This window comes from Amblyraja radiata, chromosome 22 (assembly GCF_010909765.2).
Source record: "Amblyraja radiata isolate CabotCenter1 chromosome 22, sAmbRad1.1.pri, whole genome shotgun sequence".
Classification (NCBI taxonomy): Eukaryota; Metazoa; Chordata; class Chondrichthyes; order Rajiformes; family Rajidae; genus Amblyraja; species Amblyraja radiata.
The window spans coordinates 1,443,422-1,515,510 of record NC_045977.1 but is presented as its reverse complement, the minus strand read 5'-3'; the positions used below and the strand labels follow the sequence as shown (position 1 = coordinate 1,515,510).

The 72,089-nt window shown below is 45.6% G+C and overlaps 1 protein-coding gene across 1 annotated transcript; it reads left to right on the top strand.

Annotated features, from left to right (window-relative positions):
* The first annotated feature begins 14,390 nt into the window (after positions 1–14,390).
* Positions 14,391–36,367, top strand: LOC116985501 (xylosyltransferase 1-like). The gene is made up of 3 exons (XM_033040265.1): positions 14,391–14,583; positions 27,016–27,349; positions 36,045–36,367. Exons 1-3 carry the CDS (start codon positions 14,398–14,400, stop codon positions 36,365–36,367), a joined length of 843 nt encoding a protein of 280 aa, XP_032896156.1. The 5' UTR covers positions 14,391–14,397.
* The last annotated feature ends 35,722 nt before the right edge of the window (positions 36,368–72,089 follow it).

Here is a 72,089-nt window from a genome sequence, read left to right as displayed (position 1 = left end):
TCCTCGGAGATGTGGACTCCCAGATATTTAAAACTGTTCACCCTATCCACAGGATCCACATTTATCCTCAATGGAGTGTACGTCCTCGGATGATGTGCCCTCCTAAAGTCCATGATCAGCTCCTTCGTTTTTTTGATGTTCAAGAGGAGGCTGTTATCCTGGCACCACAGTGCTAGATCAGCCACCTCCTCCCGGTAGGCCTTCTCGTCGTTGTCTGAGATCAGGCCCACCACCACAGTGTCATCAGCAAACTTAATTATTGAGTTGGAGCTGAACCTAGCCACACAGTCATGTGTTTACAGGGAGTACAATAGGGGGCTGAGGACGCAACCCTGGGGCGATCCTGTGCTCAGGGTGAGGGACTTCGATGTATTCCCTCCCATCTTGACTACCTGGGGCCTGGCGGTGAGAAAGTCCAGGACCCAGGCACACAGGGAGGTGTTGAGCCCCAATTCCATTAGCTTCCCGGCCAGTCTGGTGGGGACTATCGTGTTGAAGGCTGAACTGTAGGCTATGAACAGCATCCTCACGTAGCCCCCCTTCTGGCTGTCCAGATGGGAGAGAACGGTGTGCAAGACCTGGGAGACCGCATCGTCCGTGGATCTGTTCGGACGGTATGCGAACTGCAACAGGTCAATGTTGCGAGGGAGGAAGGCGCAGATGTGATTCTTCACCAGCCTCTCAAAGCATTTCATGACTACCAAGGTAAGGGCCACTGGACGGTAGTCATTCAGACAGGCTGGGGTGGCATTTTTTGGTACCGGTACAATTATGGATTTTTTGAAGCAGGCAGGGACCACGGACTTGTCCAGGGAGAGGTTAAATAATGTAGTGAGCACTGGAGCTAGCTGCGTAGCACAGGACTTGAGTACCCGCCCCGAGATGCCATCGGGGCCTGCAGCTTTTCTCGTGTTCACCCGTGTCAGAGCCCTCCTCACGTCGTGCTCGGACAGCGAGAATGTGTGCACATTCCTCCCTTCAGCTTCGGTAGCCAGCCCGCTGGCGGTATTGTCGATAGTCGGCAGACCTGGAGTGGTGTTGCCCCTCTCGAAACGAGCGTAAAAGGAGTTCAGGTCATCAGCTAGGGTGGTGCCGGCACTTGCGGATGAGGGAGGGGTGCTCCGGTAGTTGGTTACAATCCGTAGCCCCTGCCACAGGCTTCTGGTGTCCTGCTGCTCCATCTGTAACTCCATCTTGTCCCTGTACCTTCTCTTTGCGTCCTTCACCGCCCTTCGCAGTCGGTAGGACTCTGACTTGTAGACGTCCATGTTTCCTGATGCCAGGCCCGAGTGAAACACATCAGGGCGAGGCCAACAATCACACGAGGGGAAACGACATGACAGGAAATGGGACCTGAAACGAGAGGAGTTGTGAGATACCAAAATAAAACAAGAATGCAGACAATAATAATAAAAATAATAAGAAACAGAAACTAGATCAAACGTGAGTACTGACAGTACCCACCCCCCCCCCCCCCCCCCCCACTCCACGGCTGGTTCCTGACGTCCCAGGATCTTCAGGATGTTGGCACCAATAGTCCCTGATAAGTTCAGGGTCGCATATGTTGCGAGCCGGCACCCAAGACCGCTACTCAGGTCCATAACCCTCCCAATCCACAAGATACTGACGAACACGACCACGCCGGCGCATCCCCAGCAACCGGTTGACCGTAAACACTGGACCCCCATCAAGGAGCCAGGGAGGCGGAGGGGGTTTGGAGGCAGGGACCAGAGGGCTCTCCTTAAATGGCTTCAGTTGGGAGACATGGAAAGTAGGGTGGACCCTCATGGCACGGGGGAGTTGGAGACGAACCGCCACAGGATTGGTGACCTTCAATATGGGGAAAGGACCAACAAAACGAGGAGCCAGCTTCCGGGATTCCACCCTCAGAGGTAAGTCTCGAGTGGAGAGCCACACCTTTTGGCAGGCGAGTATACTGGAGCCGGCGTTCTTTCACGGTCAGCCATCCTCTTGTAACGCGCAGAACTGCACAACAGCATCTGACGAGCCCCATTCCAAACCTTGCGACAGCGACGGATGAGAGCCTGAGCGGAGGGCACACTGGACTCCTTCTCCACAGCAGGGAACAATGGCGGTTGATAACCATAGGCACACTGGAATGGAGAGAGACCAGATGATGAGCAAGGAAGTGTGTTGTGTGCATACTCCACCCAAATAAGGTGTTTGCTCCAAGTTGAAGGGTTCTGTGCCACCAAGCGCCGCTGTCCTGTCTCCAATTCCTGGTTAAGGCGTTCAATCTGTCCATTGGATTCCGGGTGATAACCAGATTTAAGGCTGACCGTGGCGTCCAACAGAGAACAAAACTCCTTCCAAAACCTGGACACGAACTGAGGCCCCCGGTCAGACACAATGTCGCTGGGAAATCCATGAATTCGAAAAACATGAGACAACATGACCTCCGCCGTTTTCTTGGCGGAGGGAAGCTTGTGCAACGGAATGAAGTGAACCATCTTAGAAAATCTGTCCACTACAGTCATGACTGAGGTGTTACCTTCAGAAGAGGGCAGGCCCGTGACAAAGTCCATGGAGATGTCTGACCAGGGGCGTGAGGGGACAGGCAGCGGACTCAGGAGGCCAAAGACGGCCCGACGTGAGGTCTTGTTCTGAGCACAAATACTGTAAGCGGCGACGTACTCCTTAATCCCCCTCTCCATGGAAGGCCACCAAAACCGCTGTTTGGCCACAAACAGGGTTCGGCGGACACCGGGATGACAGGAGAACCGAGGCGTATGAGCCCAGTGTATCACCTGTGAATGAAGAGACTCGGGAACAAACAGACGATTAAAGGGACACCCTAGCGGGGACTGAATACCAGCAGTAGCCTCGGAAACTCTCTTCTCAATCACCCAAGTAACCGCCCCAACAAAGCAGGAAGCAGGCAGAATGGGAGTTGAAACCTTAGGGGCTGGGTCAGGATCAAACTGTCCGGAGAGAGCATCAGGTTTGCCATTCTTGGCACCAGGGCGGTAAGACAGTACAAAATCAAACCGATTAAAGAAGAGAGCCCACCTTGCTTGGTGTGAGTTGAGGCGTTTGGCTGACTTGATGTATTCCAGGTTCTTGTGGTCTGTCCAAACTAGAAATGGCTGCTCGGCGCCCTCCAACCAGTGTCTCCATTCCTCCAAGGCTGTTTTAACCGCTAACAGTTCACGGTTACCCACATGGTAATTTCTCTCAGCAGGAGAAAGCTTTCTTGAGAGGAAAGCGCAGGGATGTAATCGACCATCTGTGGGGGATTTCTGGGAGAGTACGGCCCCGATGCCCACACCCGAGGCGTCCACCTCAACCACGAACTGGAGTGACGGGTCAGGGTGAACCAGGATGGGGGCTGAGGAGAACCTCCTCTTGAGTCTCATAAATGCAGTTTCTGCTTGAGGGGACCAAGAGAATGGCACGTGGGATGAGGTAAGAGCATTAAGTGGTGCAGCAGTGACACTAAACTTCCGGATAAACTTCCTATAAAAATTAGCAAACCCAAGGAACCCCTGAAGTCGCTTACGATTGGAGGGTGTAGGCCAGTTGGCCACAGCACTGCCCTTGCTCGGGTCCATCTGTATACCAACAGGTGATACAATATAACCAAGGAATAGAACAGTGTTAGCATGAAATTCACATTTCTCAGCTTTCACAAACAGATCATTCAGGAGCAAACGTTCCAGCACCTGGTGTACATGCTGCACATGGGAAGTCTCATCTGGAGAAAAGATCAAAATGTCATCAAGGTACACAAACACAAATTTGTTCAGCATGTCACGTAATACATCATTAACCAGGCCTTGAAAAGCTGCTGGAGCATTAGTAAGACCAAACGGCATGACCAGATATTCATAATTGGATAGACGAGATGTTTCCTTAAACCTGCATGTTTAATGCAGAGCATTAGGTACTTGAGAGAAAAAAAACCTGCTATAAGAACTTAATGGGTCAGGCAGTATCCGTGGAGGGGAATAGATGATGCTTCAGGCGACCCTCATTCCTATCTGACTGAAGAAGTGTCCAGCCCTGAAATATGAGTGTGCCTATTTCCCTCCACGTATAGGCCTGACCTGCTGATGTCCTCAAGCGGTTTGTTTTTTGCTCAACATTCCAGCATCTTGAGTTTATTTACTTTAGTTTAGAGACACGGTGCGGAAACAGGCCCTTCAGCCCACCGAGTCCAGGTTGGCCTGCGATCCCCGCACATTAAAGGGCCTGTCCCACTTTCACGAACTAATTCATGACCTCTGCCAACTTTGCCCTTGATTCATACTCGCAGCAAGGTCGTCATTAGGTCGAAGGAGGTCGTGATGCAAGTCGTGGGTACTAGTAGGTCGGGGCTGACCTACCTTAGTGCCATGGTCCTGAAGTATGTCCATGACCCTTATAGCCTTTAATATCCACAAACCCATCTGTCCTAATGCCATCAATGACTGGGCTGGACAATTCCAAGGCTTTACCACTGTAACCATATTTCTCCTCTGCTCTGTCCTACATAAATAGACAAACATAAACAGTAGAGCATAGGAACGGGTGCTTCAGCCCACAATGTTTGTGTGAAACAAATACCAATTTAAACTGGTCTCATCTGCCTGTACATAATCCCTATCCCTCTATTCCCTGCACTTCCGTGTGCCTATCTAAAAGAATCTTAAACACCACTAGCGTATCTGCCTCCACCACCACCTACCATTGCATCCATTACTCTCTGTGTAAAAAGCTAGCCCCCCATATCTCCATTAAACGTTCCCCCTCTCACCTTATAGGGATGCCCCCTAGTGTTGGATATTTCCAGCCTGGGAAACGCTTCTGACCGTCTATCTTATCTGTATCTCTCATAATGTTATATACTTCTATTAAGCCTCCCCTCAACCTCCAACATTCCAGAGAAGACAATCCAAGTCTCTCTAACCTCTCCCTATAGCTAAAACCCTGCCTACTTGTGATGCCACCTTCAATTAGCTGTGAACTTGGACTCCAAGATCCCTCTGCACATCAATGTTGTGAAGTGTCTTGCCATTAACTGTCTGCTTTCCTCTAACATTTAACCTCCCAAAGTGCAATACCTTACACTTGCTCAGGTTAAACACCATTTGCCATTTCTACAGCGAATCTAAACTCCGTTGTTTCTTCAGACAACCTTCATCACTGTCTGCAACTCCCTCAATTTTGCCTGCATCAGCAAACTTACTCACTAAGCCATTACATTTATGTCCAGGTCACATATATATCACAATCAGCAGAATACCCTGCACTGATCCCTGCACAAGCCACAAGTCACAGACCTCTGGCCAGAATATCTTCCTTCCACACAACCCTCTGACTAGACTTTATAGATACATCGAAACATAGACAATAGGTGCAGCAGTAGGCCGTTCGGCCCTTCGAGCCAGTACTGCCATTCTATGTGATCATGGCTGATCATCCACAATCAGTACCCCATTCCTGCCTTCTCCCCATATTCCTTGATCCCGCTAGCCCTAATAGCCTTATCTAACTATCTTTTGAATGCATCCAGTGAATCGGCCTCCACTGCCTTCTGAGGCAGAGAATTCCACAATTTCACAACTCTTTGTGTGAAAAAGTCGTTCCTCATCTCAGTTCTAAATGGCCTACCCCTTATTCTTAAACTGTGGCCACTGGTTCCGGACTACCCCAACATCCTGCTTCTAGCGTGTACAATCCCTTAATAATTTTATATGTTTCTATAAGATCTCCTCTCATCCTTCTAAATTCCAGTGAATACAAGCCCAGTCGTTCCATTCTTTCATCATATGACAGTCCCGCCATCCCTGGAATAAACCTCGTGAACCTACACTGCGAGTCCCTCAATAGCAAGAATGTCTTTCCTCAAATTAGACCAAAACTGCACGCAATATTCCAGGTGTGGTCTTACCAGGGCCCTGTACAACTGCAGAAGGAACTCTGCTCAACTCCTCTTGTTAGGAAGTCCAACATGCCATTAGCTTTCTTCACTGCCTGCTATACCTGCATGCTTACTTTCAGTGACTGATGTGCAAGGACACCCAGGTCTCGTTGTACTTCCTCTTTTCCTAACCCGACACCATTCAGATAATAATTTGCCTTCCCGTTCCCACCAAAGTGGATAACCTCACATTTATCCACATTATACTGAATCTGCCATGCATCTTGCCCATTCACCCAACCTGTCCAAGTCACTCTGCATCCTCATAGCATCCTCCTCACAGTTTACACTGCCACCCAGCTTTGTGCCATCTGCAAATTTGCTAATGTCCTTCATCTAAATCATTAATGTATATTGTAAATAGCTGCGGTCCCAGCACCGAGCCTTGCGGTACCCCACTAGTCACTGCCTGCCATTCTGAAAGGGACCCGTTAATCCCTACTCTTTGTTTGCTGTCTGCCAACCAATTTTCTATCCATGTCAATACCCTACTCCCAATGCCTAGAGCTCTAATTTTGCCCACTAATCTCCTGTGTGGGACCTTATCAAAGGTTTTCTGAAAGTCCAGGTACACTACATCCACTGGCTCTCCCTTGTCCATTATACTTGTTACATTCTCGAAAAATTCCAGGAGAATTGTCAAGCATGATTTCCCCTTCGTAAATCCATGCTTGGACAGATCCTGTCACTGCTATCCAAACCCATTACATCTTAATAATCGACTCCAGCATCTTCCCCACCACTGGTCAGGCTAACTGGTCTAGAATTCCATGCTTTCTCTCTCCCTCCTCTCTTCAAATGTGGAATAACATTAGCTACCATCCAATCCACAGGAACTGATCCAGAACCTATAGAACATTGGAAAATGATCACCAATGCGTCCACGATCTCTAAAGCCAACTCCTTGAGTACCCTGGCATGAAAATAGGCCCTTCCGCCCACTGAGCCCACTCCGACCAGCAATCATTCTCACCATCCTACACACTAGCGACAATTTACAAGTTTACCATTTTTACGGAAGCCAATTATCAAAGGTATCAAAGGTATTTTATTAGTCACATTCACATACACCGAGGTGTAGTGAGGTGAAATGCTTTTTGCCATTTTGCAGCACACAAAAAAAGAATACAGACATAACACCAATGAGAGTCTTAACCTCCAAACCCGTCTTTGGAGTGTGGGAGGGAACAGGAACCCCCTCCCCCCCCCAGAAATCCCATGCAGCCACAGGGAGAACATACAAATTCTGTACAGACTGCGCCCCTAGTCAGGATTGAACCAGGGTCTCTGGTGCTGTATGGCAGAAAAACTATTGCTGGACAACTGAGCTGTCCTGTTCTCTATGAAGAAGCTAGTTCTTAAACCACATGACCAAGTCACGGTGAATCCTGTACATCTTAATCTTCTGGCTTAGCCGACCATGATGAAATACTCATCCTGTAACTGTGACCCCTGTTTTCAGATTCCACAGCCCACGGAAACATTTCCACGTGTATTAAAACCGAGTGATCCCTGTAAGAATTGTGTACAATTTAATGAGATCTCATCTTGTAAACAAGCCTGGTTTGCACAATGTCTCATGTGCAGCAGACTGCCCAACCCTGAAACCAATCCAATGTATCTTCTTTGTACTCTCTCTATGGCAAGTATATATTTTTTAAAGTATAGGAATTAATGCTGCTCAATACGCTTATGAGTGCAGTCTCACCAAGACTCTGCATAATTGTAGTATGCAGTGTGGCAGCACGGTGGCACAGCGGTTCAGTTGGTGCCTCACAGCGCTTTCAGCGCCTGAGGCCCGGGTTCGAACCCAGCCACGGGTACTGTCTGTACGGAGTTTGTACATTCTCCCCATGACCGCGAGGGTTTTCTCCAAAATCTTCGGTTTCCTCCCACATTTCAAAGACGTACAAGATTATAGATGAATTGGTTTGGTATGAGTGTAAATTGTCCCGAGTGTGTGTAGGATAGTGTTAATATGCAGGGATCGCTGGTAGGTGCGGACTCGGTGGGCTGAAGAGCCTGTTTCCGCGCTGTATCTCTAAACTAAACTAAGCCTCTTTCCTCATGCGTGTAACTCCACTGGGAACAACACCTTGTACCATTTGCCTTCCTAATTCAAGCTGCACCTGCATGATGGCTTGAAGTGACATACAAAGCACCTGCGGTAATTTTACACCATCTCTGCTAATTAGAACAAAACAGCAAGACAAAATATTTTTTAAATGATGAAAAAAATGTTAAAATTAATTCTCAAAAAGAACCCAGGTGTCTTTGTACGCATCAGAATTGCAGTCAAATAACCAGGTCTAGTAGCACATATAGAAATGGTGCAGATGCTGGTTTAAACTGAAAATAGACACAAAAAGCTGGAGTAACTCAGCGGGTCAAACATCATCTCTGAGGAAAAGAATAGATGATGTTTCGGGTGGAGACCCTTCTTCAGATTGATAGTCAGTCTTGATTAGTACAGATGTCAGGGGTTATCAGTTGAAGGCAGGAGAATGGGGTTAGGAGGGAGAGATAGACTTGATGGGCTGATTAATGTAACTATTACTATTCTTTATGACCTTATGAAAGGGAAATGAGAGATATAGACGGTGATGTAGAGAGAAATAGAACAAATGAACCAAAGATGCAAAACAGGAACGATGATAAAGGAAACAGGCCATTGTTAGTGGGAAGTGGTGAAATCATTGGACAAAGTCAGCATGGATTTATGAAAGGTAAATCATGTCTGACGAATCTTACAGAATTTTTTGAGGTTGTAACTAGTAGAGTGGATAAGGGAGAACCAGTGGATGTGTTATATCTAGACTTTCAGAAAGCTTTTGACAAGACATATAAGAGATTAGTAGACAAACTTAAAGCACACGGTATTGGGGGTTCAGTATTGATGTGGATAGAGAACTGGCTGGCAAACAGGAAGCAAAGAGTAGGAGTGAACGGGTCCTTTTCAGAATGGCAGGCAGTGACTAGTGGGGTACCGCAAGGCTCAGTGCTGGGACCCCAGCTATTTACAATATACTAGACCAAGTGCAGGCCCGTTGGGTCTGTTTCCCCAACGCGCGTTTGCGGGGGGGGGGGTGGGGCTGGGGCATCACACTCACACTAACCACCACCCAAACACACAGACGGGGTGGGGAGAGGGGAGGGTAAGAAGAGGGAAGGGAGGGGAGAGGGGGAGGAGGAAAGGGGAGAGATTGGGGAAGGAGAGGAGACCGGGGTAGGGGGATGGGGAGGGGGAGGAGAGCGGGGAGGGCAGGAGAGGTAGCGGGGAGTGGTGCAAGAGAGAGGGCAAGGGGGTGGGGGGGGAGATGGGGATGAAGAGGGGTGGGGGTGGGGGAAGAGAGGGGGTGGGAGGGGAGGAGGGAGAGGGGTGAGGAGAGAGAGAGATGGAGAAGGGGGGAGAGAGGGGGGAAGGGGAGGAGGAGAGGGGGGAGGTGGAGGGGGTGAGAGAGGGGTGGGGGAGGGGGGGTAGAGGGGTGGGGGAAGGGGAGAGAGGGAGAGAGGGAGGAGGAGGGAGAGGGGGAAGGGGAGAGAGGGAGGAGGAAGGAGGAGGGAGAGAGGGAGTGAGGGGGGAAGAGTGGGGAGTGAGGGGGAGAGGGGTATGGGGAGATAGTTGCAGAGGGGGAGTGGGTGGAGAGAGAGGGGGGAAGGGATGGGAGAGGAGGGAGGTGAGGGGAGAGGAAGGGTGGGAGGAAAGGGGAAAGGAAAGGGGAAAGGAAAGGGGGAGAGGAAGGGGGAGAGGAAGGGGGAGAGGAAGGGTGGGAGGAAAGGGGTGAGGAAGGGGGAGAGGGAGCGTGAGGGGCGGAGAGGGAGCGGATGGGGAGAGGGAGTGGGGAGAATTTGAGGGGGGGGGCGCGCGTCGTCAGAGGTGAGGGCTGGTTATTGAATGCAAACATCTGCTCACACTGCCGGGGAGAGAGAGAGTGAGAGAGAGAGAGAGAGAGAAAGGGAGAGCGAGAACAGGGCCCGCCTGCTGCTGCTGAAAATCGATGGAGAGAAAGGGGGGGGGGGGAGAAGGGAGGGAGGAGAACTCTCAGCTTCAGACCCCGAGTACAGGGAGGGGGAGGGGAGAGGGCGGAGTGGGGGAGAGGAGAAGGGTTGGGGGGGGGGGAGAGGAAGGGGGGAGAGGTGAAGGGTTGGGGCGGGCGTGCATGAGTCGAGCCGCGGGCTGTGAACGCTCGTTCTCTCCAAAGATCCTTTAGCCGATTAGCCGCTATGGGATCTTCGGTTATTTCTGCGCAATTTGAACAATGGGGAGGGTTGGAGCGGGCGGGCGGTGTGGGGACACGGAGGCACACAGAGAGAGGCACAGAGTCCTGCCTTTTGGAGCGGAGGTTTCTGATTTGCGGCGTCTATTGAGTGGGCGACCGTGCTGGTGCGAGCGGAGGGAACGATCAAATGCAACAGAGGGCGGGTCGATGGACAGAGAGGGGACAGAGGCATCGTTTGGAGAGCCCTGGTATACAGAGTCACCGGTTTGGCACCATTTCCAATTCCCAGTTGCAGAGGTGTTGACCTGACCATGAAGGTCTGTTTTCTGGGAGGGCAGAGAGAGGGGAGAGAGAGGGGCAGAGAAAGGGGCAGAGAGAGGGGAGAGGGGCAGAGAGATAGAGGGGAGAGGCAGAGAGAGGGCAGAGGCAGAGAGAGAGAGAGAGGGGCAGAGAGATAGAGAGAGAGGGGAGAGGCAGAGAGAGGGCAGAGGCAGAGAGAGGGCAGAGACAGAGAGAGGGCAGAGGCAGAGAGAGGGCAGAGGCAGAGAGAGGGCAGAGACAGAGAGAGGGCAGAGGCAGAGAGAGGGCAGAGACAGAGAGAGGGCAGAGACAGAGAGAGGGCAGAGAGACAGAGAGACTGCTGGTGGGCGTGGGTGCGGCTTCTTTTTGGCCCCGGTCACGGCCCCATCCCAAACCTCGGGTTTTGCCCCCACTCCAGCTGGTTAGAGAGTGGGAGGCCTCGCATCGTCGGGACTTGTGAGACGCCGGCTGTGTGACAGAGCCGGGCCGGGCCCCAGCGGCTGTGAAAAGTGGCGGCGTCTTTGAGGCAGAGGTGGGCGTCAGCAGCCATTATGGTCGCTGGCCAGCAGGAGGCGACAAAATGAGTGAGTGGGGGTGGAGGATTTTATTTAAAAATGGGTACTTAAAAGAAAAAATGATTTGACGAGTGCAAAATTGAATGTAAACGTGAATGAGCTAGCGTCATGGAAAAAATGACGGAATTTAATGACAGAGTGCTGGCGTAGCAGGGAATCAAAGGCCGAATCTGACACCCACAAACACACCCAGCCAGAAACACACACACACACACACACACACACACAGAGAGTTTTAATATATAGATAGATATTAATGATTTGGACGAGGGAATTGAATGCAACATCTCCAAGTTTGCGGATGACATGAAACTGGGGGGCAGTGTTAGTTGTGAGGAGGTTACTCTATTGGTCTTTCTCAAAACAATCTACTGTGGTTTAACTCATACCTTCGTAACAGACGCATTAGAACAAGTATTGAACTTCAAATATCTTGGTGTTTGGCTCGACCCAACGCTTTCATTTACACAGCATAGTGAGACGATTACTAAAAAACTCAGCTGTAATCTAGCTATTCTTTACCGCCATATAAATTGTTTCACCTTTCAGATGAGAAAAATAATTGTCTCTCAACTACTACTACCAACACTGGATTATGCTGATATTGTCTATCAGAATACATTTGATACACATCTTCAACCCCTCAATGTAGTTTATAATAGTCTTTGCAGATTTATTTTAAGGTGTCCATATATAACTCACCACTGTTCTATGTACGAAACTCTAAACTGGTTATCCCCCCCACGCTCGAAGATGCTATCACTGGTTCCAGTTCATCTTTAAATGCATCCATCTCAATTACCCTTCTTATTTAAAACAAGACCTATTACCATACACACCCTCATATTCACTAAGACATATTCAGCAACCCTTCTTTTTCATTCCAAGAACTAACAAAGAAATTGGGAGACGTGCATTTAAATTCAAAGCTCCTTCTGACTGGAACACTCTGCCTAGTACCATAAGAACTATTAGCTCATTTCGTCTATTTAAAAATACACTTTTACCCTTCCTTATAAAACCATGTACCTGTTTCTAGTATTAGAGTCTTCGAGCTCCTTTATCTAGCTTGCTCTGTGTGTGATCATTTGGCATAACTATTGTATATGCATGGCCATTACACTTATGTATTATTGTATTGCATAGTGTAACAAGGTTTTATATTGTATTATATCACAATATCATGAAATAATATATCATGTAATAATGTTGATAATATGTATTAACGTACGATGTATGATAGGTGGTTTATGGTATTATGCATCAACATTATGCTGTAACACATAACTATTGTTATTATTGGATATGTAAAGCCAATTAACAATTGTTATAAACTATAACAAGTGGGGATGGAGGGGTTTTGGGATTGATGTGTGGGAAGGTGGGTCAATGAGAGCCTCTATGTAAGTTATGTCTTGTGCTGTATGTTCTATGTTGGACCCCCTCGAAAACGAGATGACTGTCCATCTCAAGGGGTTATCCATGAATAAATTTGTTTCGAATGCAACATCTCCAAGTTTGCGGATGACACGAAACTGGGGGGCAGTGTTAGTTGTGAGGAGGATGCTAGGAGGCTGCAAGGTGACTTCGATAGGTTGGGTTAGTGGGCAAATGCATGGCAGATGCAGTATAATGTGGATAAATGTGAGGTTATCCACTTTGGTGGCAACAGGAAAGTAGACTATTATCTGAATGGTGGCCGATTATGAAAAGGGGAGATGCAACGAGACCTGGGTGTCGTGGTACACCAGTCATTGAAAGTAGGCATGCAGGTGCAGCAGGCAGCGAAGAAAGCGAATGATATGTTAATATTCATTGCAATAGGATTTGAGTATAGGAGCAGGGAGGTTCTACTGCAGTTGTACAGGGCATGCAGTTGTATTGCGTACTGTTTTGGTCTCCTAATCTGAGGAAAGACATTCTTGCCATAGAGGGAGTACAGAGAAGGTTCACCAGACTGATTCCTGGGATGGCAGGACTTTCATATGAAGAAAGACTGGACAGACTCGGCTTGTACTCGCTAAAATTTTATAGTTTCTTATAGAAACTTACAAAATTCTTAAGGGGTTGGACAGGCTAGATGCAGGAAGATTGTTCCCGATGTTGTGGAAGTCCAGAACAAGGGGTCACAGTTTAAGGATAAGGGGGAAGTCTTTTAGGACCGAGATGAGAAAAACATTTTTCACACAGAGAGTGGTGAATCTCTGGAATTCTCTGCCACAGAAGGTAGTTGAGGCCAGTTCATTGGCTATATTTAAGAGGGAGTTAGATGTGGCCCTTGTGGCTAAAGGGATCAGGGGGTATGGAGAGAAGGCAGGTACAGGATACTGAGTTGGATGATCAGCCATGATCATATTGAATGGTGGTGCAGGCTCGAAGAGTCGAATGTCTTACTCCTGCACCTATTTTCTATGTTTCTATGTTAGCTGTGGGCTGGGTGAAAACGTGTTGCAGACAATGAGACTCAACAAGACAACGTTGAAACTAGTACAATGACTTGGGTGGGGGAGGGACAGAGAGAAAGGGATGCAAGGGTTAATTGAGGTTAGAGAAATCACTATTCATACCGCTGGGGTGCAAGCTGACCCAAGCGAAATATGAGATGCTGTTCCTCCAATTTGCACTTGGCTTCACTCTGACAATGGAGGAGGCCCAGGACAGAAAGGTCAGTGTGGGAATGGGAGGCATTTACCAAACATTATTTGAACACATGTTTTTTTTTTTGCAATTACCAATGATGCTTTGTAGGTAAAAAACAGCCTGTTATGTCTCTCAGTTTCAAATTCTTACAGGCAGTAATACTGCTTACTTCTGTTAACAGTCTGTGGAAATTGGTATCATGAAGTGTCCCAGTAACGACTATTGGTACAGTCTACATGGCTGTAATTTATGGGCAATACAGCTTTGATTCCCTGTGTTTTGGGCTTTAAAACAAGCTTTCAGTTTCATGTCAGAGCAAATTCGTTATTTCAATACTGCATACTAGTTCTATGGAAAAAGCCCAATGTATGCACATGGAATAATGCAAAACAGTACCATTAAACTTCTTTCTTTTCTTCATTTGACCTTGATGTTCTCTCACTCACGTTGTAAATCATGCCAGCAGGTGTTAATCTAGCAGGAACCAGTTAAAAGCAAACAACAGGGATTAAAGGCTTTAATTCCTGCACCTCTGGGGCTGCTTATAATGAGCTCAGTTCTAAGTGGCTTTCTCTGTGCTAATGGGGTCTTTTAGCCACAGGCCAAATATTCTACCTGAACAGTCCTGTTATTTGGCTGTTCTTTATTTTATGGTTGCACTTAGAAAATGTCTGCTGGATGTGTTATTTTTGAACTAATGTTGTTCTCTCTTCCCATTCTGCATTCTAGATATTATGGCATGGGTCACCCCGTCTCTGTTCATCTCTACTTCTATGCTGACCGGTTCCAAGGCTACTTATTGAGGCACCATGCAACAAACCTGGCCACCAGTAAACTGGAAACGCTGGAGACTTGGGTGATGCCGAGGAAAATGTTTAAATTTTCTAATCCCACAAGTGATTTTGCACGACTACAGTTTGCTGAGGTAAAAACACTGTTATTTCATTGCTCTGAGGGAACTGTCTCTTCAATATGGAGAGTCAAATTACCGTCAAATGTTTAAATATTCTCATTTGATTTCAAACAGCGTGCATTTCTGTTAATCTGGCCAGGAACAAACGTTGTGAATCCATGCTCGCAGGCATCTGATTTTATGTATTATCTTTAGAAGAAGGAAGCCAGTTGAATGCAGGGTGCCATCAGAGGAAGTGGTGCCACAAAGATAACAGAGTTTAGTCTAGCATATTGTCACGTGTACTGGGGTACAGTGAAAGCACATGGTATTGGGGGTTCGGTATCGATGTGGATAGAGAACTGGCTGGCAGACAGCAAGCAAAGAGAAGGAGTAAACAATCCTTTTCAGAATGGCAGGCAGTGACTAGTGGGGTACCGCAAGGCTCAGTGCTGGGACCCCAGCTATTTACAATATATATTAATGATTTGGACGAGGGAATTGAATGCAACATCTCCAAGTTTGCGGATGACACGAAGCTGGGGGGCAGTGTTAGCTGTGAGGAGGATGCTAGGAGGCTGCAAGGTGACTTGGATAGGTTGGGTGAGTGGGCAAATGCATGGCAGATGCAGTATAATGTGGATAAATGTGAGGTTATCCACTTTGGTGGCAAAAACCGGAAAGTAGACTATTATCTGAATGGTGGCCGATTAGGAAAAGGGGAGATGCAACGAAACCTGGGTGTCATGGTACACCAGTCATTGAAAGCAGGCATGCAGGTGCAGCAGGCAGTGAAGAAAGTGAATGGTATGTTAGCATTCATAGCAAAAGGATTTGAGTATAGGAGCAGGGAAGTTCTACTGCAGTCGTACAGGGTCTTGGTGAGACCACGCCTGGATTATTGTGTACAGTTTTGGTCTCCTAATCTGAGGAAATACATTCTTGCCATAGAGGGAGGTTGAGGTATAAATGGAGTCAATGGAAGGGAGGTTGGTTTGTGTGATGGTCTAGGCTGCGGATAATTCTTGCGGTTTTTGATGGAGCTGTTTCTAAACCCAAAGCTGTGATGCATCCTGATGAAATGCTTTCTGTGATGCATCTGTTGAAGTTGGAGAGGCACTGTGGTTGCATGTAAATTATGTCTACATACAATTAAAATGTGATGCAATTGGTGGCATAGTAGTAGATTTTCTTCCTTTAAGGCATTCAGTAATATCTTACACTATTGAGTTGCAAATTGTTGCAATAATTCTTCCAACACAAGTCCTGGTTAATATCTACCTCCTAACAACAGTTTGTGTGTTTGATGTTTCTGCCAGGCATCCTATGCAAAGTGAAAAAGGACACAAAGTGCTGGAGTAATTCAGTAGGTCAGACAGCATCTCTGGAGAATGCGAATAGGATCTTCAATAGATGTCGGTTGACAATTTGGATATTATAAAATTATTTTGCAGTAGGGACAGGAGATAGCTCTGGCAGATAATATTAAGCATAATCCAAAGAGATAATCCAAAGAGATGTTGTACATATGGATTTTAGCAAGGCATTTGACAAGTTTCCTCATGGTAGGCCGTTCTGGAAGATTAGATCGCATGGGATCCAAGGAGAGATAGCCGACTGAATATAAAATTGCCTTCATGGAAGGAAGGAGAAGATGATGTTGGAAGATTATTTTTCGGTCTGGAGGCCTGTGGCTTATGATGTGCCTCAAGGTTCGCTACTGGGCCCATTGCTGTTTCTTCATAATCATAATTATGCTTTATTAGCCAAGAATGTTTTGCTACATACGAGGAATTTGATTTGCCATACAGTCATACCAATAAAAAGCAACAGGATACACAAAATACATTTTATCATAAGCATCCACCTCAGTAACTCCTCCACATTCCTCACTGTGATGGAAGGTGAAAGAAAAGTTCAATCTCTTCCCTTCTTTGTCCTCCCGCGGTCGGGGGCCTCGAGACTTCTGTTGATGGGATGGTCTTGACTGCTGTAGCCGGTGGTCGGGCCTTCCACATCGGGGCGATCAAGCTCCCGCATCAGGGGGGATCTCAGCTCCCCCGCGCTGGGCAATCGGACCCCCGGTCGGAGATGGTCTAACCTCTTGTGACTTTGTGGCTTCCCGATATCAATCTCTACCCGAGACTGCAAACTCCTCGATGTTGAAGTGCGGTTGGAGTGTCAATCCCAGGCAAGGGATCGCAGGCTTTGATGGTAATTTCATGGCCCCGTGGTGGGGCTCAAAGTCAGTCATGAGCAAGGCCGCCAGCTCCATGATGTTCGGCCGCAGAGCGACCAGAGATACGATCCGGAAAACAATCGCATCTCCAGCAAGGTAAGAGATTGAAAAAATAGTTTCTCCCGACCCCCCTCCCCCACTCCCCACATAAAACAAACCAGAGAACATTAACACATACTTTTTAAAACACACTAAAAATAACAAAAAATACGAAAAGTTTATATCAACAACTTGGATGGGAATATAGAAGGTATGATTAGTACGTTTGCAGATGTCACTAAAGTGGGTGGTATTGTAGATGGTCATCAAAGGTTCCAGCAGGATCTTGATCATTTGGGCAGGGGAAGGAGAGGAATGGTTAATGGGGTTTAATGCAGATGAATGTCAGGTGTTGCATTTAGGGCAGTCTAACCAGTGCAGGACCTTCACATAAATGGCAGGACTTTATTATCGTGCAGAGGGATCTAGGAATCCAGGGACGTAGTTCCTTGAAAGTGGCGTCCAATAAGGACAAGAAGGTTTTTGGCAAATTAACTGTCATCATTCAGTGTATTGAGTATCGAGGTTGAAATGTTATGTTACAGCTGTACAAGGCGCTGGGATGTTGCTTGACTCTGTGGCTTTGTTTTCATCATAGAACAGAAATCTCCTTTTCAGTCCAAGGTATAAATGCAGTCTCCTTGAGCTGTTCTATGCGTACCAGGGCCCCATCCCCGACCTCTACCTCCGCTACATTGACGACTGCTTTGGTGCCACCTCCTGCACCCACACACAACTGACTGACTTCATCCACTTCACCACCAACTTCCATCCGGCACTCCAATACACCTGGACGATTTCCGACACTTTCCTACCATTCCTTGACCTCACCATCTCCATCGCAGGGGACAGACTCCTGACCGACATACATTATAAACCCACTGACTCACATGGCTATCTGGACTACACGTCTTCCCACCCTGCCCCCTGTAAAGACTCCATCCCCTACTCCCAATTCCTCCGCCTACGCCGCATCTGTTCCCAGGATGAGACATTTCATACCAGGGCATCGGAAATGTCCTCGTTCTTCAGGGAACGGGGATTCCCCTCCGCCACCATAGATGAGGCTCACACCAGGGTCTCATCCATACCCCGCAACACTGCTCTCTCTCCCCATCCCCGCACACGCAACAAGGGCAGAGTCCCTCTGGTCCTCACCTTTCACCCCACCAGCCGGCAAATACAACACATAATCCTCCGCCATTTCCGCCACCTCCAACGTGACCCCACCACTCGCCACATCTTCCCATCTCCCCCCATGTCTGCCTTCCGCAAAGACCGCTCCCTCCGCAACTCCCTCGTCAATTCTTCCCTTCCCTCCCGCACCACCCCCTCCCCGGGCACTTTCCGTTGCAACCGCAAGAAATGCAACACCTGTCCCTTCACCTCCCCCCTCGACTCCATTCAAGGTCCCAAGCAGTCGTTCCAGGTGCGACAAAGGTTCACCTGTATCTCCTCCAACCTCATCTACTGCATCCGCTGCTCTAGATGTCAGCTAATTTACATCGGTGAGACCAAGCGTAGGTTGGGCGACCGTTTCGCCGAACACCTCCGCTCAGTCCGCCTTAACCTACCTGACCTCCCGGTGGCTCAGCACTTCAACTCCCCCTCCCATTCCCAAGCCGACCTCTCTGTCCTGGGTCTCCTCCATTGCCAGAGTGAGCAACAGCGGAAATTGGAGGAACAGCACCTCATATTCCGTCTGGGGTCCTTGCGCCCTTATGGCATCAACATTGAATTCCCCCAATTTGGTTAGCCTGTGCTGTCCCCTCCCCTTCCTTCACCCTCTAGCTGTCTCCTCCCACCCTCCCATCCGCCCGCCCTCGGGCCCCTCCTCCTCCCCTTTTTCCTTCTTTCTTTCCCCACCCCCCATCAGTCTGAAGAAGGGTTTCGGCCCGAAACGTCGCCTATTTCCTTCGCTCCATAGATGCTGCTGCACCCGCTGAGTTCCTCCAGCAATTTTGTGTACCTCCTTGAGCTGTTGCTCTCTGACCCCCTGTGCATGTGACTGCCATTGATTTATCCAGTCTGTCTGCCCCCATGCAGCCATATTCCCTCTCCATTATATTTGCGATATCTCTTTATCCCATGGCAGCCTGCATTCAAACAGTTTCCACATGGCAGCCTGCATTCAAACAGTTTCCAATTGCCAAAGACTATCTCGAGATTGGTTAAGCAATATAAGGTGCTAAAGTGTTGAAATCCTGGTTCCATTGACCTTGTACTGAGGTCATAAGGTCATAAGAGATAGGAGCAGAATTAAGTCATTCGGCCCATCAAGGTTACTCCACGATTCAATTATGGCTGATCTATCTCTCCCTCCTAACCCCATTCTCATGCCTTCTCCCCATAACCCCTGACACCCATACTAATCAAGAATCTATCTATCTCCGCCTTAACAACATCCATTGACTTGGCCACCACAGCTTTTTTCGGCAAATAATTCCACAGATTCACCACTCTCTGACTGAAGAAATTCCTCCTCATATCCTTCCTAAAGGAACATCCTTTAATTCTGAGGCTATGGCCTCTGGTCCTAGACTCTCCCACTAGTGGATACGTCCTCTCCACATCCACTCTATCCAAGCATTTCACTATTCGATGCATGTACTCATCTTGACTGCACATCATAACCAACCTTACCACTTCTCTTTCATAGCCATTTCATCATCTGCCATTCCCTGCTCCAAATCCACCTCTAGTTATTGCCTTACTTATTGACTGTCTAATGAATTGCAAGAATGTAACTTGATGAAGAAATAGCTTCTGCAGAATTTATCTTTATGTTCACTGAATTCCTGAAAAACATACAATTTACAAGTTTTATTTTCTTGCACACAGCATTGAAGCTTATTCTGAAAATGAAATTATATTCAGTGATCTGAGAATCTGCACTTACAGAAATGTAGAGCAGCAGAACCGTTCACATCTAGAGAGTGCTTCTTGGGCCATTTATCGGAGAAAGTGCCCAAATATATCAAAGCAGCTCAGTGTTGCAAACCAAGGAGGGCAGCCGTCTGGGGACCTTGCGTCCTTATGGCATTAACATTGAATTCTCCCAATTTGGCTAGCCCTTGCTGTCTCCTCCCCTTCCTTAACCCTCTAGCTGTCTCCTCCCATCCGCCCGCCCTCGGGCTCCTCCTCCTCCTCCCCTTTTCCTTCTTTCTTTTCCCCCCCCCCCCCACCCCCCATCAGTCTGAAGAAGGGTTTCGGCCCGAAACGTCGCCTATTTCCTTCGCTCCATAGATGCTGCTGCACCCGCTGAGTTTCCCCAGCAATTTTGTGTACCTACGGGCAGATACCATTGCTTGATAATAAGGGCAACTTGAAACAAATAATGAGAGTGTGAGCCGGCAGCAATTAATGCATGGGTTTGTGTTTGCCGTACTGAATGTGAAAACTGTAACCTAGGAGTTCAGCTGAAGGGAGAAAGCAAATTAGCATTCATATTGTAGCTCAGCATGCTTGAAAATTGCTGCTAATGTTTGTGCTTTTGCGTGTGCAAGAAGTACTCAATCGGGCTAACACCAGGCACAGAATTGAGCCAAATAAAGCATGTCTGATCGCCTTTGGTTGAAAGTAAGCATAATGTAGCTCCCTCTAGATTACTATTACACTTTAACTATTAACCTCTTCCCTTTGTGGTTTGCAAAGGATTGAGCTCTGCTTAGTTTAGAGATACGGTGTGGAAACAGGCCCTTCGGCCCACCGAGTCTGCACCGAGTGATCCCTGCACATTAACACTATCCTTCACACACTAGGGACAATTTACATTTATACCAAGCCAATTAACCTACAAATGTCTTTGGAGTGTGGGGAGGAAACTGAATATCTTGGTGAAAACCCACACGGTCACAAGGAGACCGTACAAACTCTGTACAGCCAGCATCCGTATTCGGGATCGAACCCGGGTCTCTGGCGTTTTGAGGCAGCAACTCTACCGCTGCACAACCGTGTCGCCCTATGCTTCTCATTTCCTCATTCACCATGCAAAACAAGACCATAATAAGTCAGCTTTCCAGCCAATAACTTGCTATCAAAACATGGAGGGGACGGGGGACACAATATTTTGGTGGCCACGCACGCATGCGCACACACACACCCACACACACACACACACACCCACGCGCACACACACACACACACACACACACACACACACACACACACACACACGGCTTTGGAGGCTCAATCGAGCGCTAAATGCAGCTCAACTCTGCCTGTCTCAACGGGTTAACTACAGCCCTGTCTGGACTGACGGGACACCAGCACTGCTTCTCCGCGCTGGCCATATTTCCCGCGAGTCCAGGAAGGGCTATAGGCTCACCTGGTGGGACAGGCAGAGTTGACCTGGTTTAGCGCTGCTTCTCTGCGCTGGCTGTGGGCCTGGGGGGCACTGCACCGGTCTGACTACCGACCAAAGATCCTATAGCTGAGCATCTTTGCTGCCGACCTCTCTGGCCACCAGCGGGGGGGGGGGGGGGGGGGGTTTGCGGGAAGGGAAAGGACAGCGCCGGAGACCCGGCCGGGATCGATCCTGCCTGCGGATGAAGCCACGTCTGTGCCACGTCTCCCTCCTCCAATCACCGCACTCTATCCTCAGGCCCACCCCCCCCCCCCCCCCCCCCCACTCCTCCCTCCTCCAATCATTGCGCTGAATCATCATGTCCCGCCCCCATTGCCTGCTGACTGATGTCTCTCTCGTCCAATCGGCGCCCTCGATCTTCAGTCCCACCCCTACTGTCTCGCAGAAAGTGGAGATTTCACCGGGTTTTAAAATCCGGATTTCAAAAGCGTGTCCCCTCTGGCCCCCCCGGGTTTTCCGTCCCTGTTTCCAGCAGCACTATCCCAGAACATTTCTTTTAATGTTGCACTCTGGCAGATCGTTATTGTTATCAATGCCAATTTTTAGAAATGTCGGATCAGAATGGTCATTTCTACAATTCAGCTGTGTCACGGCTCTAGTTTATAACATTATGAGAGACAGATATGGTAGCTAGTGAGTAGACAAAAAATGCTGGAGAAACTCAGCGGGTGAGGCAGCATCTATGGAGAAAAGGAGTAGGTGACATTTCGAGTTGAGACCCTTCTTCAGAATAGCTAGTGAGAATCTTTTCCCCAGAGTGGAAATGTCAAATACTAGGGGCCATAGGTTTAAGGTGAAAGGGGTGAGAAGGAAATGTGTGAGGCAACTAGAGGCATTTGGACAGATACATGAACAAGCTGGGTGTAGAGGGATATAGCACCTTGTGCAGGCAGATGGGATTAGTGTAGATTGGCATCATGGTCGGCACAGGTATGATGGGCTGAAGGGCCTGTTCCAGTCTTCTATTGTTCGGTGTACAATGTACATAAAATCCTCCTGTCTTTGGTTTACAGACATGTATAACTTTGCCAAATCCATTCATCTCAGCATTGAAGATGTGCCTTGTCCCAGTACCCACAGCACTTCAGGAAGGAATGCTCCATAATTCCATAACCTGCATGTGCAAAACAGCTTCTTCATTAGCATCCCAAGTATCAGAGGTCTAAGATTAGGGCTCAGTTTCCAAGATCTACATTCTTCTGCCAAAGTATTAATCCAGAAAAATAACTTAATCATTTTAAATACAGTGCCGGGTGCACCCACAACCTTTTGAACTCCGGAGAGGGTAAGCCATGTTCACACAATATCTCAAAGTTGAACTATCTGAGACTGAGCGACATCACTGACAGATCCAGTCCATTTTTGCTGCGGGTCAGGCGCCTGCACTCTAGCTGGTGTCACTACAAAGCTTCAACCACTGCAAACAACCACTACAAACAAGGATTACAATTGCAATCCTCTCGAGACCGAAGCCAAAACTCCATTAACCTAATTGGAATTTTAGATTACGACTTCTTCATTTCACTCAAAAATTATATGAATAGATGCAAGAGATGTGCAGCTGGCTAAACAGTCACACCTCCAGGTATATGGTCTATTTTGTGTAGAGAACACTTTCTTGTGCTCGTCTAAGATGTCTCAGGGTTTAATTCCAAGGAATATTATTCATCGACGACAATATACATGGGAATTGGAATTAGCTTTTTGAAGACGTAACCAAGAAGCATGACGAGGGCTTTGCATTTTGTTTACAAGGATTTCAGCTGTAAGATTCTAGATGGTCGGCTGCTCTGGAGGGTCAGATCGCATGGGACCCAGGGAGAGCCAGCTGACAGAATTGGCTTTATAGAATGAAGCAGAGATGTATTGGTGGAAGGTTGTTTCTCAGAATGGAGACATGTGATTAGTGCGGTGCCTCAGGGATCAATGCTGGGCCCATTGCTGTTTGTGGTTTAAATCAACCATTTGGATGAGAATCTATGGCATGATCAAGGCAGATAACAGATGGGTAGTATCGTCGACAGTGAAGATGGTGCTCAAAAATTCTAGCAGTATCTTATCCAGCTGGGGAGATGGGCTGAGCCAAGGCATTGTCTGTCCATTCCCTCCACAGATGCTGCCTGGCCTACAGAGTTCCATCAGAACTGTGTGATTTGCAAAAGATTCCCGCAACTGCAGTTTATTGTGTCTCATTCTAAAACTAACATTGGGCAACCTGTAGAATGAACTAATGGAAAGTATCCCTGGTGCAAAGATGGAGCTGACAAGGAGGGCATCGCAGTAAGAGCAGGCAAGGGCCAACATCAGCAAGTGCTCTGATAAGAATGGGTTCAGAACAGAAATCAGAAGAACACCCTCAGAGGGGTGCAGCAATGGCCAAAGAGACTCCTGTTTGTAACAAAAGTACAATACAAGATATTATAAAGATGTCCTCATTCTTTAAGGAATTGGGGTTCCCCTCTCCCATTATAGATGAGGCTCTCACTAGGGTCTCCTCGATATCCCGCAGCTCTTCTCTTGCTCCCCCTCCCCCATTCGTAACAGGGGCAGAGTCGCTCTAGTCCTCAACATCCACCCCATCAGCCGTCGCATACAGCACATAATCCTCCAACATTTTCATCACCTCCAACGGGATACCACTCCTGGTCACATCTTCCCATCTCCACCCCTTTCCTCCTTCCGCAGAGACTGGTCCCTCAGAAACTCCCTGGTCAACTTGTCCCTTCCCACTCAAACCATCCCCTCCCCAGATACCTTCCCCGGCGACTGTAGAAGATGCAACACCTGTCACTATACCTCCCCCCTTGACAGCCTCTTCAGGTGAGGCAGAGGTTCACTTGCACCTCCTCCAATTTAATCTACTGTATGTGCTGTTCCTGGTGTGGATTCCTGTACATCGGCGAGACCAAACGCAGGCTTGGCGATCATTTCATTGAACACCTCTGCTCAGTCCACCTAAACCTACCTAATCTCCTGGTTGCTCAACACTTTAACTCCCCCTCTCATTCCCACGCTGACCTTTCTGTCCTGGGCCTCCTCCACTGTCAGAATGAGGCCCAGTGCAAATTGGAGGAACAGCACCTCATACATTATTTAGCTTGAGCAGCTTACAACACAGCGACTTCTTTAACTTCAAGTAACCTTTACTCTCCATCCCAGTTCACCGACCAGTCTCACTGTCTACAACTACATTTTATCTCTGTTTGCTTTGTTGTTACCTTCTCCCATCTAACACTGATCTAAACTACATGTTTCTTGTTCTCCATCCCCTTTGTCCTGTTTCACACCTTACATGTCCTTATCTATGTACCGCCCACTTCCCTGACATCAGGCTGAAGAAGGGTCTCGACCTGAAATGTCACCCATTCCTCTCCAGAGATGCTGCCTGTCCCGCTGAGTTACTCCACAATTTTGTGTCATTCTTCGATTTCAAGCAGCATCTGCAATTCCTTCCTACACATAAAGTTGTCTCTCTGGCTTGTCTCCAAGGAATAGAAAGTCAGTTTATTCAGGACAAGCAAAACCCTTCTTTAGAAAAGCGATTCCTTTATGTCTTCTGTCAGAGATTCTCCATTGAAACAGCAGCTTCAATGACAGCAGGTGAATGAAGGTGACCCAGTGCAGCTTCAGTCTTGACAATCATTATAAAAGGTACTTGGGTGTAAACCAGCCTTGCTTATTGTTACAAAGGACTTGTGATTATAGAGCACACAATCCATTAGAGAACTGAAAATGAAGTTCATTGCAAGTACCAGCCAGACTGGCTTCTCTCATTGAGTCTCCTAATCACAGTCTGTGCTCACAAAGCTACACAGGAAACAGATTTCCTTGCAATCTAGTTGTTCAGAAGATATTTTGTTTTACTGGACTTTCTTTGTGAGCTCAAGAGGTGAGCTGATCTAAGTGCTTGACCTGACCATGCAATCAGCTACAGTCTGTGAGAGAAGACCCCCATTAAGGTTAGGGCTGATCTCCAGACTCCAGCAGCCTGCGATTAAAGATAAACTGCTGGAGAAACTCAGAGGGTCAGGCAGCATTTGTGGAAAGGGTTGGGCCAGGAGCCTTCCTTTCATGGTGTACCATTCCTACAATGCTATCCATCAATGGTGTGGATGTGCAGTTTACCAGGGAGTACAAGTACCTGGGAGTATACTTGGACAGTAAACTGGACTGGTCCAGGAACGCTGAGGCCATGTAGAAGAAGGGACAGCACCACCTGTACTTTTTCTGAAGGCCCAGTTCCTTCATCGTCTACAGTGAGATGCTGCTGATGTTCTACCTATCAGTGGTAACCAGTGCCATTGTCGCTGTCGTGTGTGGTGGGGCAGCAGAGCGAAGGACATGGATGACAATAGGATTAACAAACTCATCAGGAAGGTTGACTCCGTCCTGGGGGCGGAGTTGGATTCTTGGGAGGGGAGGATACTCTTCAAATTGTGGAGCATCTTGGACAATACAGCTCATCCCCTCCATGACAAACTGGTTAACCTGAGGAGCACCTTCAGCAACAGATGCTCCTGTGCAGCAATAAACACCACATTAGATCCTTCTTCCCTGTGGCTATCAAACTGTACAACTCCTCCCCCTTCTGTTGTGAGGTAGACTGTTGATTCTCTCTACCATTGTCCTGTTGATAAAGACATGTTGATGGATCTTTGGCTTTCTCTTCCTGAAATAACTTCTGCCACAGAAGGTAGTTGAGGCCAGTTCAGTGGCTATATTTAAGAGGGAGTTAGATGTGGCCCTTGTGGCTAAAGGGATCAGGGGGTATGGAGAGAAGGCAGGTACGGGATACTGAGTTGGATGATCAGCCATAATCATATTGAATGGCAGTGCAGGCTCGAAGGGCCGAATGGCCTACTCCTGCACCTATTTTCTATGTTTAGTCGTGCTAATATTTAGACCAGTAATGGGTATAGTGTGAGTAGAGAAGGGACTGAGCACCCAGTCTTCACCTGGTCATCGAGGAAGAAGTGTTGCTTCCAATTCATTGTGATTGTTGTCTTGCTGGTGAGGAATTTGAGAATCCAATTGTATTGGCATGAATAGAGACCCAATTCCCTGAATTTGATGATGGGTATAGATGGGGTGATAGTGTTGATGCCCAAGTCACTGAGCGATACTAGACATACATGTTCTTGTCCAATTTGCACAGTGCAGAGTGGAGTATAGAGAAATGGCATCCGCTGTTGATCTGTTGTAGCAGTTGGAGATTTGAGGTGGGTGCAGATCTGTACTATGGCAGGAGTTGATATGCATCGTAACCAACCTCACAAAGCACTTCATTGCAACATAAATGGGTGCCACCAGTCGACAGTTGATGAGGTTGTTCACCTATCGCATACTAAGCCCCCCTTACTATGGAAGTCCATTTAAAGCAGGTGGGAACCTCGATGCTTAGTAGTGAGAGTTCCACAAAAACTCCGGCCAGTTGGTCCGTGCAGGTTTTAAGAAAAACGTTTTAATGACTACCTGAAGATAGATGAGCATTCCCAACTGGTTGAGACATCGACATGAATTCAGCACAGGCTGAATTTGGTGCATGTTACACCTCGCTTACGTAACATTTGCTATCCTACTTGAACAAGATATATATGATGGTCTCAGGGAGAACATGCAAACTCCATGCAGACAGCACCAACAGCTGTGTGAAATGGGCTTACCAGGCAATGACCTCTGAACTCTATCCCACCAGACACCAACTTGCTGTCCTGTTTCACTGAGTAACAGGATACACCTGTGATCTATGATCTTCCTTTGTAGGTGTTGATACTATAAGATTTCCAGGCAATTCTTTAACTTGGAATTTTTTTGCTTTCAGGTTGGCACAGACTGGGATGCTAAGGAAAGAATTTTCCGGAACTACGGAGGGCTGATTGGACCCATGGACGAGCCGATTGGCATGCAGAAATGGGGCAAAGGTCCCAACATCACCGTCACTGTAGTCTGGATCGACCCCATTAACGTTATTGCAGCAACCTATGATATTCAGGTTGATTCTGGAGCCGAGTTCACTCATTACAAACCTCCGTTGAACTTGCCTCTGCGACCGGGCCTGTGGACAGTTAAAATACTGCACCATTGGGCACCCGTGGCTGAAACCAAGTTTCTGGTTGCACCTCTGACATTCTCAAACAGGCAGCTGATCAGAAAAGGTGAGTCTTATGTCTGGTAACTCAATCAGAGAATCGCGGAAAGGTGAACGCATGAAAACCTTTACAAGTTCCACACAAGCTTCGTCTCATGTGACTGCATAACTCTCTATCCTTCCTATCCTCAGGTGCTCGCTCCTTTCTTTAAATAAGCTATCTGTTCTATTCACTGCATCCACATTACATAAACAGGGAAAGTAGATTTCCCCTTCACAAAACAAAGCTAAATGGGGAAACTGCACGTTATTTTCTTCCTCTAATTCTTCAATGTTTCTTTTGGCCTCTGATTTTTGGAGTTATTTGGCTAATTGACTGTGGAATTCATCACAGTTGTACTTGATCCTGAATGTACAGTATAACATATACATGTGCCAGGTTCCGTTGGATATTATGGTATACATTATTTCCTCCTGTTGTTCAGATAGTGTCTGTTCTGTTCGTAATTGTCTGTCTTGTTTTGCTGGGTTATTTTATGTTTCACACAGTTGACATAAGTGCCCTCCTCTGACCTCTCTTCATTTCCAGGATCAATTTAAGGGATCGAGATTTGTCACTTTCTCTAATTGGTTCTGAAACCTTACCCACACAACAAATCTGTTACAAACACATATATAGGCAGAGTAGAGTTTAAAATGAGAAGAACCACTTCACTTCAATCATAAGCCACCACAGACATCAAGGACTGGACAGAACCCATTATATGTACCCTGAACAAGCACTTTGTTTAACCACATCTAAGCATGTGAAGTGCAGTTACTAATTTAACAATACAAACCTAGCTTAAACATGAAAACACTCCCTAAAATTTATATTACCGTATCATTATCTGGAAGTAACCAATCACCAACAGCGTATTAGAAATTAAAATTTCCGTTACAGCCTTGATCTTTATCTAGATTTCAATACTAGTTAAAGTTAGTGTTCGCAGTCAAAAATGGGATGATAACGATCAGACATGACATCAGCATAACTTAGATAAGAGTAGACCAACTTGCAAACTGTTCAATGAGATGGCTGATTAATCGATTCAAACAAAGCATTTGTTTCCTTTGGTTTCAATTGATTGAATGACACGGAATGGAAACAAGCCATTCAGCCCATCTAGTCCACAATGACTATCGATCACCCATTCGCACTAGTCTCATGTTATTCCACTTTTGCATCTACACCCCAACACGGGGCAATTTACACAGGGCAGTTAACCCACAAATCTCTTTGGGACATGGGAGGAAATGAGAACTCTGGGAGTAAATCTATGTGGTTTCCAGGAAGAATGTGCAAACTCCACATAGACAGCACCCAAGGCAAGGAGAGAAACAGGGTCTCTGGTGCTGAGTGGCAGAAGCTATACCAGCTGCACCACTTTGCCGCCCTTGTCACTGAATGAATCATGTATTCATCAAAAGAGTCATAGAAACATAGAAAATAGGTGCTGGAGGAGGCCATTTGGCCCTTCGAGCCAGCACCACCATTCATTGTGATCATGGCTGATCGTCCCCAATCAATAACCCGTGCCTGCCTTCTCCCCAGGCCTAAATGTTTATTTTTGTGATTCCTGTCTCGATCATAGAAACATTGAAACACAGAAAATAGCTGCAGGAGTAGGCCATTCGGCCCTTCCAGCCAGCACCGCCATTCAATATGATCATGGCTGATCATCTAAAATCAGTACCGTGTTCCTGCTTTTTCCCCATATCTCTTGATTCCTTTAGTCCTTAGAGCCAAATCTAACTCTCTCTTGAAAACATCCAGTGAATTGGCCTCCACTGCCTGCTGTGGCAGAGAATTCCACAGATTCACAACTCTCTGGGTGAAAATGTTTTTCCTCATCTCAGTCCTAAATGGCCTACCCCTTATTCTTAAACTGTGACCCTGAGTTCTGGATTTCACCAACATCGGGAAATGTTTTCCTACATCTAACCTGTCCAATCATTTAAGAATTTTATATGTTTCTATAAGATCCCCTCATCCTTCTAAACTGCAGTGAATACAAGCCCAGTCGATCCATACTTTCATCATACATCATCCCTGCCATCCTGTGAATTAACCAGGTGAACCTATGCTGCACTCCCTCAATAGCAATAATGTCCTTCCTCAAACTAGGAGACCAAAACTGCACACAATACTCCAGGTGTGGTCTCACCAGGGCCCTGTACAACTGCAGTAGGACCGCCTTGATCCTAAACTCAAATCCTCTCGCAATGAAGGTCAACGTGCCATTAGCTTTCTTCACTGCCTACTGTATCTGCATGCTTACTTTCAGTGACAGATGTACAAGCACAGCCAGGTCTCATTGCACCTTCCCTTTTCCTAATCTGACACAATTCAGGTAATCTGCCTTCTTGTTTTTGCCACCAAAGTGGATAACCTCACATTGGGGATCATTGCCATTACACTGGGTCGCATCCTATCTTTACATCTTCTTGCATTGCACGTTCACATTTTAAGAACAATAATGCACAAAATGAAATGCCAAACCGGATCGCAGCGGAGACCACAACTGTTTCCACTGTCACTGCATCTAATACAACTAAATATAGTCGGAAACATCCAATTAACAATAACATTTTCCTGATCTAGACATGGCAAACACATACAGGTTTGTAGGTTAATTGGCTTGGTGTAAATGTATAAATTTCCCCCAGTGTGTGTAGGATAGTGTTAATGTGTGGGGATCGCTGGTCGGCGAAGACTCGGTGGGCGGAAGAGCCTGTTTCTACGCTGTGTCTCTAAGCTAAACAATCGAAAGTAGATATGAGAAAATGCCCATAATTTACCTGAACAAAGCAGCCTCTGTAAACTGAATTATCGAGTAGTCGTATATTAGTAGTGAAATATTCCCAGAGCAGAATTTCAGGGCATACCTGAGCTCCTATTAGTAGTATCAGATGTGGTGTAACATTTGCAGTAATACTGTATTAATATGCATTGGGTGTGTGATTACACTAATTTGGTGAACTCTGCCACTGAAAAGTGGTTCTCAATTTCCAAATCCTGGTCTCACCAAATCTAACCAAATTGCTTTTAATACTTCTGTTTATTGAAAAATTCATCAGTCTCAGACAATATAAAAGAGCAATTTTTGTGGCTGAAAGTTTCAGATTTCTATTATATACACTCAGACCAATTTTTACAAATTGTGTTTACCAAGCCAATTAACCTACAAACCTGTATGTCTTTGGAGAGTCGGAGGAAACCGGAGCACCCGGAGAAAACCCACGTGGTCACGGGGAGAACATATAAACTTCACACAGACAGCCCCCATAGTCAGGATTGAACCCGGGTCTCTGGCATTGTAAGGCAACATCTCTAATGCTGCATCACTTCTTGAGGAAAGGCATGGACCAACTAACTCCAAAGCTCGTTTGCTATTATCAATACTGTAAAATTAACAGATGCTGCAGTTCTTTGCATTCCTCCTTTCTCCTCTGGTCTTATTGTTGCATCATGGAAGATGTCAGGATACTTGGAGCCCAATTGCAAGTGATTCCGTTGTTCCGTTGATGTTATTAAACATTTTTGATTCATTCACTGGGTTGTGGATGTCCTTGGCAACGGTAGTATTTTTTGTCCATTCTATTTTGCCTCTGCAATTAACTGGCAACCATGCTGGTGGGGGTGAAGGCACACAAACTGGCCATTTTCTTTCTGTGAAGTTCGCCTTTAAACAACAGTCTGGTAGTTTATGATTTCCAGCGTTGATACTAACTATTTAATGTCAAATTTATGTCTGATAACTGGCCCCGGACTCTGAATGCTCATCCACCTACTTATCCTCCAGACCCTATTGATCTCGATGCTTGTGTTAAAATACTAGAAGCTTACGAGAAGCAGGCAAAATCCCTGAGAACAATGGGTCTGGCTCAAAGCTGCTCCCTTAATTAATCATTTTTTGTTTGTTCAATCTGAACAGTTGAATCATTGAACAAAAACATCACAAATGTTTTTTCTCAAGTGCTATTTTTAAACTCTCCTGCCATCTGTGAGTGTTAAAAGATTCCACATTTATTCATTATGCACTAGATAGTTGTCAGAGTGAACCAGGAGTGTTACTGAACCAATTTATCTGGTTTCAGTTTTCATGCATAATGAGTATCTAATGCATGTCATTTTTGACAATTAACGCAGGTGGATTACAGCCAGCAACCACTAGAGATTAATCAGTCCACGCACTGATTTCAAGCAACAATAATCAGGCATGGTTTTAGTTTTGCCTTAGTTTGTTGTAATCACACATCTGAATCAGAAGATTGTGTGTTTAAGTTTCACTCTAGATTCGATGCTCAATTACCTCAAAGAAGCCCTCATTCAGATGACATGTTAAGCTGAACATAGCACAGTGTCACTGAGCACAGGACACAGTACAGGAATGCACACTTCAGCCTAACATATCTCTGCCGACATGACACAATCTAAACGCATCCCATTTGCCTGCACTTGGTCCATATCACCCTTTATGCTTCTATGATCTCCCCTGGTGTCAGGCACCAACCACTATCTGTGTAAAACAGAATTGCCTCTTCCCTTGCATATCTCCTTTAAAATTCCCTCCTTTCTCCTTGAACCAATGCTCATAAGGTCAGATGGAGTAGAATTAGGCCATTTGGCCCATCAAGTCTACTCCGCCATTCAATCATGGCTGATCTATCTCTCCCTCCTAACTCCATTCTCCTGCCTTCTCCCCATAACTTGTGACACCCGCACTAAACAAGAATCAATCTACCTCTGCCTTAAATATATCAACTAACATTCTGTGGCAATGAATATGTTGGTATGATCCACCCGTACTAATCAAGAATCTATCTATTTCTGCCTTAAAAATATCCACTGATGGCCTCCACAGCCTTCTGTGGCAAAGGATTCCACAGATTCACCACCCTGTCTGTCTAGCATTTGACATTTCCACCCTGTTAACAAGACACTATTTATTTATGCCTCACAATGTTATATATTTAGTTGCCCCTCAGCCATTCCAAGGAAAGCTATCCATTTTTATCCAGCCTCTCCTTGTGGCTAATATACTTTAATCCATGCAACATACAATTGAACATCTTCTGCACTCTCCAAAGTCTCCACATCTGTGGCAACCAGAATGACACACTGTCCTCCAGATGTGGCCTTACTAAACTTTTATACAGCTGCAACATGACTTCAATTTTCATACAGTGTGCCAGGTGCAATGAAAACAAGCAAGTTGTCTGCCTTCTTTTCCACCCTATTTACTTGTGTTGCCTCTTTCAGCAACCTATGGGCTTGCATCCCTTGATCCCTCTGTAAGTTAGTCCTACCATTCGATGCAAAAGTCTGCATCTGTTTCCTCAGGTGACTAAGTCATATTTTACAGCAAAAGCAGGTGAGTTACCTGGAAGAAAGATCAATATTAATCCTTCACTCAACATCGTTGAGTGGACACCCTGTAATTATTACACTGCCTTCTGCAGGAGCTCTTTGTGCACAAACTAGCTGTCAGGTTGCCTACCTTACAACAATGTCTACTTTTAAACGTACTTTGTAGGCAGTAGAGCACTTGGGGATCATGAAAGTATTGTTAAAGTATCTTCAAGAAACATAGGGCTTTCCTTCAGCTTAGTTGGAAAACCAGGAAGAATCAGTCCTCATTAAAAGATCTCCCTTGATTACTACATTACATGCTCCAATTTCTTATCCACTGAAGAAAGATTATGCCAACAAATGTAACTGGAGATTCAGAATTTGGAGGGAATTAATTAGCTCCCTAAAAGTCAATTAAATTCCTCCCTCATGCCCCTGTCCCACTTCGACGATTTTTTAGGCAACTACAGGCGACTAGGCTGTCTCCACATGGTCACCGGAGTGTCGCCTGTATGGTCTCCTCAGTCGCCCATTGACGCCAACGATCGTAGCCTGACATAGGTGCTGACGTAGGTTGTTGCCTGGTTGTCGCCGGTGCTGACCGGTGAATTCCATTGGCGACTACCTACGTCAACCTATGTCAACTGGCGACAGGCACCGGCGACTGAATTGTCTTAACTTGTCGTAGCTTGTCGCGGGTGGACGTGTGTTGTCGTAGGTGTGGTCGTAGGTGGACGTCCTAATGGTCGCCGGTGATCGGTAGCTTGCCGTAGCTTGACGTCGACTAGGAGATAGGTTGTTGTAGACATTGTCATAGACATTGTCATAGGGGGGTCCAGTCGCTGTTTTTTCCGGTGACCTGCTACGACTATGACAGTCGCCGGCAGTCGCCAAAAAAATTGCCTAAGTGGGACAGGCCCATTAAGGTTTCTCCTTGGACTATCAAAAATGCATTTCCATTCAGCTTTTTTAATAATAAGAATATTATAAAATTTCAACAATTTAAATTAGCCTATGTAAAATAGCACAGATACATAGTACAAAAAATTGAATAATTTGGACAGGTACATGGAAAGGAAAAGTTTAGAAAGATTTGGGCCAAACACAGGCAGGTGGAACTAGTGTAGATGGGGCACCTTGGTTGGTGTGGGCAAGTTGGGAATGGAGGGCCTGTTTCCATGCTGTGTGACTGTAATCAAGTGTTTTTAGTGATGAATATCCTCATACTCAGGTGACAGGGTCAACCTTTCAGTATTTTCAGCATTGTCACAGTGGTAGTGTTGGAAATCTGTGCACAGATCCCTGGAATAACACCAACGCAAGTGACCAGACAGTCTACATAAGTAATGTAATAAGGGGAGAGGAAGATAATGGGGACCTGGCGTGGGGGGCACTGCCATGAGGGACGGTGAGAGAACAAAGGGGGATGCAGTGTGTGTGGGGGGGCACTCTAATTTTAGAATCCTCTGCGCTGGAGATAAGACTGCGTTCATGTGTTTGTTCGTTCGTTCCGGTGAAGGCACACGGCAGCCAGCCAACAGTCGCTTGTCTTTTTCTTTTGTTTTCACTTTTAATTTAATTTTAATTTCAAGTTCTCGTGTACCGTGTTGACTGACCAATATCCCTCCAGGGATGAATAAAGTTCTATCGTATTGTATCGTCAAAGAGATGAGCATGACCCAAGGCATTGAAAGAATTTCCTTCCTCGTCACATAGATAGTGGCAGTGGGCTTCCATCTAGGACAGTAGACATGTTATTTGTTTTTTTAACATTATTCTGAAATAAAGCACAAACTGCTGGAGTAATTCAGTGGGCCAGGCAGGATCTCTGAAGAAAACTGATAGGTGATGTTTTGGGTCTGGAAACTTCTTCAGACTGATTGTGGTGGAGGAGAAAGCTGGAAGAGAGGAGGGGCAGGACAAAGCCTGGTTGGTAAGTGATAGGTGGGTACAGATCAGGAGGAGCAGGGGTTGAGAGGCAGATGGTTGGACAAAGGCCAGAGATAAAAGACAAAAGATGGAAGATAAGGATGGAGGAAGTACAAATTGTCAAGCCAGAGGAATATAGGTGGACGGGGAGGGGGAGGAGGGGAGAAATGGAGCAAGTTAAAATGGGGCGGAAGGAAGCAAGTGATGGAGGGGAGGGGGGTTAGGTTAGTTACCTAAAATTAGAGAATTCAAGGCACATACCATAGAGTTGTAAGCTACCCAAGCAGAATACGAGTCCTCCAGCCTCACACTGCCAATGGAGGCGCCCAGGACAGTAACTTGCTGTGACTTACTCTGATCGCTCCCTATAGAAGTATTCTGCAGTTGCTTCTTTTGAACAATAAGCTAACTTTTTATTGTGTAGGAAGTAACAACAGATACTGGTTTACACCGAAGATAGACATAAAATGCTGGAGTAAGTCAGTGGGACAGGCAGCATGTCTTTACACCGATGATAGACACAAAATGCTGGAGTAATCCATTGCAGCTCACTTTTTATTTGTCTACCAAGCTGAACAACCTCATGTTTCCCATCATTATTACCTCATCTACCACATGTTTGCACTCCCTCCTAACTTATCTGTATCTTGCTGATTACAAACAAACTTCCAATGTGTAATCACATGAACTCAAGTTTACTTATATGCACAAAGTTACCCAATTTTTTTGGCGACTTGCCGGCACTCATCATAGTCGCAGCAGGTTGCTGGAAATACTTAACATATTGAAAATCCAGATGTAATCAGAAAAAGGTACGACTCTTTGGGCGACTACTCACGACCATACATGTCGCGGGGTGTCGGGGGGAACTTATAGAAACATATAAAATTATGAAGGGACTGTACGGGCTAGATGCAGGAAAAATGTTCCCAATGTTGGGCGAGTCCAAAACCAAGGGCCACAGTCTTAGAATAAAGGGGAGGCCATTTTAGACTGATGTGAGAAAAAACTTTTTCACCCAGAGAGTTGTGAATTTGTGGAATTCCCTGCCACAGAGGGCAGTGGAGGCCAAGTCACTGGATGGATTTAAGAGTGAGTTAGATAGAGTTCTAGGGACTAGTGGAGTCAAGGGATATGGGGAGAAGGCAGGCACGGGTTATTGATTGGGGACGATCAGCCATGATCACAATGAATCGCGGTACTGGCTCGAAGGGCCGAATGGCCTCCTCCTGCACCTATTTTCTATGTTTCTATGTTTCTATGCGCATGTGTAAAACATTTCCTCAAAAGGCAGCTGATTATTGTACATTTTACACAAGTATTGAAGACGTTGACTATGTGCTAATAATAATGATGAAGCTGATGGTTTAATCAGTGTTGCAGAAGTCTTTGCAGTATTGGAGAAGTTTCAATGAGTCATTTTGTTCTTATTTTGCAGAAGAAGCACTTAAGTTGCACAATGGGCCACCTAAGAATGCCTACATGGAACAAAGCTTTCAGGGCTTGAATAACGCTCTGAATATCCACGTTGCTCCGGGCCAAGCGGAACAGGCAAAGCGCAATGCAGCTCTCAGCGGCTCACAGTTGGAGAACTGGGTGGATCCCATGGTGAACAGTTTGTGGTCAGCTGTGGACATTTGTACCATTGGTCCCACCTCTTGCCCAGTGATGCAGACCTGCAGTCAAACAACCTGGAGCTCACAGAGTCCGGACCCCAAGTCAGAACTGGGTCCCGTCAAAGCCAATGGCCGCTTGAGGTAGCACCTAGTGCACCCCCAAGTCATTGTGAAAATGCAAATTTTCCTGATAGTGGGATCAATTTCTGCAGTTGGGTCTCTCCTTTAGTTCTTAGCAACAGTTCCACGATGTCTTCACAAAATTGTGGCAAAGCTAGAGCAGTGCATTTAAAACTGAAGACAGCGATGTTCACAAATGAAGTATGTGTTAGCTGGGCTGGCATGATGAAAGAAACGATCGTATTATCATGTACGAAAAAGATAGAAGGAAATTTTCGCACTCTATTTATTTAAACATTTTAGTCAGTGACTAACGAGTAGATGCTGCTTTTGCAGCTTGATATCTATATCCTACTAATAATCTGCCTTTATTGATAAAGGCATATGCCCTGACTTCCTATCTTCTTTAACTGTACCTGATCTAAAAGCCGCAGAGGTCTTAAAGCTTCAGTCAACAGGACACTTTGAATCGAGTGTAATTGTTGCACCTACTGTAAGAGTGAAAGCCTGTCCTCCTAACAGGATTATGACACTCTGCTGAAACAGGCTTTTCAGCACTGAATAATCCAAGTGTGTAACAGATGATCTGAGCATTATACTGCAGCCAGGACTGGGAAATGGATTCAGAACATGGTCATGTGTTAGCATCCCCACAATAACTAATTCGATTCACTCATGCTGAGAGTTTTAGGGACCATCACAATATTTCAAGGTAGCAATATGCCTATACTTTTTAAAATTATTTTATCATACATTCCTTCTACACTTATAGGTTTTTTATGACCTACGATTTTTTAACATGTTTTGCCAAGAAAAAAAAGTGATTGGCACTGCACTTTCAATGAAGAAGCACCAGAATTGAGCATAGCACCAGAAATGCGATTTTTAATTCGGAAGTTTAAGGTGAAGGTACAGAAGTGTATCTTCCAGTTAGCACTACAGAGGCTGTGGACTCTGTTTCCTTTTGGAATAACACAGCCACAACTATATTGCAAGCTTAGCAGTAGCTGCTGAGGCAGAATTAACCTAGAATTAACCTGAATTAACCTAACCAGCTCTTCAATAGATAGCTGAACTGATATATTTTTATTAACATCTGAGATACTTTTTATCTCCTTCAAGCATAGTTTGCAAAATTGAGGCTCTTTGATTGGAACTATGGGCTGGAATTGCTAATTATTCAGGATTCCTGGTCTTTCGAACATTCGGTATAAGGTACATTAATTTGAACCTGGCAAACTGCATTAGTGTCAAGGTGACCTTTCTAGCAATAGGCAATCTAGCACCATGTCTGGTTTTTAAACTTCATTTTAATGGAACAAATAAGCTAACTGCAAACGTATCAAATGAACCACATCCCCATTTTAACTTGACCTATTATTTGACATGAGTGAAACAATTAACGTTACGCAGTTAGGTCAGCAGAGAGCGAGTTATTTCCATAAGCAACTCTATTTCTTACTTTATTTTCTCAGTGTCCTCCACTCAAAATCCATGTAAGATAAAGAAAGCAACATAAAAGAATGAAGATTTAACCACAAAAATTTAGCTCCTGAAGACAGCAGCAGTTATTAAAGCTGACTGAGGATTATAAAGGGTTTACATCATGTTGAATCTCACATTCTCCTATAACAGCAGCTTTGTAACAAAGTCAACATGAAGAATTACTATTGTGAAAGTGAAAAATGATGTTTTGGCACAGCTGGGCAGTGGGAGAAAGCTAAAGGTTCCTAATTGGCATTTACCTCAGTCTTCTTGAAGGGTGCCAGTTCAAACCTCTCACTACCTTGCTTCATGCTCGCTAATCAAGTACATTTCAGACATCCTTGCACTTGTGTGAGTATTCACCGTTGCTGGCTGTCACCCATTCGGTCCATTAAAACCAGGAAAAACCTGTGTGGGAGTGAGTGACCCTTTGGCTTAGACAGGTTAATGCCTGAACCTCCCACCCATTTATTCCAGGTTTCCATCCTCATTAGTGCGATCATTACATTCTTGAAGTTGATGGTTCATTTGTGGGTTGAGGAGCAGTCTTTCTGCACTATTCCATTGCAGCACTTGATGTCTTAGTCGAAACAAAGAACTGCAGATGCTGGTTAATACACAGCAGGACACAAAAGTGCTGGAGTGACTCAACAGTTCAGGCACATTGCTGGAGGACATAAATAGGTGATGTTTTACGCAGAGACTCTTCTTCAGGTTCTTCTGAAAAAAGGTTTCAATCTGAAAAGGTCACCAATCCATGTTCTCCAAAGATGCTGCCTGGCCTGCTGAGTTACTCCAGCACCTTAAATCCCTTTGGTGTATTAGCAATCGGGTGAACTGACAACCCACCAGATTGTTTCAAGAATCTGAATTGGAACAGGACTTGCTAAATGCTTAGAAAAAGGAATGGTTTTTAATATATTAATTGTACATTAACAGGTGGAGAGGGTGGGAAACAGCGATCAGGATTGCATTCCTCACTGATCCATTTCACCCACATTTGGATCACATTTTATTAATCTACAAATATTCTCTGTTAGCCGATTTTTTAAAAACTGGCTTCCTCTTGTAAGAATCAATGTATCTCAGCCCTGTGGGTGAATGATAACTAGATCTGTGTAAGAGGTATGGAGTCATACAGTGCTATCTATCTGTTTGCATCTGCAGTGGTAACTTAAGCTGACAAAAGAAGACATGTATATGTTAGATATGGCGGCATGATTAATTTATAGTTTGTAGCGATACTGAAAACAGCAAATAAATGTGAAAAGACTGGTGGGCAATTCATTTTGATATTTTGTGTCCTGCCCCTGCCCCTCGATCATTTAAAAAAATAGAATTATTTGAAAAATTCGATTTCTCAGCCTGTAAAGGGTTGAATAGTGGCTGACTCGCTGTGTGCTGCTAAATTCATTATGAATGCAAACTAACTGACTGTATTCCCCAAGGCTCGATCTTCCCAGATTCAGCCTTTGAAATGTACACAGCAGGTACTCTTTTTCAATTTGTTCAACTTATCCAAATGTACAAGTTAAAAGCATAAAGTTGACGAGCAAATTTCACGACTGAGTGAACAAAGTCTTCTGTGGGGGAGGGGATTTGTGAAATTGTTCCCCAGCTGTCCATTATCAAGTCTGTATGCTGTAGACGCCCATGCCTTCTTCCTTCCACAAGGAGGGGTCTCTATCATGGGTGCTACCTCACATGTACATGGGAGTTCATTTTACCTGATGTTATAGATATTGAAATTATCTACTGAGCCTGTTTCACCTGAGCTGAATGTATCATCTATGCAAACTGATCCGTGCCGTGAGAGCTCATCAAAATTGAAGATAAACTTGCCAAAAAACCTGCAAGATGCTGTACAGATGTCTCTGATAACAGAGCAAATATTCAGGTGCTGCTTCACTGCACCATATTTGTAAATTGTCACATATTTTGTTCAATGAGCTTTGTTAGTCTCATTTAGGTCAATTTCTGTCCAAAGACCCTTATGATAGGGTCTTGGGGTTATTAAAGCTACACTTGTTCAATGTCAACAAATGTGTGGATGTCAGATAGTTAGTGCTGGCTCTCCTTATAAATTGGTGATCACACCCTCATTTTAACAGAAGGAAAATGACCAAGTGGAGTTTAAAAATATGACTGCTATTTTGTTAAAGATCCAAATATGCATTAAAAGAAATCTGTAAAGAATTATTTTATAAACTGAACCTGTAAATACAATGAAAGAAGGACAAATTCCAATATGCAGCATATTGAAAGATGTAAATATTTTGTTATTTATTTAAAGTAATAAAATATTTTATGTTTAAAAATATCTTTAATTTGACCTTTTGATCAAAGTTCTGAAAACCAGTACAATTTCCTGTATGTAGAATTTTATTCCGCAAATAATTGCACTAGCTGTTTTGCACCCACTTGCCCTCCTATTAGCAGAGAGAAAAAGAAACACAGAAATTGTGCCTTAGCTGCCTTCTGGTGTGAAGAAGTCTGCTTTTGTTTGACAAAGCAAGATATTGCAGATTGTCAACAGTTGTATTAAATGCTGTATCATACCAAAAAAAACTGCTGTTGTAAATAGATGCCTTCTGTCATATTGTGTTTTTGATTGCAAAATTTTAAAATACAAAAAAAATTGCGTCATGCCTTTTACAGTATCTTTACTTTCTTTGTTATTACTGTGGCTGCAACGCACGGGACTCGTGGCTTAAGATCTCAACACACAAGAGTCTAATTTAATATTTAATTAAGTTACACTTCTTCACACGTAAGGTGATAAAATCTGGAACTTCCCCCAAAAGTTATTAAGTGAAAAGTTTGCCATTGATTTCATTTAGTTCCTTGTTGGCTTTAACCTTTTCACTGCTAAGATTTATTTCACTTGCATACTCTGACCCAAGAACCATGGCCATTCATTGCAGTTAAGGGGTAGCTGAGCCCACCATGATCCAGTTGAATGATGAAGAGGCTCAGAGAGTTGTAGGACCTGCTATCTGTCCTACATTCCTCCAATGTTCAGACATTAGTAACTTTTGCTACAGTTTCTTCGGCTCTGTGCAGTAATGCAACCTAATCTGGAACTGACATTTTAAATCTGTAGGTAAAGCATTTAAAATAGTTGCAATTAAATTAATATCTCCCTGAAATTCAATGCAGCAAGGATTGGGTTTTAAGATGTATTGCGCCAATTTCTTTTTAATATCACGGTCTTCCTACAACTATACCGAACAACTATTTCCATTGTATTCACACACTCACAATCACAATAATACTTTATTAACCAAGTATCTTTTGCAACATATGAGGAATTTAATTTGCAAAGTCAGCCATACAAATAAAAAGCAACAGAAACACACAAAATAAATTTTAACATAAACATCCACCACAGTGACTCCTACACATTCCTCACTGTGATGGAAGATAAAAAAAAGTTCAAATATCTTCCCTTTGCTCTCCCGCGGTCGGGGGCCTCATGCCCTCCGTTGACGGGATGATCTTGACTCCTGTAGTCAGCACCGTTTTGGCCCTCCACATCAAGGCGATCAGCCTCTGCATTGGGGGTATGTCAGCTCCCCTGTGCGGGGATCGAACCCTATGTCGGGGCTGGTCGAACCTTTCCCGACTCGGCCTCTCCCGAGGCTGCGAGCCCCTGATGGTAAGCCCGCAGTTAGAGCGAACCCAGGCATTGGTGGGGCCCAAAGTCAGTCCGGGGAAGCCTCCAGCTCCATCGATGGTAGGCCGCAGAGAGACTTGAGAATGCGATCTGAAAATTAATCGCATCTCCGGCAAGGTAAGAAACAGAAAAAAAAAATTCCCCCGATCCCCTCCCCCTCCCCACACATAAAACAAACCGGGGAACATTTACACAAACTTTTAACACAAGAAAACATTTTAAAAAGATGAAAAAACAGACTGTTGGCGGGGCTGCCAATCGTGCAGCGCTCCTGATGGTATTTTACATAACATCGCAAAAAAAACTAGTGAGGTTCCTTTTCCGGTGTGAAAAATTAAGCCAAGGCACTAGGAAAGTTCTGGTCAAGGAATCTGCATTTGTAACTAAGCTCTCCTCAAAAGAGTGGCACAGTGGTAGAGATGCTGCCTTAGTACTTACAGCACCAGAGATACGGGTTCGATCACGATTATGGGTGCTGTCTGTATGGAGTTTGTACCTTCTCCCCTTGACCGCGTGGGTTTTCTCCGAGATGTTCGTTTTTCTACCGCACTCCAAAGACGTACTAGTTTGTAGGTTAATTGGCTTGGTTTAAGTGTAAATTGTCCCTACTGTGTAGGATAGAGTTAGTGGGCGGGGATCACTGGTCAGCGTGGACTCGAATGCTGAACGGCCTGTTTCCAATCTATATCTCTAAACTAAACTAAACAATACTCTCATACAAATGGCAACTCCTCTGACAAGGCAGCATGTCCTCTGAACTTCATTTTGTCTTGATCTTTTGCTGCAGTTCTTGACCTGGAATAGAAGCTTCAACATTTGATCTCAGACCATGCTACCATCAAGCCTCTACCGACAGCTACACTCTGAATCAATCTCCATTTTAATTCATCCCCTAAATTATCTGTTCCCAAATCCCACCCACCATCACAAGCCACATATTTGAATTGAAATAGTTTCTAATCATCTAGGTGTATACTGTATGAGAGCATCCAACTTGTTTCACCCTTGGGGGAAAGCCACCTGTGCTTGGCTAAACTGATGGTGTTCAGAAGCTACAGGAGACTGTGACACCAAGATTATCTTATTATCCCTCTTCAGGCACTTTGTTATTTGGAATTTGGAGTAAACAAGACAATGTAAGTCTGATGAAAGATTCTGACCTGAAAGCACAGTCCGAAGAAGTGTCACGACCGAAACGTCACCCATTCCTTCTCCCCAGAGATGCTGCCTGTTCTGCCGAGTTACTCCAGCATTTTGTGTCTATCTTCCAAAATGGCCTGTGTCCATTTACTTCCACAGATGCTGCCTGACCCGTTGAGTTCCTCCAGCAGTTTGTTTTTCGCTGGGGACTCAAGCATCTGCCGTCTTTTGTGCCTACAATTAAATTTAAATATGAAACAAATGCATTGTCCGCGGCCCAGAATTATAAACCTATCCATCTGCTGCTAAACCACATGTGATCAATGTCATCAGTAATGCTCTCACAGCTTCATGTGTAACACCTTGTGCAAATATAGCAAACACTGATGACCTTTCTTTGAATCAGTCAGGCGATGGATGTTAGTCCTGGAAAATTAAACGCATTCATACTCTATGATGTGGCCACATATTCTAACCCAGCAAGTTGGAACCAAATTAATCATCTGAAGAAGGGACTCGACCTGAAACCATTCCTTCTCCCCAGAGATGCTGCCTGTCGTAAAGCATTTTGTGTGTAATCGTCCATGAAAATGTGTTTTGGCCATCTCTCTATCCCTGTGGTGTTCATGATGGGGAGTTGGATCTCAGAACATTACAGCAAGTGAAGTAGCTTTTCAGTCATTGTCTCAGACCAGATGCCTACAACAAGATGGAACGTTAACCCAGTAGACAGGCCCCAGAAGTAGCAAGACATGGTTCAAACCCACGGCACTGACAAGTCATAACATCATACAGAGCATCAACGATAGGCTACGATACCATAGAACTTTATTGATCCCAGGAGGGAAGTTGATCTGCCAACTGTCATAAAACACAAAATACATGAAACATGAAATTAAAGTGACGAGTGGAAAGGATTGGAGATGTGCAAAGATTGGGGGGGGGGGGAGTCAGTCTACCCCACGACAGAAGGGGAGGGGGGGGAGGGGGGGGGAGGTTGTACAGTTTGATAGCCACAGGGAAGAAGGAGCACCTGTGGATTCTTCATCTTGCATCACCTTCGACCTGACATTAACTCTTGCAAATATTTGAACCATCAATGATATAAATATTCAGAAGAAGCTAATTTCTAAATGTTGCAAAATAGGAAAGAGTCGATTACTATGACATTGATTGGGCTTAATAATTCATTAAATTATTTTATAAATTAAATTCTTCTTTCCTGAAGACATTGTTCTAGAAATGCTATGATTTAACACGTTCTGCAATGGAATGGAATGCAGACAAAAGTCGATATCAGTACATCATGTGCACATAACACTTGGAGAGCATTGGGCATGTCCAGTGAACATATGTTCAATTGCATTACATATAAATGCAATGTTTTGGGCGGCACTGTGACACAGAGTTGCTGCCTTACAGCGCCTGCGCGCCTATGACCCGTGTTCGATCCTGGCTACAGGTGCTGTCTGTATGGAGTTTGTACGTTCTCCCTGTGAGTTTTCTCCAAGATCTTATGTTTCCTCACACACTTCATAGACGTACAGGTTTGTAGGTTAATTGGATATTGAATGTGTAAATTGTCCCTAATGTGTGTAGGATAGTGTTAATGTGCGGGGATTGCTGGTCGGTGCGGGCTCGATGGGCTGAAGGGCCTGTTTTCGTGCTGTATCTCTAAACTACACTAAACCCAGCAGAACAGGCGCATGCAGAAAAGGCATTTTTGTGCATGGAAATGTTTCAATGCATTGCTAGTCCCTACTGGGGCACAATGACAGGGTAATTGCAGTGGATGCAAGTATCTATTAGGGTGGTACATGCTCCACTCATGGTCGGTGGTCAATGAAGTATTTCTGAAATTCAAATGACTGATACATAAAAACAGAAGATGTGGAAAACTGTAATCATTGATAGGTCAGTCTGGAGCTGTGGAAAGAGAACATTTAATGTTTCAGATTCAATGATTCTTCATTGTTGCAAATGAAACTGTTTATTTTGCCACAGATGCTGCCTGACCTCTTGTGTGTTTCCAACATTTGTTTCATTTCAGTTTTTCACATCTTCAGATAATTTCATTTGCATTTACACCTGAGAGTGATGAGGTAGAAAGTCTCTGATCTTGGAATGACGAAAAGAAAAATGCTGAGTGAAAAGCAAAAAGCTACAGATATTGGAAATGTGAAATAAAATAAAGAGAATCCTGGCAACACCGGAGGTCAGGAAGAAAATGTGGAGAGGGAAACTGTTAACATTTCAGACCAGTAATCTATCATTGGCACAAGACTACAAGGTCCCAGACAAAACAGGAACATTTAGACCTGGTCTCCCCCACACTTTCAAACTTTTGAACCTTTGAGTAGTTTAGTTTGGAGGTGCAGCACGGAAACAGGCCCTTCGGCCCATCGAGTCCGCACCGAGCAGCGATCCCCGCACATTAACACTATCCTACACACATAGGGACAATTTTCACTTACACCAAGCCAATTAACCTACATACCTGTATGTCTTTGGAGTGTGGGAGGAAACTCGGAGAAAACCCACGCTGTCATGGAGAAAACGTACAAACTCCGTACAGACAGAACCCGTAGTTGGGAACTAACATGGGATTCTGGCGCTGCAAGCGCTGTAAAGCAGCAATTTTACTTCGGAGTCACGTGAGTGACTACGTGAAGAACCCCGCTAGGACGCATACGTGTCATATCGCTACACGCATTGCAACGAGTCACAGCAGGGGGAATGACGTTCCCCTTAGCGGCAGAATTTAAAAGCCGGGAACAGCAGGTAAGGAGACTCTGCGTTCTTCCCACTTACTTTACAGGTGGAGGCATGGACAGATCCACGAGAAACAAGAAGGCTGCGAAAAAGCTGGCGGGGGAGAACCGCGGAGTTGCGGGCAGCCAGCAGCAGCAGCCAACGGCACGCCAATCTCCCGTAATGGGAACAGCTGTGCCCGATTTCGCTCCCGCACCGGCCAAATCTACACCACGGCCGGGCGGCAAAGTGAAGCAAAAAACAGACAGAGTCGTTGACTCCGATGAGTCCGACTTTGAACAGCCGCGAGCGGCCAGTGCCCGTGAGCATTGGGGCCGGTTGGAGCGGCTGGGGGAACAGGAGCAGCCGCGTGCGGCCAGTGCCCGTGAGCATTGGAGCCGGTTGGAGCGGCTGCAGGAACAGGAGCAGCCGCGAGTGGCCTGTGCCCGAGAGCATAAGAGCCAGTTGGAGCGGCTGTTGGAGGAAATACTCCAAAGTGGCAGGCTCCGGGAGAGGGAGCCTAGTCACAGTGGGCAGCTAGTAAGTCCTCCAGCAGTACCTCTTGTGGGGCTGCACAGTGTTTCTCCCTCATCAGAGGGGAGTATGGGGGGTCAATTCTGGGCTGACCCTGAAGAGGGGTGTGCAGAACATACCCCTAGTGTGCATGGGGTGCAAGAAAACCTGTTGGATATGGTGTCCCAGTTTATTCAACCCGACCAAACTGGCCAAAACCTGGAGCCCAAAATAGCTGCAAGTATTGACTACATGTCATTCAACCAGCTACAGGGACAGGCATTATTGGACACCACAGCAAGACACTTACCACCAGGGAACTGCAAATCACTAAATGTTCCCAGTGTCAACCAGTGCATTTGGAAACATGTCGGGGCATCGATCAGAGCCAGGGACTTGAAAATACAAAAAGTTCTGAAAGTCCTAACAGCGGGAATTACGGCTTTCGCCCGCACATTGAACGAACAAGACATGACTCAAGATCACCAAGATGCACTGGCTTTATTTTGCAACTCCCAATACGAGTTAAATAGTATTAGGAAGAGTGCTATCCAACCGGCTTTAGACCCCAAATTTGCAGGATCTGCAAACCTGGAACCTCCAAACCACCAATACTACTATTTGGAGGGGACTTATCCAAACAGGTCAAAGAACTTGACGAAGAGGCTAAAACCCTGGGACTCATAAAAGCAGCGTCCAAAAACTACTTCGGCCAGAAACAGCACCCCTACGCACCCACCAGTCGGCCAAGACAAAGTGGTGAAAGCGCGAAGGCCAGGAACACCCAACATCGGTCTTTTTTAGGCCATGGCCCAGACCGGCCTTCCTGGAAAATGCGCAAACCCTCAACACCAACCCAACTACAGACCCAGACACCGGTGCCTCAACGTCCACGGAGGATGCCGAAAAAGTAACAAACCTACCACTGGTAACCATGGAGGTAGGTGGGTCTGGTTCCTTACGAATTGAATGGAGCATGGAGGTTGGTGGGAGATTACACTTCTATCTGGATGCATGGAATAAGTTAACTACCGACACTTATATTTTAAGCAGTATCCAGTACCATCGAATGTATACAAAAACATAACCCTCCAGTTCAGCATGTACCGAACCGAATGTTCGTGCTTACAGGCATAGAAAAATCAAAAGCACATGCTGAACTACAGCGGCTTTATAAAAAAGGAGTAATTGAGAAAACCCAACACGAATCACAGGAATCCGTATCCAACATCTTTATCAAAAACAAGAAAGATGGTGGTTGCCGCATCATCATCGGTTTGACTAATTTGAATACTTTCGTACAATATATTCATTTCAAGATGGAAACCTTTGTTACTGCTAAGCAATTGATTTCCAAAGGTTACTACATGGCAAGCATCGATTTAAAAGATGCTTACTATACAGTACCCATAAGAGGTGACCACAGATGTTATTTAAAATTCAACTGGATGGGTCAGCTGTGGCAGTACAGGGCACTACCTAATGATCTAACATCAGCCCCCAGGCTGTTCACTAAATTTTTGAAACCAGCCCTAGCGTTTCTGCGGAAACAAAAACACATGGTAATGGCATATCTAGATGACATACTTATTGTGGGCAAAACTTTGGAATTGGCTAAACAAACGGTAACAGCCACAAAACAATTATTTGAAAAACTGGGGTTTATCATCCATCCAGTTAAATCTAAATTAATGCCTTCAACCAAAATGGATTATCTGGGGTTCACCATTAACTCAGTTCACATGTCAGTGACTTTGCCGAATGAAAAGGTTACAGCCTTAATAGAGGCTTGCAGCAAAATCATTGACATCACTAAACCATCCAACAGACTGGTAGCAAGAATAATTGGCAAGATAGTGGCTGCGTTTCCAGCCACACAATTCGGACCTTTACATTATCGAAATTTACAGAGAGCGAAAATAAGAGCACTCAAAATTAATGGTGGTCATTTTGACAGACCAATGAAGCTACCAACAGAAGCCAAAATGGAAATAAAATGGTGGGTAGATAACATTAGGCATTCCAATCCAATCATTATCAGCAACCCGTCTATGGTACTACAAACTGATGCCAGTGCACTTGGTTCGGGTGCTACCAATTCCATCTCCAGCTGTGGAGGGAGATGGAATGCACAGGAGGCATCATTATTACAAACACTGGGCATAAACTACCTGGAGATGTTAAGTGCATTCCATGGCCTTAAGTCATATTGTTCTGGGTTATATCACCAGCATGGTAAAGGAAGCTTTTGGTGTGCTGGCCTTTATAAATCAGAGCATTGAGTATAGAAGTTGGGATGTAATGTTAAAATTGTACAAGGCATTGGTGAGGCCAATTCTGGAGTATGGTGTACAATTTTGGTCGCCTAATTATAGGAAGGACGTCAACAAAATAGAGAGAGTACAGAGGAGATTTACTAGAATGTTGCCTGGGTTTCAGCAACTAAGTTACAGAGAAAGGTTGAACAAGTTAGGGCTTTATTCTTTGGAGCGCAGAAGGTTAAGGAGGGACTTGATAGAGGTCTTTAAAATGATGAGAGGGATAGACAGAGTTGACGTGGATAAGCTTTTCCCACTGAGAGTAGGGAAGATTCAAACAAGGGGACATGACTTGAGAATTAAGGGACAGAAGTTTAGGGGTAACATGAGGGGGAATTTCTTTACTCAGAGAGTGGCGGCTGTGTGGAATGAGCTTCCAGTGAAGGTGGTGGAGGCAGGTTCGTTTTTATCATTTAAAAATAAATTGGATAGTTATATGGACGGGAAAGGAATGGAGGGTTATGGTCTGAGCGCAGGTATATGGGACTAGGGGAGAATACGTGTTCGGCACGGACTAGAAGGGTCGAGATGGCCTGTTTCCGTGCTGTAATTGTTATATGGTTATATGGTTATATGTTAGACTACAAATTGACAACACCACCGTGGTAGCATGTATTAACCATATGGGTGGAAACAAATCGACATCATGTGACAATCTGGCCAACACTATTTGGCAATGGTGTATCCAGAGAGATATTTGGATATCAGCTACCTACTTACCAGGTAAACTAAATTTGGTGGCAGACACCAGGTCACGCAAATTCAATGAAAACACTGAATGGATGTTGGATAAAAATGTATTTGCTGAAATTACAGCACGGTATGGAACACCAGATATCGATCTTTTCGCATCCAGGCTCAATCACCAGTTATCGAATTATGTTTCATGGGAACCAGACCCTGGGGCAGCGGCAACAGATGCATTTTCGCTGCATTGGGGGAAATTGTTTATTTATGCATTCCCTCCTTTCTGCCTCATCAGTCGGGTATTAAGGAAAATACAGCAAGATTCTGCGTCTGGTATTTTGATAGTACCCGATTGGCCTACTCAACCATGGTTCCCGGTGGTACTCGACATGGTATTAGAACCATGCATCACCATCCATCATAGACCTAATTTACTGGTTCATCCCGTAACAAGGGAAAGTCACCCATGTCATAATTATACAAACCTATTAATTTGTAGAGTTTGAAAGCACCTCTACTACACCTGGGACTGACGGACCGAACAGTGGATATGATTGCATCGGCCCACAGACAGTCCACCAAAAAACAGTACTTGGTGTACATCAAGAAATGGGAAAAGTACTGTCACAACAATTACCTCATCCACAGATCTATGAACATCCCGTCTGTTCTGGAATTCCTGGCAAGCCTCCATTACGATGAGGGGCTCAGTTATAGTGCCATCAACTGCGCCAGAAGTGCTCTGTCAACATACCTGTGGCAAGGAACAGAGCGGCATTCTGTTGGGACACACCCCCTGGTAACCAAACTCATGAGGGGCATTTTTAATGCTAATCCTCCAAGAACCAGGTACTCCCAAATATGGTCGTACGTGAGCATTGTACTGACCATGTTAAGAAACTGGTCTCCACTTACAGCTCTGTCCCTACAGAAACTGACTATGAAAACAGTCATGCTGATGGCCTTGGTCACGGCACAAAGGGTCTAGTCGCTACAGAAACTAAGGCTGGACAACATGACTATTTCATCTGGGAATTTAACTTTACACATCTATGAATTAGTCAAACAGAACAGACAGGGGTCAGCAGGGCAAAAAATAAAATTCAGGGCCTACCCGACAGATGATCGTCTCTGTATTGTAACTCACTTACTATTATATATGGAGTATACAAAGATCATCAGATGCAAAGAAATGGCACTTTTAATCAGCTACAAACAGCCACACAAAAAAGTGACAGTCCAGACCATCTCGAGATGTCTAAAACAGGTCTTAATAAAAGCTGGAGTAGACACTAACATTTTAAAATCTCACTCCACCAGGGCTGCAGCTATATCAGCAGCTATGAAGTTGGATGTTCCTATGGACAAAATCCTCAAGACAGCAGGATGGTCAACGGAGAAAACTTTCCAACGATTTATAACAAACCAGTAATTGAACCTGGAACATTTGCAGAAACAATTTTAAGTTCTGTAATATGATTTTACCCCATAAATAGGGGCTATAATTTGGTGTTAATAAATTTATCGTTGTTTTCAATATCGTATTGATGTCTAATGATGTTAACACTATTCTCCCCATAATCAAGGCAGATGTGATGCATGGACTCGTTTCCACAGCATGAAATCACAGAGCTTTAAAATCTTCACGTAGTCACTCACGTGACTCCGAAGTAAAATAGTCAGATTAAACGAGAACTTACCAGTTTGAAGTTTGATCGTTATTTTATGAGGAGTAACGTTGAGGAAATACGTGCCCTCCGCTCCCACCCTTGATCATATACTCAACTGGTATCTCTTCTCTAATCTTACTATGTTTAGTCATAACAGTTATCTGTAATTTCACACCGCTGCTTTGAAGAATAACACGCATGCATCCTAGCTGGGTTCTTCACGTATTCCCTCAACGTTACTCCTCATAAAATAACGATCAAACTTCAAACTGGTAAGGTTTTGTTTAATCTTACTACTCTACCGCTGCACCACCGTGGCCTTTGGGCAGTCGGCACAACCCCTCAGCATCACTGCGTGTCCTTTCATCAGCCTTTGAATATAAGGTACAGGAGAATAATGGTTAATTAGTTTAGACTCAAGAGGATGGATGATTGATGTAAGGAAATGAATTCGAATCCCGCTGGAACAATTGGGTATTTAAATTTGTAATTCAATTATTCTGGCTTAAAAAAACAAGTGGCTCTGGTGGTGAGCTGGACATTACATGTACATCAACACTGGTCAAGAAGGCTCACCAGCGTCTCTTGTTCCTGAGGGGACTAAAGAAGGTCCATCTGTCTCCTCAGATTCTGGTGAACTTCTACCGCTGCACCATCGAGAGCATCCTTACCAACTGTGTCACAGTATGGTATGGCAACTGCTTTGTCTCCAACCAGAAAGCACTGCAGAGGGTGGTGAAAACTGCCCAACGCATCACCGGTTCCTCGCTCCCCTCCATTGAGTGTCCAAAGCAAGCGATGTCTGCGAAGGGTGCGCAGCATCGTCAAGGTCTGCTCACACCCCAGCCACAGTCTGTTTACCCTCCTCCAATTCGGGAGGCGCTACAGGTCTCTCCGTTGCCGGACCAGCAGGTCCAGGAACGGCTTCTTCCCTGCGGCTGTTACACTACTTAACTCTGCACCTTGGTGATTGCGAGTCTCCCCCCCACCCCCCCACCGGACACTCCTTCCCCCAGAAAAATTGCACTACTACTACTGTATGTGCCTATATATATTTATTGCACATTATTCTATGTTCGCTCTTCTAGGGAGATGCTAACTGCATTTTGTTGTCTCTGTACTGTACACTGCACAATGACAATAAAGATTCAATCCAAATCTGAATCTGACATTGCACAAAGCCAGAACTCGAACCTATATTTGAGTTGAGAGCCACACCTACAAGGGGGGCAGTTTACTGCCTCTGACATAACCAGCGTGACTAAGTTCAAGGAGCCGTCAGTGATGGCAGCTTCGCCAATGGTCTGTCTGTCTTTTCATCATTTTTGTTATTTTTAATGTGATTTAATGTATGTGTTAATGTTCTCTGGTTTGTTTTATGTGGGGGGTGGGGGAGGGGGTTGGAGGAAACTTTTTCCAATCTCTTACCATGCCGGAGATGCGATAGTTTTCCGGATCTTATTTCCGGTCGCTCTGCGGCCTAGCATCATGGAGCTGGTGGCCTTGCTCGAGACTGACTTTGAGCCCCACCGCGGTGCCATGCACTTCCTATTGGAGCCTGCGATCCCTTGCCTGGGAACAACGCTCCAACTGCGGCCTGTGGATTTTAGCATGCAGGAGCTCGCAGTCTCTGGTAGAGACTGATGTCGGGAAGCTCCAAAGTCGTAGGACGTTCAACTAGCCCTGACCCAGAGTCCAATCGCCCAGCACAGGGGAGCTTGATCACCCCGACTGCCTGCTGCGGGAGCCAAGATCGTCCCGTCAACGGAAGGCTCGAGTGCCACGACCGCGGGAGAACAAAGAAGGAAAGAGAGTTAACTTTTTTTTCGCCTTCCATCACAGTGAGGAATGTGGAGGAGTCACTGTGGTGGATGTTTATGATAAATGTATTTTGTGCGTTTTGTTGCATTTTATTGGTATGGCAAATCAAATTCTTCGTATGTTGCGAAACATACTTGGCTAATAATGTATGATTATGATTATGATGATGATGATTGGGTATAAGCACACCTCAAACATCACTGGCTTTGTAGTAGTTGAGTCCATTATTACTGGCACTCTCTCTCACTACTGACCATCTTACATGCACACACATACACAAATACGCACACACTTATATGCACACACGCACACACATATACACACACACACACACATTTGCACACATATATGCAAACATGCACACACATATACGCACACACGTACACCTACACACACACACATGCATGCATGCATACGCACAAGCATGCACACACACACGCATATATTTATATATTACCTTCTGCCATTACTAAAAATTGTTTTGCATATGAGATGTGTGCGGGTGTCAGCTGATGAGCTTTGCTGATCTTCCTTTGACTTCAACTGGACAGTCATCAAGCATTTTGCCAGCTGGTCTTCTTCGAGTCCGTTGCAATCTCAGATGTCGTTCTGCCAGTATCTGGCGCAGGTCACAGCTGGTCGGGTCGGTTCAGCCAGGCCCTGGGGGCTGCACTGGGGGGCGTCGTCACACTCCAGTAGGTGGGGCATTGTCTGTACTGCGCCAGCTGGTGATATCAGCAGAAGCGTTGAGCAGCTCCCACACCTCCTCGCCTCCTACACTGAGAGACCTCAATGCCCCTATTGACCTTTGCCTCTCAAATATCTAGGTCTTTACTCCAGAAAGTATGTGACTACTTCCCCTCCCTATGTTACCATGGTTGTTGTCATTGCTCACCATTAGGAGGCAAGGTATGTTGTCAGTGGGTAATAAGCAGGTTTAGCCTACACATGAGACTCCTGCTATCAATGTGCTAAATGTGCACAGAGGGGAAGAAGGTGGCACTTGTACCTCCGTCCGTGCCACATACCTGCTTGACTAAGATGCACAGACTAAAGCAATAGACTTAAATTACCAGCAGTGGGATTCCATACATTGAATATGGTATTTGTAGACACAAGGAATTGCAGATGCTGGTTTACAAAAATACAAATGCAGAAGATATTCAGCAAGTCAGGCAGCATCTCTGGAGAACATGGATATGCAATGTCTCAGGTCAGGAACGTTTTTCAGGTTGATTGTAATTGGGTGGGGGGGGGGGAGAAGCTGGAAGAGAGGTGGGGACAGGACCAAACCTGGTGTGTGATAGGTGGATACAAATGATGGTTGGACAAGATGAAAGGGACTTCTTATCTCACACTTTTGTCTTTTCCTCTCTGGCCTTTGTCCAACCATCTGCTAATCAGCCCCCCCCCCCCTCCTCAATTGTATCCACCTACCACTTGCCCGGCTTTGTCTACCCCACCTCTCTTCCAGATTTCTCTCCTCCTCCGGCCACTGGTCGAGGCCTGAGCCGTCGCCTATCCTTAAACCTCAGCTGCCTGACCTGCTGAGTTACTCCAGCATTTTGTGTCTTTTTCTGAACATGTTACTTAATGGGCTCATTTATTTCTAGTCCACTATGCTCCCTATAGCCAGAACCCAAAAGCAATTGTGGATGCGATGCCATAAGGAAGGAGATGTGGGAAATGACAATTTGTTGGAAGCAATTTTAAGGAGTGAAGTTGCCTGTCTGTAATTGCTGCTGGAATGACATCTTAGATAGCGAGCAGTACGCTGAACATTAACGTGGGGCAACGTGGCAACCGAGAAACAAAGATTTCACACAAGAGTGTTGTCAACTCTGACTCAACTGACGACTTGTTGAAATCGCTGTCACGTGCTTTGACTGTAGTTACATCGTTGTAGTAACTGCACATTTGCCGAGGTATTCTTTAGAGATACAGTGCGGAAACAGGCCCCTCGAGTCCACGCTGGCCAATGATCACCCCGCACACAAACACTATCCTATCACACACACTGGGGACAATTTACAATTTACAGAAGCCAATTAATCTACAACCCTGTACGTCTTTGGAGTGTGGGAGGAAACCGAAGATCTTTAAGAAAACCCATGCGGTCCCACATTTCTGGCCCTGTAAAGCGGCAACTCTACCACTGCGCCACTGTGCTGATCAATCAGCAGAGGATCCTAGATGCTGCAAACATTACGTTTGGCAGCCACAGACACACTCATTATTGTGCAAGAAACAAAACAGAAAGAAATCGCTTAACATCCATCAGCAGTCATGAAAAAATACAAGTAGCAGGGCGGTCCAAGGGAGAGAGGGAGAAAGACAGATCTGAGATGGGCATCAAAAGTAACTATAGCAAGTGATGGAAGAAGCTTTGTTCTCCTTCGATCAATGATGGCCTTTCAGTTTAGTTTAGTTTAGTTTAGAGATACAGCACGGAACCAGGCCCTTCAGCCCACAGAGTCCACGCTGACCAGCTTTCCCCTGCACATTATCACTCTCCTACACGAGGGACAATTTTTACATTTATACCGAGCCAATTCACCTACAGACCTGGACGTCTTTGGAGCGTGGGAGGAAACCGAAGATCTTGGAGAAAACCAACGCAGGTCACGGGGAGAACATACAGACAGCACCTATCCTGAGCCTCCTCCATGGCCAGAGTGAGGCCCAGTGCAAATTGGAGGAGCAGCACCGCATATTTCGCTTGGGTAGTTTACACCCCAGCGGTATGAACATTGACCTCCAATTTCAGATAGTCCTTGTTTTCTCCCTCCTTCCCTTCCCCCTTCCCAGCTCTTCCACAAGCTTACTATCTACACCTCTTCCTTTTGTTTTCCCGCCCCCCCCGACATCAGTCTGAAGAAGGGTCTCGACCCAAGACGTCGCCTATTCGTTCTCTCCATACATGCTGCCTCCCCCGCTGAGTTTCTCCAGCATTTTTGTCTACCTTCGATTTTTCCAGCATCTGCAGTTCTTTCTTAAACAGATTATTTTACATTACATTATTTTAAAAGCCTACTTAAGAGGTCAAATCATATCTTATACTTCATACGCCAATAAAGAACGCAAGAAGGAAATGGAAACCCTGTTAAAATCCATCTTGACCCTGGATAGGTAATATTCTGAAGCACCCACCACCCAATTATACAAAAGCCGTGCTGATTTACAAACGAAATTCAATCTTTAATCTACTAATCAAACAGAACAACTAATTCTCCGGACTCGTGGTCTTTATTATGAATATGGTGATAAGGCGAGCCGGCTTATGGCTCACCAACTGAAGCGTCAATCCGCGTCACGGCTTATTCCTTAGATAAGAGACATACACCAAGACATAACAAGCAATCCAAAAGAAATAAACAATACTTTCACAGCCTTTTATTCTTATCTTTACACCTCAGAATTCCCCTTGGATACTATGAATATGGAAACTTTCTTAGACGATTTGGAAATACCCACTCTGGATTTAGAAGACGCAGAAAATCTAGACCAACCCCTTGGGCAGGAAGAGATTAATAATGCCATTATGGAGATGCAGAGTGGTAAAACCCCGGGCCCTGACGGCTGCCCATTAGAATTTTATAAGAAATTTAAGGATAAGCTCATACCTGTTCTTTTTGAAATGTTTCAAGAATCTTTGGAAAAAGGTTCATTACCCCCCACTCTTTCACAGGCTTCTATTTCACTTCTTCTTAAAAAAGACAAGGATCCGACTCAATGTGGATCATACCGCCCCATCTCACTTTTGAATGTAGATGTAAAAATTTTGGCGAAGGCGCTGGCTTGCCGTTTAGAATGCCAACTTCACAAAATAATCTCAGAAGATCAAACCGGTTTCATTAAAAATCGTCATTCCTTTTCTAATATCCGCCGATTGGCCAGTGTGGTCTATTCGCCCAGTGCTTCTCCGCGCCCAGAGGCTGTTATCTTTTTGGACGCGGAGAAGGCATTCGATCGAGTGGAGTGGTCATATTTGTTCAGAGTCTTGGAGAGATTTGGATTTGGCAAAAAATTTGTAGCCTGGGTTAAGCTATTATATCATTCACCCTTAGCATGTGTACAGACAAATTATTTGCGATCTGATTATTTTCAATTAACACGTGGCACTCGTCAAGGCTGCCCATTGTCTCCGCTTCTTTTTGCGATTGCAATTGAGCCCCTCTCTATTACACTTAGGTCAACCACATTATTCCAGGGCATTAGGAGAGGAAACAGGGAACATCGTGTGTCTCTATATGCCGACGACCTTCTTCTTTATGTGAGTGACCCTACAGCCAGTGGCCCTGCAATTGTGGCCTTGTTAGATCAGTTTGGAACTTTCTCTGGCTATAAACTAAACATCCAAAAAAGCAAATGCTTTCCCATCAACCTAGCCCTACAGATCCAACAGGAAACCCTGCCCTTTCCCATATCTCAAGAAGGTTTTGTATATTTAGGAATACACATCACCCGCTTTTTCACATCCCTGTTTGCAGCTAACTACATGCCTCAAGTTAGCCAAATGAAGGCTGACTTTGAGAGATGGCGTAGTCTGCCACTCACTATGGCTGGGAGAGTGCAGTCAGTGAAGATGACTGTACTTCCCAGATTTCTTTACTTGTTCCAATGTTTGCCGGTTTTCCTACCCAAGTCATTTTTTAACTCAGTTAACCAATCTATAACCTCCTTTATATGGGGTAACAAGGTTCCAAGGGTCAATAAGTGCACTCTCCAAAGAGGTCGTGAAGTAGGTGGACTGGGCCTTCCTAGCTTTATTAATTATTACTGGGCATCCAATATCCAAAAGATATTATTCTGGCTCCACCGACCAGATACAGACTGGTGTCTGCTTGAATCACAATCCTGTTACTCCTCGTCTCTCCCAGCTTTAGTATATTCCTCCCTGCCATTGAAACCCTCTAGATTTACATCCAACCCTGTCATACTATCCACCATCAAAATGTTTAACCAATTTCGTTGCCATTATAAGCTTGCATAAGCATTTATTCCCCCCCTCTACACTTGACTCAACCTTTCGACAATGGGGTTTGAATGGTCTTATGTGCATTAAGGATTTATACACTAACAACATATTTGATAGTTTCGACAACCTACACAAAAAACATGGCCTCCCACATAATCATTTCTTTAAATATCTTCAGGTCCGCCACTTTGTCATGAAAAAATGTCCTTCTTTTCCTGATCTCCCTCCTGTCACAGTGTTGGATAAACTCACTCTTACCTTTGCAAATAAAGGACTGATCTCTGCAGTATATTCTCAATTGATGTATTTAGGAGATCAAAACCTGAACAAAGTTAAAGCTATGTGGGAGGATGACCTTGGTATGGATCTGTCTGAGGAATGCTGGACAGAAGAGCTGAAAAAAGTCCACTCCTCGTCATCATGTGCTAGATTGGGGCTCATACAATTTAAAGTTTTACACAGGGTTCATTTAAGCAAAGCCAGGCTTGCTAACATATATCCAGGGATGGACGCTGGCTGTGACAGGTGCTCGTTCTCTCCAGCCAATCTAGCTCATGCATTCTGGTCTTGCCCCAAACTTGTTAACTACTGGGCAGTGGTTTTTAAAACCATCAGTGAAGTCCTTGGGATGACAGTGAGACCTTGCCCGCTTGTAGCTGTATTTGGTGTAACAGATAAAACCTTGGGTTTAAATACAACCCAGTCTGATATCATTACATTTACATCACTTTTGGCCCGTAGGAGAATCTTGCTGGTCTGGAAATCTACCACTCCTCCATCTGCCGCTGCTTGGCTGGAAGACGTCATGTTTCTTTTAAGGCTAGAAAAAATTAAATTCACATTGAGGGGGTCTGTGAAAAAGTTTTATTTGAAATGGGAACCCTTTTTATCATACTTTGAGGGTCTAAAGGAACTACCTATTGACTGAGGGCACTTGACAGTAAGTGGGGATCCGCCTTTATTCTGTTTTGTTACTTTATTATTGTTAAAAAGTGCATTTGATTTTGTGATATATTTGGATTGTGAAAAAATAAGCTGCCAAGGGGTGTTTAGGGAGGGTGGGTTAGGGGTATTTTGTTTATATTATTATTATTATTATTATTTATAAAAAACAAAATGGAGGAAAATGTAATGCCATACGTCAGATGTATTGTGATTTTTTGATTTTTTTTTCCCCTCCAATAAAAAACTATTAATGATAGATATTCTCCTGAACTACTTTAAAAATATTTCTCAAGCTAACCAACTCGTTTGACAAGAATTGAAGATGAAAAGTTCAAAGGTTCATAGGTATATTATTGTCACGTGTACCAATTAAGGTTCAGTGAAACTCGATTTACCATACAGCCATACTAAACAAAAGCAACAAAACACACAACTGCATAAAACTGAACATAAACATCCACCACAGTGTATTCCCCACACTCCTCACTGTGATGGAAGGCAATAAAGTCTAATCTTCTTCCCTCCTTATCGAACATGCAGGTTCCCCTTCAAGTCTTACACCATCTTGTTCTTTCATTGCCACCCAAATCATGGAACATCACAAGGGTACCAAGAATAGACAGACACAAAATGCTGCAGTAACTCAGCGGGACAGGCAGCATCTCTGGAGAGAAGGAATGGGTGATGTTTCGGGTCGAGACCCTTCTTCAGACCCTTTAAATCTTTCCCCTTTCACATGACATCTTTGGTAATTGGAAATGAATGTACGCTTGCTCCCCTTACAATGAATACTGTGTGTTGCTGGGATAAGGGGATTTTTGTTAAACACCCCACACATCGATTTCTGAAATAGAGGAAGGGTTGATTAAAATCCAACTGAAAGCTGCTGGAATAGTTAAGAATAATTTTGCAAACACATTCATGACCCGGTTGCTACAGTTGGCATTATAAACACATCAAAGTAGCTTGAAGGTCTGTTACAAAATATTGTTTTCTCAAAAATGTTGCAGTTTACAGCATGTGGATTTGCAAATGTTATATGTGGTTTTATTATTTTCTGTTTTGGACTAAAAATTTTCGGCAACCTGCTACGACTATGACAGTCGCCGGCAGTCGCCTAAAAATAGCCTAAGTGGGACAGGCCCATAAGGCACCATCTTGTACCCTTCAATTCAATGTCTTACTCTCCCTGCCCAATAGCATTATCAGAGTATATTTACAGACTCTCAAGAGCAATTTGGTTGAAGGTCCTGATCCTGAAAAGCAAATAAATTTAAAAAAATCACACGTCCAAACACAATTCTTTTATAGAGCAAGCATTGGGAACAATCCAAAGAAGCTTCTTTCCCTCAATTTTACAGTTATTTATTTTCTCTGTGCTTTAAATTAAGAAAGCAAAGAAAGAGAGGGTATTTGACCCCTGTGGCCTGCCCATTCAATGTTGTGTAGAATATTTTCATATTTTGCAAAGAGCAAATCCACTATCATACTCGGAGTGCAATCTCTTAACCAGCCAATATCTTTCATTTTTCAATTGACTGGACATGAGGGTGTAAGCTATAGAGAAAGGATGAGCAGGCTGGGACTCTATTCCTTGGAGCACAGGAGGATGAGGGGAGATCTAATAGATGTGTTTAAGATCATGAAAGGAATAGATCAGGTAGATGCACAGTCTCTTGCCCAGAGTAGGTGAATCGAGGACCAGAGGATGTAGGTTTAAGGTGAAGTGGAAAAGATTTAATAGGAATCTGAGGGCTAACTTTTTCATACAAAGGGTGGTGGGTGTATGGAACAAGCTGCCAGAGGAGGTAGTTGAGGCTGGGACTATCCCAACATTTAAGAAACAGTTAGACAGGTACATGGATAGGACAGGTTTGGAGGGATATGGACCAAACACAGGCAAGTGGGACTAGTGTAACTGGGACATGTTGGCAGGTGCGGACAAGTTGGGCCGAAGGGCCTGTTTCCACACTGTATCACTCTGTGGCGCTATGACCTGCTGTCCTTGTGTTTGGCTTGTATGTTCATGTATAGTGTGATTTAACTGTAGATTATGCAAGCTGTGTTTTTTTCACCGTACCTCGGTGCAGTTGACAATAAGATACCAAAACCAATGCTGATAATTAAATTTACATCGATGAGTGCTTTTGGGTTTTCATTTTCTAATTTTTCATGAAAAACTGATTTGGATTTTTTACCATTGTTTTTTTTTAAAAGATGCAGAATGATTGAGAATGGTAATGATATTCACAAGTGGTTGCATTAACAGGTCTGACAGCGTGATACTGGTTCTGGGATCTCACCCATTGCCCAGACTGCTCTGTGAGTGCAACCAGCCCCTCATTGCCTTGGCTGCCCTGTGGGTACAACCAGCCCCTCGTACTGGCAGTGACTCCTGCACTGTGCCGTGCTGCCCTGCACCACACTCATAAGCTGGAAGCAAACCTCCCAGAGGAGCTCCAACTGAATGGTATTTCCTGGTGCAAGCAGGCAGTGATCAGCAAATGGGTGCCTGGGAATAGGTCAAATGTACAACTCCTCCCCCTTCTGATGTGGGGTAGACTGACTCCTCACCCTAATCTTTGCTCATCCCCAATCCTTTCCACTCATCACTTTAATTTAATGATTCATGTATCTTCCTCTCTCGCCTATCTTTTTATTGCTTTTTAACTTTTGCAATCCTTTATTTTCTACTGCCACGGTCTCCCTCCATTTCTTTGTGTTCAGTTAACTGCATGAAAATCCATTATTCTGGTTCGCTGCCTCTGACCTATGAACCTTGTCATATTGTCCATCCTTACAGCCCTCCCATAAAGCGCATTGAACCTGAAACCAGCAGGTTTTAGCCCAGTTCACCAGCTCAGACACGTCTGTCCGTGTAACAGTGAATGATCTCTCAGCAGCTGCTGCCACAACTGGGATCATTTTACATGCATTTTAAATGTTGACTTTTGATTCAACTCTGCCGTAGATGAATATACATTTCAAAAGCCCGTGTCTGAATTGTAATTGTAATGGGCTGAGTGATTAAGCTGGGACACATTTCCACTCCAAATCTCTACGTACTAAATAAATTATTGAGAAGCATTTCTGCCACATTTCAGACATTGTACGAGAGCCAAAGATAGCTTTGTCTGACACCTTGCAAACCTCATTAAACATTGATGATAATTGCCCATCTCTTGAAGCTCATATTTGTTATTTTGGAGCTATAAATCATAAGTCTTAAAAAAATATTTGCTGCATGTTCTTTTTCAAAAAATGTTATTGCATACATTCATATCCAGACTGGCTAAGGTATAACTGTGGCCATTTAAAACATATGAGTGAATGGACTGTTCTAGTCTGCTGCCGCCCTGTAGATGCTTGTTTACTGCTTGCATTAGAGTCCACAGTAAACATCCCAGCAAATTTACTCAAATGCTCGGGCAAATATTTTCTGGCAAACCATAAAACCAGGAACAATTTTTGCCTAACTGATATCAAACTAATGAATGATCATCCCATGAAATAATATTCCCATGAATCTTCCAACCTACCTTATTGTGGACCTTGAACATTTCTATCAGCACTTTATCAGACTCTTTAGTCAGAGAGTGGTGAATCTTGAATAGTCGCCCAAAGAGTCGTACCTTGTTCTGGTCGCCGCTGAATTTATGTTGAAAACTTACGACGACCTGCAACGACCTATCCCGGGTGCCGGCAGTCGCTGAAAAAGTCATGTAAGTGGGACAGGCCCTTTAGTAGAAAATGTTATTTTAATGTCATCAAAATGCTAGCCAGCTAGAAATTGACAAGACTATTGCGTTTGTGGCATCTTCGCTGGTATTTACTATGAAAATATAGCTTTTTAAGGGCGAATCAGCCAGGGAGAAGCCAAATTCACACAACCTATTGTACCTAACTTTAGTTTAGTTTAGTTTAGTTCAGAAACAGACCCTTCGACTCACCGATTCTGCACCAACAAGCGATCTTCGCACATTAACACATGAGGGAGAAATACAAAACCAATTAACCTACAAACCTGTACATATTTGAAGTGTGGGAGGAAGTCGAAGATCTCCGAGAAAACCCACGCAGGTCACGGGGAGAACGTACAAACTCCGTACAGACAGCACCTGTAGTCTGGATCAAACATGAGTCTCTGTCGCTGTAAGGCAGTAGCTCTACTGCTGCGCCACCGTGCTGCCCTTAGATAGGAATTTTCATAATTTAATTACTCATCTGCTCTAGTCTGGATGTTGTGGCATTTAGAATTAATTAACAGCGCACACTATCAGACGTTGTCATTTTGATGGTAAATTATGACTCGGTGCACTAAAAAAAGATACGGAATGTTGGGAACACTTAACATTACCTGGCAGATTAACCATATAACAAATAACGATATAACAATTACAGCATGGAAACAGGCCATCTCGGCCCTTCTAGTCCGTGCCGAACACTTATTCTCACCTAGTCTCATCGACCTGCACTCAGACCATAACCCTCCTTTCCTATCCCGTCCATATACCTATCCAATTTATTTTTATATGATAAAATAGAACCTGCCTCCACCACTTCCACTGGAAGCTCATTCCACACAGCTAGAACTCTCTGAGTAAAGAAGTTCCCCCTCATGGTACCCCTAAACTTCTTTCCCTTAATTCTCAAGTCATGTCCTCTTGTTTCAATCTTCCCTACTCTCAATGGGAAAAGCTTATCCACGTCAACTCTGCCTATCCCTCTCATCATTTTAAAGACCTCTATCAAGTCCTTCCTTAACCTTCTGCGCTCCAAAGAATAAAGACATAACTTGTTCAACCTTTCCCTGTAACTTATTCCCCTGTCCCACTTAGGAAACCTGAACAGAAACATCTGGAGACTTTGCGTCTCACCCAAGGTTTCCGTACGGTTCCTGAAGGTTCCCGGAGGTTTTTGTCAGTCTCCCTACCTGCTTCCACTACCTACAACCTCCGGCAAACACCTGCAACCTCCGGGAACCGCACGGAAACCTTCGGTGGGGCGCAAAGTCTCCAGAGGTTTCCGTTCAGGTTTCCTAAGTGGGACAGGGGCATTAGTTGCTGAAACCCAGGCAACATTCTAGTAAATCTCCTCTGAACTCTCTCTATTTTGTTGACATCCTTCCTATAATTTGGCGACCAAAATTGTACACCATACTCCAGAATTGGCCTCACCAATGCCTTGTACAATTTTAACAATACATCCCAACTTCTATACTCAATGCTCTGATTTATAAAGGCCAGCACACCTGAGATTCCACCTTCAGGGAACTATGCACAGTTATTCCTAGATCCCTCTGTTCAACTGCATTCCTCAATTCGCTACCATTTACCATGTACGTCCTATTTTGATTTGTCCTGCCAAGATGTAGCACCTCACATTTATCAGCATTAAACTCCATCTGGCATCATTCAGCCCACTCTTCCAAATGGCCTAAATCTCTCTGTAGTCTTTGAAAATCTACTTCATTATCCACATCCCCACCTATCTTAGTATCATCTGCATACTTACTAATCCAATTTACCACACCATCATCCAGATCATTGATGTATATGATAAACAACAGTGGACCCAACACAGATCCCTGAGGCACCCCACTAGTCACCGGCCTCCAACCTGACAAACAGCCATCCACCATTACTCTCTGGCATCTCCCATTCAGCCACTGTTGAATCCATCTTGCTACGCCACTATTAATACCCAACTATTGAACCTTCTTAACCAACCTTCCATGTGGAACCTTGTCAAAGGCCTTACTGAAGTCCATATATACAACATCCACTGCTTTACCCTCATCAATTTCCCTAGAAACCTCTTCAAAAAATTTAAAGTATGTCAAACGATCTTGGAACAAGGCAAGATAATGGTGAGATCACACTTAGAGTATTGTGTTCAGTTTTGGTTACCCTGTTATAGGAAAGATGTTGTTAAGCTAGAAAGGGTGCAGAAAAGATTTACGAGGATGTTGCCAGCACTCGAGGGCCAGAACTATAGGGAGAGGTTGAGCAGGCTCAGACTTTAGTCCTCGGAATGCCGGAGGATGAGGGGTGATCTTATTGAAGTGTACAAAATCATGAGAAGAATGGATAGGGTAAATTCATCTTTTACCCAGAATAGGGGAATCGAGGACCAGAGGACAGGTTTATGGTGAGGGTGAGAAGGAATTATTAGGAACTGAGGGGCAACTTTTTTTTTTACACAGAAGGGGTTATAGGTGCATGGAACAAGCTGCTGGAGGAGGTAGTTGAAGCAGGGATTATCACAATGGTTTGTAAACATTTAGACAGGTATATGGATAGGATGAGTATAGAGGGATGTGGACCAAACACAGGCAGGTGGGCCTAGTGTAGATGTGGCGTGTTGATTATGCTGTACCACTCTAATTTATAGTTTGGGCGCAATCCTTCCTTTAATGACTATTGAGAGTTGTTGTGAACAACTAATGGAAAATGTATGAAGAAATTCAATCACTTGCATCATGTTCCTTTCATGTTCCAATCACCACCACCATGCTCAGATCATGTGGCCTATCATCTCTTTGTTGTACAGTAATTACCTCCATTTAAGTAAAAGTCAAGGATCTTGATCAAGGATAATCAAAGGTGAAGAGCTGGCAGGTTTTGGAACTAACACATATAAGGATTGAGGGAACATAGTTCACTCGAGTGGAACATTTATCTGTTTTTAACAGTGTCATAGAGTCATAGAGTCACAGAGTGATACAGTGTGGATACAGGCCCTTCAGCCCAACGTCCACACCGACCAACAATGTCCCAGCTACATTAGTCCCACCTGCCTGCGATTGATCCATATCCCTCCAAACCTGTCCTATCCATGTACCTGTCTAACTGATTCTTAAATGTTGGGATAGTCCCAGCCTCAACTACCTCCTCTGGCAGCTTGTTCCATTCACCCACCACCCTTTGTGTGAAAGATACCCCTTAGATTCCTATTAAATATTTTCCACCGTTAGTTAACCCATGTCCTCTGGTCCTCGATTCATCTACTCTGGGCTAGAGACTGTGCATCTACCAGATCTATTCCTCTCATGATCTTATACACCTATATAAGATCACCCCTCATCCTTCTACACTTCAAGGTCCCAGCCTGCTCAACCTTTTACCTTTTATTGCAAATGTAATAATTGCTTCTTTGTAATGAAAAGGAAGTGCACCCACTGGTTTATACCAAACACAGACACAAAGTGCTGGAGTAACTCAACGGGTCAGGCAGCATCTCTGGAGAAAATGGATAGGTCATCTTTCAGGTCGAGACCCTGCTTCAGACTGTGGTAGGGAGAGAGGACGGAAAAAACTGGAAGCAAGAAAAGGCAGAACAAATCAAGGCTGCAACAGATGACGTCAGGTGAGGAGGTTCCCTGGTTGTTGGCTAGAGACATTATTGCCAACTGTGAGGTTGGTTAATGAACATTAGTGGTCTTTTAGGGGGTGGGGGAAACTGGTGCGTGGTCAGCCAAGGTTCAAAAAGGAAGGGAGAGGGGGGGGGGGGGTGGGGAATAATGTGGGGGGGGGATGGGGAATAATGTGGGGTGGGGGGGATGGGGAATAATGTGTGGGGGGGATGGGGAATAATGTGTGGGGGGGATGGGGAATAATGTGGGGGGGGATGGGGAATAATGTGGGGGGGGTGGGGAATAATGTGGGGGGGGTGGGGAATAATGTGGGGGGGGTTATGGGGAATAATGTGTGGGGGTGGTGGGGAATAATGTGGGGGGGGATGGGGAATAATGTGGGGGGGGATGGGGAATAATGTGGGGGGGGGGATGGGGAATAATGTGTGGGGGTGGTGGGGAATAATGTGGGGGGGGATGGGGAATAATGTGGGGGGGTGGGGAATAATGTGGGGGGGGGGATGGGGAATAATGTGGGGGGGGGTGGGGAATAATGTGGGGGGGGGTGGGGAATAATGTGGGGTGGGGGGGATGGGGAATAATGTGTGGGGGGATGGGGAATAATGTGGGGGGGGGGTGGGGAATAATGTGTGGGGGGGATGGGGTATAATGTGTGGGGGGGATGGGGAATAATGTGGGGGGGATGGGGAATAATGTGGGGGATGGGGAATAATGTGGGGGAGGGATGGGGAATAATGTGGGGGGGATGGGGAATAATGTGGGGGGGGATGGGGAATAATGTGTGGGGGAGGATGGGGAATAATGTGGGGGGTGGGGAATAATGTGGGGGGGATGGGGAATAATGTGGGGGGGATGGGGAATAATGTGTGGGGGAGGATGGGGAATAATGTGGGGGGGTGGGGAATAATGTGTGGGGGGGGGATGGGGAATAATGTGTGGGGGGGATGGGGAATAATGTGGGGGGTGGTGAATAATGTGGGGGGGGATGGGGAATAATGTGTGGTGGGGGATGGGGAATAATGTGGGGGGATGGGGAATAATTTGGGGGGGATGGGGAATAATGTGGGGGGGTGGGGAATAATGTGGGGGGGGGGTGGGGAATAATGTGGGGGGGTGGGGAATAATGTGGGGGGGGTGGGGAATAATGTGGGGGGGATGGGGAATAATGTGTGGGGGGGGGAGGGGGAATAATGTGGGTGGGGATGGGGAATAATGTGGGGGGGGTGGGGAATAATGTGTGGGGGGCTGGGGAATAATGTGGGGGGTGGGGAATAATGTGGGGGGGGTGGGGAATAATGTGGGGGGGTGGGGAATAATGTGGGGTGGGTGGGGAATAATGTGTGGGGGGTGGAGAATAATGTGTGGGGGGGATGCGGAATAATGTGTGGGGGGGTGGGGAATAATGTGGGGAGGGGGGATGGGGAATAATGTGGGGGGGTGGGGAATAATGTGTGGGGGGTGGGGAATAATGTGTGGGGGGGGATGGGGAATAATGTGTGGGGGGGGGTGGGGAATAATGTGTGGGGGGGGGGTGGGGAATAATGTGTGGGGGATGGGGAATAATGTGTGGGGGGGATGGGGAATAATGTGTGGGGGGGGTGGGGAATAATGTGTGGGGGGGGGTGGGGAATAATGTGTGGGGGATGGGGAATAATGTGTGGGGGGGGGGGGTGGGGAATAATGTGTGGGGGGGGAATAATGTGGGGGGGGGAGAGGTGCAAGAGGGAGAAAGGGAAGGGGAAAGTTATGTTTGTGGAGGTTACCTAAATTGGAGAATTCAATGTTCCCGCTGTTGGACTGTAAGCTACACAAGCAAAATATGAGGTGTTGTTCCTCCAATTTGTGTGTGGCCTCACTCTGGCAATGGAGGAGGCCCAGGACAGTAAGGTCAATGTGGGAATGGAAGGGGAGTTTAAATGGTTAGCTACCGGGAGATCTAGTACGCCTTGGTGGACCGAAAAATGTGTTCAGCGAAACGGTCGCCAAGTCTATGCTTGGTCTCACCGATGTACAGGAACCCACATCGATGTAGTAGGTGAGGTTAGAGCGGGTGCATGTGAACCTCTGTCTCACCTGGAAGGAGTGCCGCGGTCCCTGGATGGAGTCGAGGGAGGAGGCATAATGATAATAATAATAATATCTTTTATTGTCATTGCACATAAGCGTAACGAGATTTGGTTTGCAGCTTCCAACCGATGTCATAACTTAAATAACTAATAACATTTAGATTTAGATACCCCGAGAACATAGATTGTAAAAAGAACAGTAAAATAGTCAAAACAGACTAAAGTGCAGATGTGTCTGTGAGACGTGACCATCCGAGGGAGACAGTCCAGGGGGGATGGGGGGGCACACAGCAGGGCCGGTTCAGAGCTGCTATAGCTCTGGGAATGAAGCTGTTCTTGAGTCTGGAGGTTCGAGCGTAGAAGGCCTTGTAATGTCTGCCGGAGGGAAGTAGTTCGAACAGTCCATTGCAAGGGTGTGAGGAGTCTTTATGGATGCTGACGGCCTTCCTGAGGCACCGTGTGTGGTAGATGCTGTCTACAATAGGGTAGCTGTGTCCCAATGATCCTCTGCGCTCTGTGGACGACGCGCTGAAGAGCTCTCCTCTCCGCCTCCGTGCAGCTGAGATACCACACAGAGATGCCATACGTTAATATGCTCTCTGTGGTGCAGCGGTAGAATATTGTCAGCAGCTGTTGGGGTAGACCAGTCTTTTTTAATGTCCTCAGGAAGAACAGCCGTTGCTGTGCCTTCTTGACCAGGACCTCACATGGTGGACCATGTGAGGTCCTCTGAAATGTAAGTGCCCAGAAACTTAAAGCTGGACACTCTCTCCACACTGTCCCCTTAGATGGAGATTGGGACGTATTCACGATTATGTGACCTCCTGAAGTCAATAATCAGCTCCTTGGTCTTGGAGGTGTTTAGTGACAAGTTGTTACGTGTGCACCAATCCGCCAGGTTCTGCACCTCCGCTCTGTATTTTGTTTCATCACCGTTGGTGATCAGCCCAATCACTGTTGTGTCGTCTGCAAACTTCACGATGGTGTTGGTGTCGAATGCAGGAACACAGTCGTGTGTGAAGAGGGAGTAGAGCATGGGGCTTAGTACACAGCCCTGTGGTGTGCCGGTGCTCAGGGTGATAGTGGAGGACAGGTGCGGGCCCAGTCTCACTGCCGGCGGTCGCTCCGTCAGAAAATTCAGGATACAATCACATATCGGCGAGCTGAGGCTTAGCTGGTGGAGTTTGGTGGTGAGCTTAGTGGGGATGACCGTATTGAATGCAGAGCTATAGTCTATGAAGAGCATCCTCACGTACGTGCCCTGTCTATCCAGGTGAGTCAGGACAGTGCGAAGAGCCAGAGAGAAGGCATCCTCTGTTGATCTATTTGCCCTGTATGCAAATTGATGAGAGTCCAGTGAGGCAGGGATGCTGGATTTGATGTGGGTGAGGACCAGCCTTTCGAAGCACTTCATTGGTATTGGTGTTAGGGCAACTGGGCGGTAGTCGTTCAGGTTGGTGACTTTAGACTTTTTCGGCACCGGCACTTTGATGGCTGTTTTCAGGCACTTGGGGACCGTTGCCAGAGATAGAGACAGATTGAAGATTCTCGTGAATACATCCGCCAGCTGTACAGTACAGTCCTCGTACCCTTCCCTGGACTCCATCTGGGCCTGCAGCCTTGCGTGGATTGATCCTACACAGGACGCACTGTACCTCCTGAGTGCTCAGTGATAAGGCCTGTCCCTCCGCCATGGCCGGGGTTATTCCACTCCTGGTGGTGTTGCCAGTTTCGAAGCGGGCAAAGAAGGTGTTTCGTTGGCCAGTGTGATATCTCTGTGGGGGCAGGCGGGGCTGCTTTTGTAGTCAGTGATGTCCCTGACACCCTGCCACATGCTTCTGGTGTCCACCAAACTTCCACCCTTTGCCTGTGGATGTCTTTGGCCTTTTTTATACCTTTGTTCAGGTTCGACCTGGCAGCACTGTAGGCAGAAGTGTCCCTGGATTTAAAGGCATTGTTGTATGCCCTTAGCATATTCTGAACCTCCTTGTTCATCCAGGGTTTTCGGTTTGGGAACATCTTTATTTGCTTGTCCACTGTGACAGTCTCCACACAGCAGTTGATGTAGGAGAGCACAGTGGATGTGTACTCCTCCAAGTCAGGTGTTACATCTCCTGTGGTTGCAAGGAAAGTACCTGGAAAGTGGGTGGTTTGGGTGGGGGGTATGAATGAATCAAGAAGTTATGGAGGGAGAAAAAGGTGGTGGAGATGAAAGATGTGTTTAGTGATGGGATTATGTTGGAGGTGCTGGAAATGGAGGATGATGTGCTGGCTATAGAGGCTGGTGGGGTGAAAGGTGAGGCCCAGGGACCTCTGTCCTTGTTGCGTCTGAAGGAAGAGGGAGCGAGAGAAGAATGAATGATGGATCCATCTATGACAGCCAGGATCGCAGCTGTCACACCCGCCAAGCTTCACTCATAGGCTGGTGTGCAAGGCCCCATTGGACCCCAAACATCCTTTGCACCACCTCGCCCGGAATTCACAGCAACCAGGACCTCAACACCTGTCATCTCGCCGCCCCTTCCCCCATCACGCAGCAACCCTCTGTGGCTCCGGTTTCAACACACTAGGAGCATGGAGAACCAGCTGGGATCAGACTTCATGACCTCCTCAATTCACTGTTGCACCGAACACCACAGCTCCACCCGGCTCGGACCTGCCCCGCAAAGAGTGGGTCGCCCTGAACCGGCTCCGTACAGGGGTCGGCCGGTTCAACGCCAACATGCATCGCTGGGGGCTGCATTCATCAGCAGCCTGCCTGTGTGGAGAACACCAGCAAACAGCGCAGCAGCACGTCATTATCGACTGCGCTGTCCTCCGCCCCCCTGGTGGAGGGTAGACCTCACGACCCTCGACAACAGCACATGGAACTGGCTACAGCTCTTGGAGACCGTTATATAAACTCTGCTGCCTCAAACGCAAGAAGAAGCCAGGATGGAACCACGTTCACTAAAGAATGAGGACATCCAATGAGGAAAGGGAAGACTTTCCCCTCCATAACCCCTTGGTTCACATCCCTCCCACCCCCTTCCCAGGCACTCGCCCCCTGCAACTGCAGGATATGTGTCCTTATACCTCCTCCCTCAACTCCATCCAAGGACCCCAGCAGTCCCTCCAGGTGAGGCAGTTCACGTGCACCTACTCTAACCTCACCTACAGCATGAGATGTTGCCAATGTGGGCTCCTGTTGGTGAGACCAAGCATAAACTCGGCGACTGTTTCGCTGAACACTGACGCTTGGTCCACCATGGCCTACGTGATCTCCCGGTAACTCCCCTCCCCATTCCTATACTGACCCTTCTGTCCATTGCCAGAGTGAGGATCACTTGGAGGAACCTCATATTTTACTTGAGTAGCTGACCACCCAATCGTTTGGACATTGAATTCTCCAACTCTCTGGCCTTCTGGCAGGTTCTGGCCTTTTCCTACATCCAGTTCTCTTCCCTTTACTTTCAGTTTGAAGAACGGTTCTGACCCGAAACGTCAGACATCCTCTTTCTCCAGTGATGCTGCCTGACCCGCTGAGTTACTCCAGCACTTTGTGTCTACAGTATCTTCTGCAAACACCTCCCTTCCCTACTCCTTTCTCCCCCACACCCTATATTATTCTTCCCACACTCCCTTCCCCTGAACCTTAGCTGACTTGCACCAGTGTTTTCCCCCGCCTTCCCCTCTTCCACTAAACGTCTGTTTGCTAGCATCACAGTTTGCAACTACATATCCACCTGTTTCTGTCCAATAGTCTGTCTATCAAGGAACTTCCTTGCCTGAGTTTGTCAGTTGCCAGCCAGGAATTGTTCTGCTTTTATTGTTTTGAGTTTTCCCCTTGGTGCCAAATTACACTAAACCCATCTGCCTGCCCCTGATCTATATCACTCCATTCCCTGTATAATGTGCTTATCTAAAGGTCTTTTAAATGACACTTAAATTATAGAGACATCTGTATTGTTTCACCCTCAAATACATCTAACTGAATGGCAGGTTCAGTGGCAACTATTGAATCTATTTCCACCATTTTTTCTGATTATTTGAACTCACTGTGGGAAGAAACATGTTTCTCATCATCCTTTGAGTTCCTTTTCCAACTACCTCCAATCTATGTCTACTGCTTACCAAGCCTCCCATCAAGAGGGACAGTTTCTGCATATCTACGCCATGAAAATGCTTTGTGATGTTGAACTCCTCTGTCAACAAGTGCAGTGTGAAGCAGTCTCAGTTTATATGCAGTGTTGGAAGGAACTGCAGGTCCTGGTTTAAACATGTTGGTCTGACGAAGGGTCTCGACCCGAAACGTCACCTATTCCATTTCTCCAGAGATGTTG

What these genes read in the sequence shown, in the direction of transcription:
- LOC116985501 (XM_033040265.1), top strand. Translation starts at nt 14,398, where the DNA reads ATGGGTCACCCCGTCTCTGTTCATCTCTACTTCTATGCTGACCGGTTC. An exon ending in CACGACTACAGTTTGCTGAG is followed by an intron (nt 14,584 to 27,015) that starts GTAAAAACACTG and finishes TTTTGCTTTCAG; the next exon opens with GTTGGCACAGACTGGGATGC. An exon ending in CAGGCAGCTGATCAGAAAAG is followed by an intron (nt 27,350 to 36,044) that starts GTGAGTCTTATG and finishes CTTATTTTGCAG; the next exon opens with AAGAAGCACTTAAGTTGCAC.